The sequence below is a fragment of the Calidris pugnax genome, unplaced genomic scaffold (genome assembly GCF_001431845.1).
Source record: "Calidris pugnax isolate Ruff unplaced genomic scaffold, ASM143184v1 scaffold20, whole genome shotgun sequence".
NCBI classification, from domain to species: Eukaryota; Metazoa; Chordata; class Aves; order Charadriiformes; family Scolopacidae; genus Calidris; species Calidris pugnax.
Window position 1 is genome coordinate 21,057,696 of NW_015094510.1, and position 72,089 is coordinate 21,129,784.

General features: G+C 41.6%; 2 protein-coding genes across 2 annotated transcripts in view; one reads left to right on the forward strand and one right to left on the reverse strand.

Annotated features, from left to right (window-relative positions):
* The first annotated feature begins 11,106 nt into the window (after window positions 1-11,106).
* Window positions 11,107-57,526, forward strand: LOC106902412 (probable tRNA methyltransferase 9-like protein). Its single transcript, XM_014965828.1, has 5 exons — window positions 11,107-11,199; window positions 11,636-11,762; window positions 39,332-39,509; window positions 42,228-42,401; window positions 56,007-57,526. Exons 3-5 carry the CDS (start codon window positions 39,356-39,358, stop codon window positions 57,038-57,040), a joined length of 1,362 nt encoding a protein of 453 aa, XP_014821314.1. The 5' UTR covers window positions 11,107-11,199; window positions 11,636-11,762; window positions 39,332-39,355; the 3' UTR covers window positions 57,041-57,526.
* A 10,927-nt stretch (window positions 57,527-68,453) lies between these two features.
* The window catches only part of RFC3 (replication factor C subunit 3), an 11,639-nt gene continuing 8,003 nt past the window's right edge, over window positions 68,454-72,089 (reverse strand). The window contains exons 8-9 of the mRNA XM_014966254.1: window positions 71,786-71,855; window positions 68,454-69,377 (exon numbers count right to left, since the gene is read on the reverse strand). Of these exons, the coding sequence (XP_014821740.1) occupies window positions 69,186-69,377; window positions 71,786-71,855 (262 nt within the window). The 3' untranslated portion in view covers window positions 68,454-69,185. The remainder of the gene's footprint in view (window positions 69,378-71,785; window positions 71,856-72,089) is intronic.

Below are 72,089 nucleotides of genomic sequence, written 5' to 3' on the forward strand. Positions count from 1 at the left end.
CACTCCACTATTTTCCAGTCTCCTCTGCTTTTCTCTTAGCACAGGTTTCCCTTAGAGGATGCACAATGACTGATGCCTCCTTTTTTCTTTTAGTGCTTCACTGTTCCCAGATTATTTAAATCAGAGCATTTTAGGCCTAATATTAGCTGAGCAAGAAATACCAGCTCTCTGGAATCCCTCCCAGGGAGCAGTCAAAATGAGGAGGACAGGCTACAGCTACTGCCTGGAAATTTTGGCACTTATCACCGCTGCACATTATACTGGCCAATATGCTCTTAAAACCTGTTCAGTGCTTTTATAGCAAAGGCATAAAACCCAGCAATGACTGATGTAACCGCTCACTGAAATCAATTATATAAAAACCCTGCTCAGGCTATGAAAATAACTCTATAATCATAGTAAAAATTGCAAAAGCCTGCTTATGAGACAGAGTTGCATGTTGGGTTTTTCCCCCCCTCTCTGCCTACCATTTCAAAGACATTAGATCAGAAGGGATGTAGCTGGAAAGAGAAGACAAAAGATTAATTATGAAAAGTCACCTGATATTCTCTGCTCTTAACTGAAACTGAGCACACTCCAGAAGTAAACTGTTCCCTGTAGCAGGAAATGTATTGGCCAAAAACCCAGGAAATTCCTCCCAAACATATTTATACTATATGTACTTAGAGGTAGCAATAAATAGGATAGATGGCCTTAAAAGATTGTGGATGTGTTTCAAGTCCATGCATTCCCCTGCCTGGGTTATAGCAGCATTCCCAGATCTGTACCTACATATGCCCCCTATATCCGCTTTCTGAGTTCATTGTCAGGTTGCAGTTGATCTATGTTAGCTCTGCTCAGAACCTGGGATTCCTCCTTGGGATCATCTTCTTGTCTGTATTAAAGTACCCAGTTGAAAAGTGGAGTCTGGGGGGGAAAAGGCGGTGTGCTGTGGGTGCCAAGGAGGGCATGCTTGTACTCCCTGGTGCAAAAACACAAACTGGGAATCATTGTAAGCTTATGCTGGGAGATTTATATTCCACATACTTTATCTACACACAGTGCTGAACTCCAAATCCTGTGTACTTTCCCAGATAAATTATTTGCATGACGATAGGTTATCTTTAACGTGCTGTAGCAGGGTTTAGCTGTGTCTCGTTTGTGGTTCAAATGGTGAATAGAGTTTTCTCAGAGACAGATACCTTCCTGAAATCAGACAACTGGGAAAAACCAATGGATAGAACATAAAAGGAACAAAATATAAATTCAGGGAGTTTCAGAAATAGCACTGGCAACCTGTTTGAACTCAAGTCCAGTTATATCCTAAGGCCAGGAAGAAGAACAACTTGCCGATGATCTTTAGCAGTAACACCTGGCTAAGATAGCTGATTGTAGATGCACCTAGTTGCAATTATATCCAGAAATAGGAAGAGGGGAAGGGCATCTTTATGAACCTGAACACAGGGATAGCTCATTTTGCTGTCATCCAAAAACAGTCATCCAGAAACAATGCTCAATGATTATCTAGCACTGCTACTGATGGGCCCAATTTTGCTTGCAAAGACATCCTTGCTAGCTCCAATTATGATTGAATCTGACCTACTGGGTTATCAATGAACCTTTTTATTTCTTGCATTAACTGGTCATAGAAAGTTTAATGACCATCAAGATTATTTGCAACGCAAGAAAGATACAAATATTATCAGGTAGAAGAAGTACGACTGAGATTATCAGCAAAACCGAACAAAATAGCAGTTAATGCGGTTAAGTTCTTGGAAGTTCCCAATACGTTTAGCTAACAAAGTATGCGCAAAAAAATTCAACAGAAGAAGTTACAGGTAAAAGCTGAAACCTAAGAAGATGACAAATGAAGAAATAAGTATTTCCAATGTAAGACAGTCATGGTATCAAAGGAAAATATGATCTTGTGATGTAAGAAATGTCCACAGCACAAGAAAAAATCACAGCAAGCCACGTAAGGGAAGATTTAGTGGACAGAAGTGTAGAGACACCATGGTGTAGGGAAGTCAGGCCTACGTACATGAAAACTGATAGATGGTAATTCAGTATAATGACTCTCTGCCATGTGTCTCATAAACTGTGATGTGAACTGAAGCAAGGAGAAGCAGGAAGGTCAAAGATGCATGAGATCTCTAGACTACCTTTCATTGTTTTTTGATATGAAAGGACAGTAGATCATGATAGCTTTTAGGAAGGAGGGCGGTTGAGAACTGAGAATAGAAAGTCTTCATGAATTAAGAGTGCCACGAAGGCGACAAAGAGAGTAGACTTAGGACAACAGGCAAGGTTTTCAATTCCTCACTAGCAGCTCCAGAAGGAGGTAGTCATATGACACAAAAAGTGTTTTACTTTGATAATGTCACATTGGAAGTCTGTAGGACTAAAACCTAGATCTCTTAATACTAAGAGAATATCTTAACCACAAAACCATTCATCTTCTGCTACGAACCATGGTTTCATCATTACAAACTACCATGAATAATTCAGGAAGCACTTTGACACCAGTCTCATTAATAAGACATATAATCAAGGACATGTTTAAATAATGATGTAGAAAAGGCAGAAGAACTCAATAAATATCTAATTTCATAAGAAGGCAAAGAAGTACTTCGCAGCCCATCCTTAGTAAAGAAGAAGAATGTTAAACTGAATGCCTCTGAGGTGTGGACATTAGAGAACAAATGGGTTAGGTTAATTTTTAATAAATCTCAGATTACTAAGGAAATTCAAGAAGACAAAAACAGGGCGAATGTTATGTCAATGTTCAGAAAAGGTTAGTGCATTGGCTGATAGGTCTTTTCGCAACGAGTTAGCCTGGGCCAAACAACAGAAAGACAAGGAAAAGATTGAATCTATAAGCACGAGATAGGAATAGCATTTCAAGATGTTAAATCGGTCTGATAAAACCAATCTCATTTTTTTGATACAGGATGTGTGGCAGAGGTTTGTAAGGTATTTGCTTTAGTATCACATGACAATCTTATTAAACAAGTAGTTCTGAGAGCTAACAAACCCTGGCTTTCTAGGGAATCGTGTCTCTCTTGGTTAATTGACTGTTCAACAGTATTACACTTAGATTTTCTGTTTACTCTGCATATATCAACACAGGGCTATTATTTCTTGCTGCAGGGTATTTCAAAATGACAAACATGCTGTCATCTTTAACTACGGAGACTACCCAATGGATTCAGAAATTATTGAGAGTGATATTTGAACTCTAGTAGTATTTTCCTACAACTATCTACTTTTATGAAATATATTTATCTTCAGGATATTTATATCTCTGCAAAAGTGCTTGAAAATGGCAGTCTAAAAAATTATGGGGGGAGTGAAGGAAAAACAGGCGCCTTGCTTCCATGGGAATAAGACTACCATGAGCACTGTAAAATCCTAACAAATAACAGTTCTTACATGGATTGGAAACTTCCTATCTGACAGATCTCAGAAAGATTCATAAGAAATTATAAGCAAATAAAAATAATCCTGAAGAAACCTCTCAGATGTTACTATTAGAAAATAACAGATTATCCTACATGGTGAAAAAATAATAACAATCATAAGGAAGTCATGGGAGGCATCTATAAGGTGGACCATTAAAAGTACATTTTAAGAAAGCTCCAACAGCTAGGAACAAGGAAGCAAGCAGTAGCACAGAACTGAAGGACGTACCCTGGAAACCGTTAACTTCAAGAAGGCTGTAGAGATCACAGTGAAGAACTGACTCGGTATGAGGTAACCATGTGATGGCGTGGGGAAGGGGGCTTATTCTACCCATCTGAGAACAAAGGTATTCTACATCTACACTAGGAAGGAAAGACCAACAGGCTTTTAAATAAGACATAGCTAATGGGCTACACCACATAACTATGACTATGTATATTTTTCCTGGGCTACCCAAATGCTTGCCTGAGGAAGGAGGAAACTTCAGAAGACAGAAAAGGCCCCTGAAATCTAAGATTTTGCACTTTCTGCTAGCTACATGATGCCAGGGTCTGTTCTTTGACTTGGAGACAAACTGACATGCTCTAGCCATGGCCGTACTATTTGGCTCTCTCTAAGTCCGAGGCAGATAGCTACATCCAACCTGCCTCTTGGGCAAGGTCTCTGACCCAGTAGTTGGCAAAATCCTGAATGCCAAAATAGCAGAAAGAACTACTCCAACAGCTTAACCAAGGGCATTTGGAACCATGTCTTGGCATTGCGTTGTTTGCAGGTGTCAACTCAGTGACTTGGAAGTCATGGCGGTGTAGTACAGAAATTTACCCTCTTGGAAATGCTGTACCCACACTGCAAAGAGATGTCACCGTTTTTTCCGTGAAAACCCAGCCCAGCCACCATGGAGCAGGGTCTCCTACACAACTAACCTTGTGATGATGTGTTTTCTGGTGTGCCCTGCAGTCCCTGGCTTCCAGGCTTACTGTATCAAGTCAATCACTGAAGCCCCTGCACCATTCCCATCAACCCCATCTTTCTCCATGCCCACGCAGGTGGCCTTCTACAATAAAAGCTAGAGAGAGGTGACCCTCTTCATGCAAGCCCCTATAGAAGGACACCAGAGGTGGAAGATTTAGCTCAGAGAGGCAACGCTTACCTCAAAGCATCCTAATTTCTGAGTGTTTTATTGCGAAGCATGGGATTTTTGCCATTTTTTGCTATCTATTAAGTCTAAGAAAAAGGAAAAAAAAGTCACGTCACTGTTTCATAGGTAGCCACAGAATTAATGCACCACACAACATGCTACACCATGGCAGAAACCTCTGGATATTTCTGTACCATTAAGTCTTTTCTGGGACCCAGACTTCATTCATACACCCTTTCACAGATCTTATTTGCAATCCTCAAATAAGTATTAAATTCTATCCACCTTTTTGTGCTTGCATCTTCTTAGCTAATGGAGTCCTGAGACATCATCTAATCAATATTCACTTATTTAATATATTTGCAGAAGTAGAATGCCATAAAAAAATGGAAGATTTTTGCTTTTATCCATTTAATATAATTTACTATCTGTGTATAAAGTAGGTTATTAAAGCACTATAATCTTAAATCTGATTTTTCAGCAGACCAATGAAAGGCATAACTATATTCAAGAACTATGTGTATGACAAATTTCAATTTTTCAGCAGTTTTCATTGCAATATGAGTGCTGTTCAGATGAAGACTGAATAAAAGGGCTTTCTCACCTTCTCACGCACTTAGTTTCATCTAGAAAATAATTTAACAAGTTTTTCCTTAAGAATACTATCTCATATTTGAGAATAAGTATATCAGATTTCAGCAGAAAAAGTAAAACTTTAAAAAATATGCTCATGAACAACTGAACATCATCGTTTATACAGCTAAATAAATAATTTTACCATAGCATTTTAGCAAATGTTAGCATATGTACCACCTTTAATTTATCCTATTAACATATCACCAATCACAGTATCAGCTAATTTTATGGCCCACTGATCTTTTAGCATATAATGTAATGATAGTGTCAGTTATTAGGCACCTGATAATATGAATGGATTATGGGAATAACTGATCAAATATCTGTTAAAATTGATAGTAATGGGTAAAATTTTCTGCCTTTCTGACATGCCACAACTACTTTGAAATCAAAGCGATAAAATCCTTTATGTCATTTTAGGACCCAGAACTTGCTATTATTCTGCTTATTGTGCATGATACTATTGTTGCGACTTTCCAAAACCCTGACCATTGCTAAAATCACCAGAATACTAACTCACTAACATATTCTAGATGAATGGAGTGTATTGGAAACAAAATACCGATATACAAGAAACATCAGATTTCTAATTGAAAATATGACATGAGAAAATCTTACTATCTTATTTACTTGATAGACAAGGTTTCTTAGTTGGCTGCTACCTGTTTCCTTCACCTCTTGAATTAAGAGAGGTTGAAAAATTCACTAGTAACTTTAGTTTCTTCACTTAGAAGGCCAAACAGAGCCTTTTGGATAAAAATTAACACAAGCACATTAACTGGAATACAATGGCACATCCTTTTTTATCGGCTAAATAATGCCTACAGTGATGTAAATGCTAACATGCCAGAATAGCATGATACATCTGTGCATAACCCCAGTTTGTAACACATATCAAGATACCTTGTGGGAGCCATTTGATTCCCAAGCTCAGCATCTCCAGTTACTTCATTTGTTTCCTTTTAGCTTCCAGCATCAACAGTGATAAGAAGCTGGCTCTGTTGTACTATTTCTTACAGTGTACTACATATTTGTAGTAATGTTTTATATGATGTTCTGAGAAAAAAAAAAAAAAAATCAGAAGTTAATAGGAGTTCCCTGACAGTCTGAAAGGGGCTTTGATTTTAGTTCTTAACCAATAAATCCTTACAACCATCTTTCCCAAATTCCTGAGGTTTTCCTTCTCTTTCTCCTGCAAAACAAGTCCCATATCAGTAAAAAAATGTCAGGGAAATATATTGTATACCTTTATATCTTTTTGGTCACTGCTGTAAGATGTAAATACACCACTGAAAACAGTTTTTCCAGCCATCCAAGTTGCATACTTGACCTGCTTTTTAATTGTGATCCAGGTTACAAATATATTAATAATTTATTCTCTTAATATCCAATTTATGGTAAATTGGGTGCCTTATAGAATAAGGGCAGAAGTGCACAGCCAAAGGAACTAAGAGGTCAGCATAATCACGGGCTAGACAGTGTTCATAATGAAAAATAAAAGACTGCATGTCAGTAGAGAAATGACAGGATCCTTAGTTTAATTTCCTATTGTAATGCTGTAGGACTTTCCGCTCCTGAAACCTTTAAAGTCAAATAATATATATAAAGGAAATGCAAAGCATTTGCAAGATATGTGATGACACATCCTTAAAGATTTTTTTTTACCAATTCATTTTTTACTAGATTGTTTTGTTTGTGAATTCCTGGGTTGGACAGCTGTGTACAGCTGACTTCTGGGTGACTCAGAGCCATGGTTCTACTGAATTTAATGAGCTCTGCTCATGTACCCAGAGGATTTGCCCTCATGCTTTAAGAGGGGTTGGCGTATAAATGAGCAGCCACTTCTTAAAGACCATTGGAGGCTGAAGAAAACAAAGTTCTGCTTTTGCAAATCTCTAAGCAAGCTGTGGTACTGACAGAGAAGTTTATTTACTGGCGAGGAGATGAAAAAGAGCAGAGTGGAGGGCAGCCATGTGAAAGTAAAAAATTATCAGCCTTTAAAGCAAGATTAAAAAGGATTAGGCCAGATCTGGAAGGAGGTAATTTCTGCTCTTAGGTAACTTAGCTGGGGAGGGATACCTTTGGAGGCTCTCCGACGTGCAGCTAACTAGAAAAATAACTGGGATGCTTAGGACTAGATTGCCATTCTTAAGTGTTAGTCACAGTGGACTGGTGATGACAAACACTGGTTCCCACTGACCTCTCCCAAAAGCAAGATCAGCATATTTTTATTTATTGCTTACAAACAGCAGCAGATGAGGAACAAAAGTCCACTTCCACTGAAATTTGGCATGTTAGGCTGTTCCTTTTATGTGGATAAGCCTTCTCTATCTGTGTAAACAAAACTACAGCCAAAGCAAATGCTGATGAATCCTCCAAGAACAGAAATTAAAGAAAAAAAAGTTCTGGAAAAAACAATAAACAGATTTAGAGAAAAGAATGAAAGAAAAAGACAAAAAAGGAAGGAAGGAAGGAAGGAAGGAAGGAAGGAAGGAAGGAAGGAAGGAAGGAAGGAAGGAAGGAAGGAAGGAAGCCCCATTTTAAAAGCGTTTTGCAATAAATGCAAAAACATAGACAGTGTCAGTAACATTCTGTTATTGCCAATGTTTTGTTATTTGATGGAGCATTTCTGTTTCAACAGAGGCATTATTTACCGACTTTAGGAAATGAGTTGTCTTGCCCATGCACGCTCAGCTTTTAATACTATATGCTTGCAAAGAGTCAAGCTTATACTCATTCACTGCCTTACACGTATATGCCTGCAGATATCCAAATTAATTAGCAATAATAAATAGAGTTTCCTTGTTCCAGCATTTTTTCACAGCATGGATTCATTTTTCTTAAAACATGATGGAAATTTTCTGAGGCAACTAGGAAAGCAAGAGATGGGAGCATTTTGTGTTCTACATAAATCTGATTTAATGCCCTGGGTGATGCATGTAGGGAATTAAGTGCATGATGGTGCATGAAAAGAATGATCTATGAAGTGCATAACAGAATGAACTTGCTACAGCTAACTCCTACCTGGCTTCTGAAAAACATCCTGTAAGGTGTCCAGGATGCAAAAAGGTATTTCAAGAAAAGACTTAAAGCTGTCTATCATATAACTAACCATATAGCTGGGAACACTGCTTTGAAAAATCTCTCTGGAAATGCCAGTGCAATGTAGAAAGCAGGTTTATAAAATGAAGGACAAGAAAGATTTCTTTAAAAATTTATGACAGTTATTTGTGGATTATATAAACAGGTTTAATATATGCCAATCTGTGTCATGCTGCTAAATTTGTAATACTAGTAATTCTATTTATTGGAAAGATTGCTATCTAATTGAGTTCAGGTGGGCTACGCCTGCTTGAACATATCTTTAGGTGTCTGAACCAAAACTCTGTCTTGAAGTGGGACATATCGTTGTACGTTCTTATGGAAGCTAACATTTTTGTCTTAAGGACACTCAACCAATATTCCAGTGCTAACAACATCCTCCTCCTTCCAGATCTATTTCTGGTAAATTTCTGAGAAGTATTCCTCAAGAGCTTTGAATGTCAGAGGAGAAAATACAAATAAAAATATAAACAAGCATTAAAAATATGCTTTGAAATGAGTAGAAATTTGCATTACATTTTCAGGTTGCAGATTTGCCTGGGGTATAAAACTGTGCTAGTTATATTCATTCCTCTGCTCATCCTGTGCCTTCAGGAGAGAGGGTGGAGAAGGGGGAGGACCATGATGTCCATTTTTTATGTTGAATTAAAAGCGCTTCCAACCCATAGTCCCCTGTAATTTTTTATTTCCTGGCTAAGGACCTGCACAGTGGGTAAATTCAAAATGCTTGCAAAGAGCTTTCCCTACAGGCACATTTTCTAGCATTTTCCTTCTCTCCCACTGAGGACCTCACCCAGGCAGGCTCTTCATTACTTCCAGCTCTCATCCTTATCATCCCCCCATGGTCCTCCTCCTTCTAGAGAGAGAGGCTGATTGAGAGGTACCAAATGGGATGCCTCTGGGAGGTGGAATTGTGTAGAGCTGTGGAAGGAAGGAAGGAAGGAAGGAAGGAAGGAAGGAAGGAAGGAAGGAAGGAAGGAAGGAAGGGAGGGAGGGAGGGAGGAAAACATGAACAGAAACCCTATTTCAGATGAGTGAAGGCATCTTTCATCTAGGCAAGGATTTGCAGAATCAGCATGATCAGGAACTCACGTTTTATCCCTAACTTCTTCAAATACAAATGGGTCACCTGAACTTTCTAAATGAGAAAACCCTCACATGCATGTATTTATAGTATTGGGATTTTAACTGGCTATCTCTTGGTTTTTTCTGCAGTATACCAAGTAATTAATTGAACAAATGCTGAAATTAAAAGATAATCTGTCTTTAGTATGTTTGTGTAGCTCTGTAAGGAAGACGACGATTTGAACATTTCATACAGAAACTATATTTGTTTGGAGAGTTTATATTTTTCATTTAGATACTGTGTTTGCTCTCGTTTTTCTTTCAGTTAGTGTTGAAGGTTTTTGATGCAAATCGGCTGCCTCAGGAGACACTCTTCCAGAAAATTTTTTTTTACTTTTATTTCTAAAAGATATTTTTCCTCATGCATTCATGCATGCCTATAATTAACTCAATGTACTTCTGCAAGTTGCCTGCAAACCCTAGTAGAAAAGGATTCACGCTGCATCAGGTGCTGTACAAATACAAACCAAAATGATAGACTCATAGAATCATAGAATTGTCTAGGCTGGAAAAGAACTTCAGGATCATTGAGTCCAACCATCAACCTAACACTGACAAAAATCATCACTAAACCACGTCCCTAAGCACCACGTTTACCCGCCTTTTAAATACCTACAGGGTTGGCGATTCAATTACTTCCCTGGGCAGCCTGTTCCAATGTTTGATAACCCCTTTGGTGAAAAAACTTTTCCTAATATCCACCCTAAACCTGCCCTGGCGCAACTTGAGGCCGTTTCCTCTTGTCCTAAATGGATGGACTTTGCCTGGACTGGCAGAATTCACACATTAAGTAACAAGAGGACTCATATATACCACTTTTCTTCCATGGAAGCTGGACCACCTCACAGGACGGCAAACCGCTTTATCGCTATTTGGAAGGGAACAAAACCCAAGTAGAAATGCAATGATTCACAGCAGTTTTGTGCAGCAAGTCAGCAGTGAAACGCTGACTAGAGGTCAGAGCTGGGGAGAGCTAGATGCAACTCCTTATTCCTTTTATCTCATAAGATGTGTCTGGTCTGAGGGGAAGCTTTTTGTCCCCCCCATGGCAGTACTTCCCATGGCCCCAGATCCTTCTCTTTTATACCCACTTTGGTGACCTTTCATCCTTCTTCGTATTGCTCAGAGCAAGTCAGAGAACTGTCCCGATTTTCCTCCCCCTTTTGAAATATGCAGTTATGGAAACTCTTGGCCATTGTAGAGTGAACCTGGGCAAACATCCACCTTTCCACTGACACGAACTGAGGTCGGGGTGCACTGGGAGAGGCTGGGGGGCTCAGGTCCAGCTGCAGGTGGGCCGCTGACCTCCGGGCCAGCCCAGGGACACACACCAGCCACAGCCTGGACCAGGGGACGCCTTGATACGGCCCGGGCGAGGTTTTTTTCCTTCCCTCTGCCTTACGGAGGGACAGGGAGATGGAAGGACAAGCAGCCGAGCCAGGGAAGGGAGCCGTTCCCCGGGGGAGCCGGGAGGGAGCGCGGGCGCCGCCCGGGCCGGGGCGGGGAGGGCCGCTCCTGTGGGCCGGGCGGTGGCGGCGCCGGAGGAAGGAGGTGGCGGGGCAAGTGTTCGGGGGCCGCGCTGGGCCCGGGAAGGCGGGGAGGGCGAGGGGTGTGCGGCGGGGGCGGCGGAGGGGCCGGGAGGCGCTGGGCGTCCCGCCGGCCGTGTTGGGAAGGGGCGTCCCCCCTGGAGCTGGGCCCGCGGGGAGGCCCGAAGGCCGCGGGGGTCTTATTCAGGCTGGTGGCCGCCTCCCACATGGGTGAGGCGGGGCCTGGGTTCTGGCATAAACCAGGAGCGTAAACGTGGCTTCAGGGTTGGTTTCCGTGAGGTGGAACCGGCCGCAGGGGACAGGGCCACCCCGAGGGTCCGGCGGGCGGTGGTGGGGCTGCTGCTCGGGGCACTTGGCTCCTTCATGAGCCCTCTCGAGTGAGGCCCCTCAGGGCGAGTTTCTGGGGGGGGTGGCTCTGCCCTGGCTGTGGTCTGGCCATTCCTCGGGCTTCCCGGAGGAGCTGGGACACAGGGGTGGCTTTGACACCCGTCCGACACAGAGCTGCCCTCTCTGCACGGGCTCTTAATGCCACATCCCTGCCCTTGGCTGTCGGGGTGGTATAAAGGGCCTTTAGGCAACAGTGAGAACGGCCCTCCCAGTGTTTTGCCTATTTAAATAAAATCTTTCTCTGGCACGTTATTTCCAGCTGGGGAAGCTGCTTACTGCACCGCTGTGATGGATGCCTGGCTGCGCGAAAGGAGGAGCAAGTCCCTGACCCCAGGAAGGGTAAAGCCCTGACCTGAAGCATGATAAATGAGCCGTGGATTGGAGAGGTCTGTGAGGGTTGTGTATCCGCCCCCCTTGAGTACCTTTACAGTTGCTTCATCCTCCTTTCCAGAGGATTTTGGCTGGGAAGCCTGCATGCTTGCAGATTCATCGGCGTACCTCTGCTCCCAGGTTCATCTCTCTCCTTTCCCAGCCTCTCCCAAGCCCTCTGCCATGAGATTTGGGGGAACAGACCTTCTGCACCGTGTACTGCAACATGGTCAGGAGTTTCTGCAGCATGATCAGCACAGAGGGGATTTATATTTGCCCTTGCATTTTCTTTCTTTCTGTAAGCATACTTATTTTACTATCTTGTATCCCTTTATTTGTATTCCTCACTAATTCTTCTTTCCAGACGGAAATCTGTTTAGAATATGAGCTGTCAGATGTCATTACGTATTATCAGGAAACTATGTTGCTATGTTTTAAGAACATGCATATTTCAGGGCACACTGATCCATAATGTTTGCATATTTAATACATATTTGCATTTATGAATCTCCATGTCTTTTGGAGTATTGCCAGACGTGGAACTGCCTGACTGCAGAGAGAAAGTAGGCAGCAAGAAGGAAAATGGTTCAGTGCCTGATCACCTATCCCATTCAGTACAATAAAGCTCATTGTTAGCTGGCATTTCTAAAACTAGGATGTTGATACAAGCAAAACCAGAGCTGCTCATCATTGTGTTTAAAGTAGTTCATGTTCCCTCCCTATCAAGTGGCATTTAGTTGAACGTAACAATAAAATAATAGTAATAAGCACTATACGTTGATGCAATGATATTGCTAACACCTGTGGATTCTTGGTAAATCAAAATTATTTGAATTTCACATTTAAAAGAAGTATCTCAAAACAGATTTGGAAGTCAGCGGTATAAAATATGGAATGGCTCTTTATTACATATTCCAAGGTGTAAAAACCAGTTAACAGTCTTGCTACTAAGAATGAAGTCTATGTATAGTTCTACTTGTTAATTTTCCCTGTTGCTCCTATAACTTAGTAGAGCTCATAAAATTATTCGTTATTTTGGTTTTGACCACAAAAATATTTTTTTTCACAGTGTTAGACACATTTCGTTATGAAACATAAATCTATATGTGTATATGCATGCACTCATACATGAAAGAGAGGTGCATATAACAAAGAAAGCTAGCCTTGTAGTTAAGGTGCAGGACTTCAGAGGCAGGAGTTCTCTCCTTCTATCCTGGTTTATGCATTTTCTCTTTGACCTTAGGGATAAAAGTTAATGTGGTTCAATTTCTTTCCTTATCTGTAAAATTGTGATCTAAATATGCGCCTGCCTTGCAGAAGCATTGTTTACGGTAAGTTGTTTCCTCTGGCAGTAAACTGCCTGACACATACTGATTGATAGTTATTTTGTGTATTACCCCTTAGAGAACACTATCAATATGAAATCTCGTCAGTTAAGAGTGTTCTTTCACAACAGGGATTAACTGACCTCCGTTTGCACTGTGTGTGATGCCCTTGAAAGGGGTAATTTCACTCCTGCACTGGGGTTTACGTGGCTGGTTGCATGATCAGCCAGGTCTGGAAACTGATCTGACTGAAGACTAACCTGGCAAAACTCAAAAACGCTTTTGGCTGGATCGATTTCCCAGTCTTGCTTTGGCAAGGAGAAGAATGCTGGCAGAAGGGAGTGGACAGAAACTTGCAGACTGGGCCAAAAGGGAAGGCAAGAAGGCTTGGGTTATTTGCAGTAGTATATTGATTTAGTTAGTCTTAAGCCAGCCATGAAACTTCACCTGAAGGCGAGTATGTTTCGGCAGTTTATGTGCTGCAAGTATCTGTCTGTTGAAGACTCCCTGATCACTTTTCATGGGCTTGCAATTACATTGCTGTTTTGTGCCATCTCCTTTCCCTCTCTGTGTTGCTATATAAAAGACACGTTCAGACAATGCCGGTGCAAATGACTGCACAAAAGAAGGGCTGTCTGTAGTGGAGTCAGTTGCATTAGAAGTGCATGTTACATTTCAGGTTGGCTGTGACAGTGGAAAAAAAAAAACCATTTTGCATTTCATGTGCACTTTAAACAGATGGAGACAATTTAATACAACAGTAAATCATGATTTACATCTGGATTAAGAAAGCATATAATAGATTTTTTTTTTTTAGAAATAAGATACTGTGTGAGCATGTCTGGACTATAATATGCGTGTTTATTTAGTGTTTATATTGTAGTCTTACAGAAAAGCTCAGCAGGCCCTGAGCGATGTATAATAAATATCCCCAAAGGATTTACAGGCTCTGGAGTGTGTAGCGAAAGTGTGCAGCAAAACAGACAAATGAGCTGTAAAGGGCTGGTGAAAATGTGTGCAAGGTAACAAGGACAATTACACATGCACAACTCCTATCCAGTCAGAAACACTAAAAAAACAACTCGCACACAAACAGTCCTTCCTGTCCAAATGAAGTGTGGAGTGATTCAGCTTTGGTCACATCTGGAGAACTTCCACCGGACAGATGAGCACCAGGTGGCCGGTGTGGAGGTTTTGATGAAGTTTAACGTGGCATCGTGCCCAGGAGCGCTGTCAGCGGGCTGGGGCTGTCGGCCTCCATCTCCACAAATCCCCTGTGCTGTGAAACCGCTCCTGAGGTGTAGGTGGAAGAAAGTGGAAAGCTGCCAACATCTGTGTGTTCTGGTTTTTGGGGTTTTTTATTAAGATCTTGAGGATTTTGTTTCATTTGGTTTCTGTTTTATTTGCATTTAAACATAATGTAATACTGCAATAAGAATACATAGTCAGCTTCAGTGAGACACTGTGCCATAATCCATAGTTCCAACTTGCATGATGTCCTCCCAGAGCCATGGAAGTTGCTGTTCCCAGGACAGGGTCAAAATTAAAGTGAAAAAAATGTTGCTTCTGTGATTCCTAGCCCAAGCTCTGGGAGGCTGCTCGTGCCAGTCTTTGTGGCAGTATTGCTGTTTTCAAAGGCTGAACCCCAACAATTTTAACAAATTGTTCCACTCTGCGGAGAGGGTTGCTATGGAAATGAACAGGGCTAACATCTCTGAGAAACCTACTAAAGAGCACTATGCAAGGGGATGGGGGGGGAATTTAAGAAAGTACAACGTGCAGGGGATTAACATCGTTAGATTTGTGCGCTCTTTCTCTGGGATTTAGAATTTGGCCCACTGGATAGAGATTGGTGGGGTGTTTTTTTAGTCCATTCTGCAGAAATTTAATGCAAATTGAATTAAACAAGATGCAAGCAAATGATTTTGAAAGTGGTCTCTGGGAGGAGGCTTGTATAGACATAAACATCTGTATTGAATTATTTTTGGTTAATAATGTCTAGCAGAAAGATGTGATTATAATGGAACTGAAGAGGTTATTGAAGCATAACGCTTTACATGGTTTTTTGGGATAGCTACAGTTTGCCCAAAACCTGAAGCAACTGTGGTGTTCTGAGCATTTGGATGGAAAAATATTGCTATGGCAACAAATTACTTTTATATTCACATAAAGCAAAAATAGATCTCTCTCTCCCTTTGTGGGAAGCACATATTTTAAAGTGCATGAAAGATTAAAGGTGATAGGCAGAAACAGCTGCATGAATATATTTTCATTTTTCTTCATTTAGTTTATACATATTTCTGTATAAATCTGAAATGCAGAAATAATTTACAGCTAGAAGCATTTTGCAGCAAGAAAGCAGAAAGAGCTTAGAAAAGGGGGAAAAGTATAATATAGTCAGAACTTCTTGTTCTGATTGCAGTGTGGCAGCATCAGACTTTAATTAATTAAAACAAAATATCCCCCAGTCTCATTCGGAAAGGATGGAGAGAATCCTCTGTCCTCTGTGTGTACCCAGCAAAACTGAAATTGCTTTGTGTCCATAATTTAAGAAAGAGACAATTTATTTTTATTTTTTTTTTTTGATCAGGCAGGCACCTTGTCAAACTCAAGAAATAGGCCTAGTGGCAGGATTATTGATTGCTTCATTTTAGCTGTGTGGTGGAGGGTTTTTTATTTAGAAAGCACGCAGCTTTTACTTCTGTGGGGTGAAGAGCTTCTGGTACATCTATATGCCATGGTGTGCACCATCTGTAAAGGAAGTATAATATGTCTACATTGATATGTAAGGTCTATCCTGAGGTTCCCTCTCAATTATTCTGAACCACGTGAGCTGTCTTACACCATCTGTATCTCTCTCCTTAATGCGCCGCAGAGCAGCCCACATTTTGTGCTTCTTAGCTGCAAAGTAGGCCTCCTCAGAAGCAGTGTGTGAATTCTGTGGCTCTTTTTCCAGCTGGTCTCTTCATATGGGCAGCAGGGAGAGGTTCCAGAAAACTAGGGGTCATAAGTGAGGAGTATGAGGGAGTTGGTGGGACGGTCACTCACTGACCTCCCAGTCTTAAGCCTTCAGCCTAAACTGAACAAACTGAAGGAAGAGGCAGTCAGGCGGGGAGGAATTGGGCTGTGTTGGAAGCGTGGTAGTTTCAAACTGGACTGCTTCAGGGCAAATATAGAGGTTTATGGTATAGATAGGCCTGCAGACCTAGATTTGAGGGCCACTTTAAAATTGACCCAAAGTACCAGACAGTTCAAGGGGCATCACATCCCTTCGGTGAATTCCCAGTGCACAGAAGGGTTCTGTAAAAGATTTGAAGGGACCACTAAACTGAAGTTCACGTTGTCCATGCTGTGAAGGTTGCAGAGAGGACAGTTTAGGGTGAGGAAGGGAAGGCTCTAGATGTCATGGATGTAGAAAGGGGAATGGAAGAATGGGTTATCCTGCATCTCTGCAATACCCCATAAACTATTTCTGTTCTGTTTAATAGGAGGATGCTACAGAGCAATTATGGGCAAGCTGGCTCACATCCACATTACGCAGGGCAAGTGCACAGTGTGCAACAAAGTGCGTGGCATTCCCTGGGACATGGCAGGAGGATATGTGGAAGAGCTTAAGAGTCTGAAGCTGGGATTGTTGGAAGCCACCCCTGGTGCAGTTATACCTCTGCTGCCTGTTGCAGATGGATCCTGGAGTGAGCTCTCCCCCAGGCTGTCCCTGGGTGTCTTGGAGAGACCCAGAGTAGCCCAAAACATGCTCTAAGTGTGAAGCAACGTGGGTGAGCAGAGATCCAATCCTTTAGCTTGGTCCCTGGCTCACTTGAGCACTGTGGTGGCACAATTTTGGCTGTGCTTTTACATATAAACAAATGCTGGCCGTGTGTCAGGAGTGGGCATGGGCCAAGGAGTCTCTCAGTGGGCAGTACGGGTGCAGCCATCCGGTACAGAGGGGTAGGAGGTTTCTGCGTGGCAGTCGTGTCAAATGGAACTGAATGGGTTCTATAATGGGACCCAGTCTGGACAAAATTTCAGTAGTTTATATTTTCTGGCAACATTGCAGAAAATGTGTTCGACTCTATCCACAGCTACAGTGCTTTGAGTACATGAACTAGATATTTTAAAAGTTGGGTATATCCACACAATCCAAAATTATGCCTTTGAATGCCATATTGACATACCCTGAATTACACTGATGCAAACTTGTTTGCATCAAAGGAACAGAAGTGAGCTAGAGATATTTTTGTACTTGCAACCCAGAAAGGGATGGGAGAGACATGTCATTTACCCTTCCTTAATACGGTCCTCAGAACTGTAAGACTCTTGGCTTCTGCACATTCCCCTTATTTATTTTTTTGCGTGCAGCTAAATTTTTGCCCTCTGTGCCTTGCTTTTTGTTGTGATGAAAGATGTCAAATACAAATATAGTCATGTTACCAGTTTAGAATAAATGGTAAAAGTCTTAGGTACCTTGCTACATCCCATGGCCTTTTTCTAAGACAGAAGAGAGTAGGATACCTGTCTTTTCAATTTCTGTATATTTTTCTCTCTAAGAAGAAAGAACATTGAGGAAAGCATGCTGCATGACAGAGAGTGCACAAATATAACTTTAAACATGTCTGAAGTAATTGACCCTATTTCATAAAGAGAAGTGGGTCAGAATGAGGTATAAATCTATCCTAATCTAATCTTAGTTGTCTGCTCACTTCGTCCTGTCCACTCAATGTCTCTCCACACTTACTGTGTAGTTATGCGGAGTCTTTCAGGTTCTGCTCAGCACTGTTCTTTTTTAATTACTTAAGAATTAATAGAGTAGGATGTGGCTGGTTTACCTCCTCTCTCCATGTACACTCCAAATGAAGATGAGACTAGAGTATTTTAGTAGCAAGTGGAGCATTGTGTCCTGGAGATATTCCCACTGGTGGGATCTCTGCCAAAGAGAAGTCAAACACAGGAGGTTTTCACCGGTAGTGATTTTTCCTATTTTGTCAGCCAAAGTCCAGTGACTGTTTTGTTATTGCAGACCTTGCAATATATTACCTCTAACATAATAACAATGCGCCTGTGCATGATAAGTCGTCTTCTTCGTTAGGCATAAATCAGTATGGTGGAAAACGAGGAATTTTGGAAAGAGACTGCTATAGACTGTGACTAGAATGTTCATTTATTCCTCTGTTGTTGGTGTAATCTAACAGAATTGCTGCACAAGTGTTTTTTGTTTAGTTTAGTTTGAGCAAGTTTTGGCAGAACAATGAACAAAGGGATTTGGGGATTTATACATTCCATTATAAATACAGTGGCATTTCCACGACCCTGTTTAGAAGAGTAAAGCTTCTATTTGTCTCCTGCTGATTCTGTCAACATTCACATGGTAAGTTCAGTAGAAATCCCTCAGGTATTCCAGTGTCAGACCACAAAGTCATTTCTGCCTTTTAAAGAAAATACTGTGTTTCAAGGAACAGGGACTTTGGGGAATATTCCTCTGAAGTGGAGACTTGATGCAGCAATGCAGATGTAAAGAACTGAAAGGCTGGGCATAGAACTGAAAAACAAGCAAAATAAAAAGACAAAAAATATATATCTTCTGAGTTTAGTTACCTTGGTGAAAATCTGCAGCAACTCCACAACATCTCCATAATTTCCTGGAATAGCTCAGATTAAAATATGTGTCTGCCTGAATATAAAATGAATGGCAATAAACAAAAAGGAGAGAGCTGCTAACCTGTGCTGGCAGCAGATAGTTGGGGAGGAAAAATAAATGGGATCATGAGGTTTTCTTTCTTTCTTTTCACAAATATTAATCCGTTGGATTAATTTGGACCCACTGAGACAAAGTCAATTATTACAGAATCCAATTACTTATTTCATTTCCTGGTTTCCAAAGGATACACAGCTCATGCAACCGTGTTGCTTTGTCTGCTGGTCACTCCTTTCCCCAGTAATTTCTTAAAATGCTGTCTGATTTCAACCAAAAAGGCAGACGGGTACCAGGCTCACAGCTGCTGTGTTCCAACATGGATGTGAAACTCGGTGTGTGTGTAGAGGAAAGACATCCAGACCCACTGAGGGACCGGTGGTTGTAGTTGAGCCTTTTACTATTTTGTCAAGCACTGACAATTGGCTCTTTAACGTGTGTTTGCTGCCTGCCGGGGCATGGATAAAGGTGTGTGTGATGCCATGGGACACAGAGACCACTGAAATGATGAGGTTCATACAAAATAGAAAGCAGAAAGCTGATTGTTACACACACAGGTAATAGGTGAATCATAAAAGGGGGACATAAGGTAAGCATGACACAGTACTGGTGCCTGTGGTACAGTTCAGGCACAGTTTACTGACCGTTGAGCTGATCTCAGGACTCTGTGGGCATAATGGCATGGATTAATGGCAGAAAGGGTCTGCAGGATAGATATCACCCCTACTTATATCATAGAGCTGAATTATATTCTGTTGCCTAGAAGTGGTACTGAATTGTGGAAACAGCAGAGGAGTGGACCATGATGAAGTAAGCTGCATCTCCCTCCCGCTGGGCTGTAGTAGTTTTGCAGTATATTGCAGCCTAAAAGCTGCTTAAACCTGCCCTGTGACCCTAAAGGGAATTTTTCTCAGCCTGGGATTGGCAAAACACAGCATATTCCACATAAAGTTCCTTCCTCACTTTTCATAGGTGGCGGTTCTCCCCTATAAGGGCTTTTGGTATTCATAAAGCATCAACAAAGATAATCTGCAATGAGCTGGATTGTTTATCAAATTAGAATTTGGGTTTGGATTTGGTTGTGTGGGATAAATTCTCATCATTGTATAATGAGGAGAGGGCTGGTATTGATTCTGTGTAATTTTCATATTACGTGTACAACTTGAAATAGCAACTCTGACACTCTCAGGGCTTCATTCATGTAATTGAGAAGACAGGAACTTTTTCTTTCTCTTTCAAAATACTTTTTTAAAGATTTTTTCCAATCTTCATTCTTTTGAAAAGGTATATATACTGAATATTTTTTTCTAATTGGCTCAACTTTTGGGAGCCAATATTAATTGAAATTTCATACTCTACAGTGATTCCTTTTGTGGCTTTGCAAAGGGGACACATAATTTTAAAGCTTCATGTGAAAAAAAGCCTATTATAGGATATCATCTGGAGATGAAAGCATTCAAAGTCCAGATTTCAAATCCCATTGCAGCAGAATATTTGCTTGTCAGATCCTGCTTGTTGTCAGTGTTGAAATGCATGTAATTTCCTGCAAGGGAGGGTTCTGGAATGTGAGGCTGCAGCAGTAATGAAGGAAATTTGTACGGTGGTTGAGTCTATAGTGGGAGTGTGAGAACTCTGCATTGTAAAGTCAACACAATGCCAGCATTAGCATTCAGATGAAATTTAGGCTTCCGTGAAGAGGCTGTCATGCAGTCGGTTTGTCAAGATAAAACCTCTCTGTGTTCATGTACCCTGTGAGCGGCTCTGTGGTATTTCAGAGGTGAAGTGCAAGTGCTTTTTTGGAGCATCAGTGCTGTTCATCCTTGGCGTGTGGTGCCCTCTCGAATAGGAGAGTTTTTGGTTGTTGGTCCCTGTCTACGCAGGCTCCTGCCTGTGTATTCCAAAGGTAACTAACCACTGTTTTAACTGATTTTGATTGAATAGTATAATTTTGTTTTTTTTTTTAAATCCTATTAAAAAAGGATGAAGCAGAATGTTTTATAAAATCAGAGCTTTAAATAGATGATGTTTTGCCTGCTAGCACTCATAATTTTCGTTACAACGTTATAACAGCACTTTTGGGGTGCATAGGGTGCTGGGGCCATGGGCTGGGGCCCTGTTGTGCCAGGCAGTGGTGAGCCATGAACAAAAGAGTTTACAATTCACCTCCATAGTTTTTTGCATGCGAACGTGCATGGCCGTGATCCAAGGACTGGGTTTTTCCTTGGCACGGTGCTGTGCCCAAAGAAGGAAAACTGTACTAGCTCAGCTAATGCAGTTATTCAATTTCCAGTACAATTGTATTACCCTTGTATAACTGCATCAGAACGAATATTTTATAACGAACATGAGCAGAGAGCAGCGTGCTCCTGTCTACCACAAAGGTGGCCTGGGCTGTGATTCAAGAAACAGCACAGGGTTGCTGGCAGGCAGGGTAGTAAAGGAAGCAAGGAGACAATTCTGGGTCAGCCAGCAGTCTCAGACAGTGGCCTAAACACTGCCTAGTGTTTTGTGGTGTCGAGATGGATTCTGTACTCGTTTGCCAGCCTTCACTTGGCATACTGCATGTCAGGGAGACAGGGATGAGGCTGGGAAGTCACTTGATACTCTCTGCAATTCCCTGCTGCCTCCTTTTGATTCAGCATCTTTGTACATCAGCCTGCCCAGGCAGACAGGCCCAAGGCAAGCTTCAAAAGCAAAAGGAGGTGGAAAAAGATGGGCTTATGTCTTCTCGGACAGAATTCCTTCATAGCAATGGCCATATGGTTTCTTATGAATTGTTCTATGGTAGGAAAATGGGAAATTTCCCCCGAACAGAAAAGATGCAGGGTTGCAATGCTTTTAACCAAGTATCTGAGCTGGAAACCAGGGAGTTCTCATTCGGCCTCCACTGTATGGAGGTATTCTACTACGTGTAGGGAGGCAGTAAAAAATAAGAGTCTCTGATCAATGGGTAAGCCTGCCACGATGTGTGCTTGCAGGTCCTCCTGCGCCCTCACCCACCTATGCTTTCAGTCCGGGAAAGCACAGCTCACAAAAACTTTGCTGTCTGGTGAGGGGTGGTAAAATGAAAACTAGAATACAGCCAGCTGCTAAAAATGGTGTTTTGTAACGTATTTGTGTTCTTTGAAAGTACCTTCAAGCTAGTGTGGAAAGGGGAACAAATGGATGTAGTTCTATTCTTTTGAAAAGGTTTGATAGAAGTTTTTTACAGGCGTTTGTGAGTAAACTTAGAAACCAGAGTGACAGATGAAATCTTGTTATCGATTAAAAAACAGACTAATACATGGAAAAAAAATGGGTGCAGCAATAAACTGTCCATTCTAGGCATCTAGGAGATGAGCTCATGGTGCGTTGTCCTGTGAGCTGAAACAATGGTAAATGTATTCATAGGTGAAATAGCCAGTAGGCAAATATGCTAATGACATATTTAGAAGTAAATGTAACCTGTCAGATAAGTAATTGGGTGACAAGGCAGACTAAGCATTGTCATTACAATTTTAGCCTATTTTAAAAATAGTTGAGCAGTTTGGAGAATTGTCTCTTCTCTAGTTTATAGTTGTATATAAGCTAAACCCTCAGAAAGCAGGACGCTTACAGGTAAAGGGGGTGGCAGGTTTTTTGGCCACTGAGACTGAGTCAGTGTGTGCTCTGTCCTGTCCTCCTATAACCTCCTATAACCTGTCAAAACAGCAGGATTTGTCTGTTTGGTATGTTTTGCAAGGATTTGGGTCTGAGCACACATAGACAACCTGGCTTAGCCCTTTTAAGAGTAAACCAAGTGCTTGTGATGGGAAGCAGCAAACTGCAGGAGTATAGGGCAGGAGACAGGAGTGAGGGAAAAATAAGTTATCTGGCAAATAGTTAGAATTCTTTCTGTATTACTTTTCTAAATTTAACAGCTGGACAATAGCTTTCTCCTTATTGACATGAGAAGACTATTGCCTGGCAAACATTGATTTATTTAGAGGACAATTATTTTCCCATTGGCATCAACGAAATCAGACTAGGGTCCCAAATACTTCTGTGTTGGATTGGTGTCACAGCAGCTTTAATAAAGCTGGCATTTATATTCCAGGGAAGAATAGAACAGCAAGATACAGAGGATGCGACACAGTCAAAAGTCACATAGAACAGCTAAAAACAAGATGAGAACAGAAAGTATTTCATAAAATAGAACTGAAGTAGCCCGTTTTTGTAGAAAGGTGGGAAATATTTTTGAAACAGAGGAACAACCACTTAGTGTGAAAAAGATTAATTTAATGTTAGTAACATTGTTTTTAAACAAATAGAACTTGTTACTATTTAAAGCATATATAATACATATATACTAATATATACATCAATAAGCATTTTGTAGTTGTTTGTGCTTTCATTCTAACAAGGGGGAAGGAGAGGGAGCAATCCCAAATTTATTCTAAGTAGGATGATGATGGAGATTATCACTCCCAGGAATTCAGGAGATGGGAAATGTTCTTCCCTTCCCTGCTGTAGGGCTGTCATGGTGTCACATACGGGTTTCCCCCAAGGTGTCTGGCGTGTGCTGCAGCCGGAGCCAGACCTCCAGACAGGAGGCACCTTTGGCCTCCAGTGCAGCACTTGCTTTGTTTCTGGGATAAAACTTGGGCCTGCGGAAATGTTTATGAGCCATTACTGACATAATGTGATCTAAATTAATCTTGTTTTATCTGTTCCAGTTAATGGTACTTTAAAATTCGGTAGTCAGTGGAGAATAACTACGCTTTTAAGAATTTTCAATTTGCCAAATGCATAACTTAGAGTTTGTAATTAAAAGAAAGGCACCTTTACTTTCTATGGAATAATTTTTTGGGCCTCCCAAGATATGAATTATACTGAAAGATTGAACGTCTTGTAATTAACACTAATTTACATGCATACTAGTGCTCTGTGCTAGTGGAATCAGATCCATTCATCCATGTGTCTCAGAATCTTTACTGCTAAGAGATAATTGAGGTTTTTCTATACTATAGATAGAAGGGAAAGGTGAAAAAGGTATCTTTGTTCCATGTTTTTGACTTACGGTCCTGTGAATCGGTCAGTCTCTATTACGAGTTGGTTCTGCAGCTGCTTCATTCGGTGTTGTCCGTGGCCCCATATACAGACTGGACCCCCCAAGGTCATTCTTGCCATGGAAGATCACTTCTGCAGTGAGAGACATAAAGGGCTGTAGTTATGTTGCGTTTGCCCAAAGCCATGAGGGTGGCACCAAACAGCTTCCAGGAGCCCCTTGGGCAGCAAGGCCAAGCTATGTTCTCCCCAGAGTCCTTTCAACAGAAGTGAGAGCCCTTCAGATGACTTACAGATCTGAAACCTCTATATTCTATTATTACAAAAATATTTTTTTGTGTCTTGCTGTAGTTCACCGGGAGTTTCATCTCCTGAATGGCTTCTGAAAGTTTTATTGACTTACCACGCTCTGATAGGTCATAATATCAAATGTATCCATCTTTTATAAACATTTTCAATTGTCCTGGTTTCATCTAAGAACTATTGTAGGAGACAATTCTTCTAAGACCACGGATGACTGTTCTAATAGGGGACATATATTTCAGATTCCAGAAAGGTTTAATATCTGTCAAAGCAGCAAAGGTTTTCCCTTCCTTTAGAAGCTTGGATTGATGTCATCCTGCATGGGGCAGATGCTTTGACATTGATCTTCTCTGATTATTTTGCTATACAAGAAGCTATAGGCCACTTTATTCACCAGCCGGTCATTATTCTATTGTCTTTTCTTATTCCAATGAAGAGGAAAATGTGGAGAAAAATTATGAGAGATTTGTTTTGCCAATTTTTCCTTTAATTTCAGAATATGTTACAGAATTTTTGGCACCCTACATCCTATTGCATTCCTTAGGCCAAGGACACTGAGTAGGACAGATTGCACAGGCAGGAGAATTACTGGTTTTTGTCATCAGTTATAGTCCTGTTGGGGACACTGAAATTTTCCTTTGGCTTCAGAAGAGCTTTCTTTATTTTAACTTTCACAACCATATTTATTCCAGAATGCATTTCCTGAAGCAGACTGTAATCCATTTTTTTTACCTCTTTAATTTTTTTTTTTAATAAAGTGACTGGGTAATTGGTAGCAAGTACAGTCAGGAGAAATTAATTACTAATAACTCCTACTAATTTTTTTATTCTTCCTGTTTTGAAGCTTGGTTTGTTTAATGATTTGTTTATCAAAACTGTTTTAGAATATTCATTTGACTTTCAGAAAGCTGTAGTGCAATAGGACTTGTAAGCTTTTATCTTCATATATCAACAAATACATTTTTTACAGATTGCATCACATTTATGTATTTATGAGGACTACTTTGTGAATTTTCTACTAGACAAAAGACCACCTTTGTTTGTCTTTTAAACTAATTTTTGCCGATATCACTGCATTGGGTAGAAAGGAAGGGAGACACTTCCTAGGTTTTATGCCAGTATAAAATTACTTCATACCTCTGCTAATGTGGCTGAGGGATTTTGGCCCTTCTCTGCGACAGGACCATATTGTTCTGTCCTAACAAGAAGACTCAGCACACAGGTATGAAGGCGTCTTAGGGCATTAGTGGACACACCCAGATGCAAAGACTGTTTCTTCTGGCAGAGCAGCGTTGTGCCATAGCCTGCTGGCATTGGGGATCAGCCATCCGACCCTGTTCCATCTCACTTTCAGATGAAGTTGCTTGGGACAGAAGAGGTAAGAAGTCTTCCAGAGTCAGCAGGTGTCGGGTGAAATGGTGTTAGAGGAAAATTAACATGGTAGAAGCAAAGTAGAATGTGAAATTGGATCATAGGATTAAGCACAGTAGCAAGCAAGGAGGCAAATACATGACAGAGGGACCATGAGAATAATGGAAGTACCACCAAAGTGACTCCACCTTATGGAATGGGTGACCATGGCTGGCTGAACTTGACCAAACTGGTCACAGAGAGTGATGAGTTAACAGATGATTACATGGAAGTTTCACATTTGAATGTTTTTTTGGGGAAAAAATGAGATGAAATGAGATGAGGACATTGAGTATTCTTCAGGCAATAACTGGAGAGTCTGGGCAGCCTAGAGATTTCGAAAGCTGACTTACCACTGGGAAGCCAGGTCCTTTATGCAGCTTTGAAAAATGCAAACAGTGGATTTATTACTTCCAACTGTGATGCAGAAAACGGAGCTCTGACTTCCCACAGTTCCCTCCCCTCCATTTTATCCTCTTTGATATCTCCTTTCCGTTCCCCTCCACCACCGCTTCTCCTCAATAGCAGCCGGGGCTTCTTTGCCGCAGAGAGCAAATTTATAAATTTTGCGTGGTTTCCAAACCCCTCGCACATCAAAGCGTTCATAGACTGGAATTCAATCGACTTCTTGGCTGAGGGACACGGGACCCTCATCAGAAGGGAAGGGGCCTCCTGAGTCAAGCCTCAGGTTCTACTGCATGAAGTGCAGAAAAATCCCAGAAGCTCACTGAGCAAAACAAGGTCATTACCTTAGGCTAGCTTCAGCCTCACGGTGGAGGACAGAATTGGGATATTTACAGTCCTAAGTCTGAATCTTTGGTGACCTCGCATTTAATTTTGACCACTCTCATTATGTTTAGCACTTTGGCAAGGAGATGAGAAGACTCTACAGATCCATCTTGTCCTAACTGATAACACACGGAAGGTCAGATGCAGAGCTCATGTCAGTCGGTAATTGGTACAAAGTTTCATCAGTTCAGGATTAGGCCCGCAGCATTTTGGCTGATATATTTTACTATATCCATATCCTGGAAGTAACTACAGCTCACTGACCAGTTTTAAAACATCTATAAACCTGAGGAGTGTAGCAGCTGCAGTGATGGCTTCAATAAAAGTACGCTCAGTGCCAGATTATGAATCCAGTCACGCTGGTATAAAGCCAGAGTAATTCTGTTGATGTCATTGGAGTTACTTGGCATTACATTATCATGACACAGATCAAACCTTAGCTCACAAGTGGCTCCATATTGCTTTGAAATTTTTATGGATTCCCTTTTGTCTTGCCTGTTCTCTTTATGTCATGTTTGTTTGGTTTGGCTTAAGAAAATATTTCAGGATTTATCCACAGCCCTTCCTTATTTATTTTTTTTGTCTGTGTTGTAGAGGGTTTTGATTTGTTCTGAGGACAAAAAGAAATAGCAAACAAGCTGCCATTCTTTTCTATTTTATGAGCTTGCAGCCAAGAGCTCCCATTCTTTGGGTTTCTGGAGGGTTTTCAGAGTTTTATCTTTTTTAAGCTGAAAAGTATTGCAAAGTGAACATCATTTTGTCTGTTTTCATCTCAGCAAGAAGAACCTGGGGGCTGTGCAAGCTACTATTTGCAGACAGGTTAAATTCTGAAGGCTGGCAGAACTGGGGCCTTGCAACTCCTGTAGCTGTCAGAAATAATTCTGGCCAGAGACATTGCAGCTTTGTATTCAGCATAATTAAAGCAACCACTTGGAATTGTTTGTATGTAAGGAAGAAAACAATAGGCATTGAGACTTTATTATTGAAAGCAGCTGCAGGAGAGGAAGTCCTGCAGCCAGGGGTTAGTTAGTAAATCCTGCTCAGGACATTTTAGTACTGCAATTCAAATTCTCATGTTCCTTTCTGTGAGGCTGGAAGCTATTTTGCTCCGTCCTCTATCTTTTCTCTCACACTCTTCCCTCAAGTATTAAACCTGTGAAACCAAATTTAGAATTATTGGAGGCCCCACTGTGACGCCACAGCTATCCATGAGAATGTAACAGGTTGTATATACCAACCCTGTAACGTTGATGAGCTGAGCATTGTAGAACCAGCTAGAGGAGGCTGTGGCTGGGATTAATTGTGGAAAATCTTGCCAACTTCAGTGGGGTTGGATGTATGTATTTCAGCGGGCTGCAGTTTCTTACGATGAAATCTTTTCTTCACTGGGGCACTGCTACACCAGCCAGACTTTCAGGTTGCTTGCTCAGAGGTGGGGAGAGCAAGGAGGAATGGGGAGTTGGTCAAGCGACTCAGTGGAACTACAGATTTAGAGTCAAAGTGAGGAAAAGTGGATTCCCCTAGAGACCTTCATGTGGACTTACATGCTATTTTAACTACAGTGCCTTTGCCTTTCTACTGACTGTGCAGAGTCTGTGGACTCCTTCCATGTTAATACTGCATTGCTTCATATGCTTCTCCAATGGCCACCTCTATTCTGATTAAATCCAGTATTTGGCAGTCTGAGTGGAAAGGATGTGGAGCCAGAAGGAAATGTGAAGTGTCTCCATCTCCCTGGGATCCACATTGCAGAACGTCCTTCTGAGGAGACCTCAGGGCAATATGAAATGTCTGTTCCCAACTTCAGCAGAGCAATTACAGCACTTCTCAGAGCGCTTCATTAAAGAGTTGATGGCTCTTCTCAGCCTCTCTGCTCAGGAGTGTCTCCTAATGACAAGGTAATAGGATATCCTGGGCAAAAACACACAACCTTTTGAAATTTTGGCTCTGTCTGTACTGCTAATTAAAAGGTGAGGACTGAACCCTGGGCCCAAGATCAAAACTGACTGTTTTGTACCCCCTCTGTTACGCGTCACCCCTTTATAGCAGGTAAGGCTCAGAGAAAACTAGTCAGAGCACTGAAACCCAGAGCCAGGGAGTGAGCCAACAGCCACACAGTGTGGGTGTACCTGAAGGTTGTGTCTCTAGTGCTGAAGAGAAGACGTCAAGGGAATAGTCCCTGACCCATAGGCCAAGTGGCATGGTCTGGCTTGTGTCTATGCTGCTTAGGGCTAAGCTTCCTTTGGAGCAGGTTGGCCACATCCACAATACATGGCACGTGGCTTTAGCTGTTTTCTGACTCCCAGGTGATGCTTCTATGACCTTACACTGTGATGATACATCTGTGTGGTTTTTTCAGTTCAGAGGGGGAACTTACTAATGTACATAAATACAAGATGGGAGAGTGTAAATGACAGAGCAAGAGCCTTCTCAAAATTCTGCTTGAGCATAAGGAAAATATTTTTACTGCAAGGGTGATTAAAGACTGGAAGAGGTTGCCCAGGGAGGTTATGGAGTCGCCATTTTTGGAGATATTCAAAACCTGTCTGGCCATGATCCTGGGCAACCAGCTCTGGCTGACATTGCTCTGAGCAGTGGATTGGGCTAGGCAATCTCCAGAGGTGCCTCCCAACCTCAACAGGGGTGTGATTCTGTGGCTGTAAGAGATAGCATTCATTATCATCTCAGGAGAGAGATTTCTGTGCATCCATCGGTGACTGAGGTTCAGAATCTGGGGTAGTTTCCAATTAAACAATGACACGACTAATGTTAAGTTCAAAACATTAATCAGTCCAAGAAAGGAGGCAGTAGTCTGTGTACTGGGACTCATATAGGTTTTATCTGCCTGTATCTCATTTCAGATGAGTCATGTCCCTAGGCTTGGCCAGATCATACCTCTACACTTTCAGCTTAGTTGTATTTGGGCTGGTTTTAGAGTACTAATGAATTTGATCGAAGACGGCAGAGCTATAGACAGAGGGGCAGGTTCCTGAACATGTCACGGCTGGGCTGCAGCACATCTCTCCCTCCACTGCCTCTGCTCTCACACCCGTATCTTCTCCAGGATTTCTATAGCATCAAAATGTTAGAACTGGGTTTTTTCTGAAGGGGGCCTAATCTGTTGGACAAATGGGGTTTTCTCCTTCCCTTACACAGATTAGATTACCCATCTCTCTCCGAATTTTGTCTGTGGATGTTGCTGTTGTATTTATGCATGCAATTTTCCTTTCTCTTGCTCTCTCACCTGCTGCCAGGTAGCCATTCTGCCATTTCAGTTTTTTGCCTGCCTTTTCTGAACTGGATTCTTGGTAGGCATCATGTAAGCACACGTGGTAGCACAGAAGAAGCAGGGGTAGGGAGAGGTGCTTCTGGCAGTTTAGAATGGCTTCTCCAAGCTGTGCAGCTGTGTCTTTTCTAAATGGATGTGATGTTTTAATGATGATCTAAACTAATGTGAAATCAGGTTATTGACTTCTGTTTCAGGACCTGATGAGGCTACCATACCTGCTCTAATGTTTCATTTTCTCTGTAGTTTTTTCAGGCTCTGCAGCTAAAAGAAAAAGAGGTAGGGAAAGGAGAAGCTTGTTAAAAAGATTTTAAATCAAAAGCTAAGAAATTAACTATTACAATGCCAAAACCACAACTGTTAGTAACAAAATTAAGTACACCATTCTGTTTGGCTAAAATTGTGCAACTTAACCCAGTTTATTATTCAGATGCCTTGTTTACAATGCTGAAGTTTTAATGAAAACCAATTTATTTTAGTTCCATCTTTTTGCTCATTTGTCCTCAGGAGGGAATATGAGGCAAGAAGCTCCCATTTCCCCTCTGTGGCAAATGTCCCATGGGCCAAACAGGGGAGTTATGGAGCAGGAGCTTTCCCCCCAGCTCAATTGGCAGGACTCAACATAATCATTTAAGCATGAACCAGACTGGTTTTCTCTCCACTTAGTAAATCCATAGTACTTAAATCCATAGTCCTTCACTGTTGAATTACTGCCACTGGTTTCCAAATACAAACTCTTTATTAAATAAACAGGAATGAGATGACATGTGTTAGAGTGCAGACGATCAGTGTTACTATAGCTTGCTTCTATCTGAAAAACAGATTTTTAAGAGGATGCTGGATGCATGCAAGAAAGGATTACCAGGCGCAGATGGCCGTGCTCATTTATAGCAGTAGAGCAAGGATGTGATAGTATTAACAAGCTAAAGGGCTGATTTTGTACACAAGGAAAGTGAAACCCATCATGTGGAGATGCAGGAGAGAAAGTCACTGGAACGAGCAACCAGCAATATTTTCCTGCCTAGTTCACTGTCAGCTACATTAGTGAAGATGCTTGAGCTATTCCCACGTGAACTAGCATTTTAACCCATCATTTGTTTCTGCTTTGAGTCTAGGCTGGGGAGAAGGAGGAGGAATTAAACGGTATAATATTATGTTGTTTGAGAATCTTTCAAATTCATATGCATTGCCCACACTCTACCATCATCATCTTCTATGATAAGGTAACCTCCTTAGTGGATGAGGGAAAGGCTGTAGACGCTGTCCGCCTAGGCTGTTGTAAAGCCTTTGACACCGTTTCCCTCAGCATTCACCTGGAGAAACTGGTTGCTCATGGCTTCTACAGGCTTAATTTTCACTGGGTAAAATCTGGCTGGAAGGCTGGGCCCAAAGAGTGATGGTGAATGCAGGTAAATCCAGCTGGTGGCCAGTCACAAGTGGTGTTACCCAAGGCTCTGTACTGGGGCCAGTTCTGTTTAATATCTTTATCAATGATCTGGACGAGGGGATCGAGTGCACCCTCAGTAAGTTTGCAAATGACACCAAGTTGTTTGGGAGTGTTGATCTGCTCAAGGGTCAGAAGGGTTTGCAGAGGGATCTGGACAGGCTGGATTAATGGGCCAAGGCCAATTGCATGAGTTTCAACAAGGCCAAGTGCTGGTCCTGCACTTGGGTCACACCAGCCCCATGCAGCGCTACAGGCTTGGGAAAGAATGGCTGGAGAGCTGCCCAGCAGAAAAGGACCTGGGGGTGTTAGTCAACAGCTTGCTGAATATGAACCAGCAGTGTGCCCAGGTGGCAAGAAGGCCAACAGCATCCTGGCTTGTATTAGAAATAATGTGGCCAGCAGGACAAAGGAAGTGATCATCCCACTGGTGAGCCCCCACCTCAAATACTGTCTTCAGCTTTGGGCCCCTCACTACAAGAAAGACATTGAGGTGCTGGAGTGTGTTCAGAGAAGGTCAACAAAGCTGGTGAAGGGTCTTGAGCACAAGTCTTACGAGGAGCGGCTGAGGGAACTGGGGTTGATTAGCCTGGAGAAAAGGAGGCTGAGGGGAGGCCTTATTGCTCTCTACAACTACCTGAAAGGAGGGTGTAGCGGGTTGGGGTCTGTCTGTTCTCTCAAGTAACAAGCAATAGGACAAGAGGAAATGGCCTCAAGTTCTGCCAGGGGAGGTATAAATTGGATAATAGGAAAAATTTCTTCACAAAAAGGGTTATTAAGGATTGGAAGAGACAGCCCAGGGAAGTGGTTGAATCACCATCTCTAGAGGTTTTTAAAAGATGTGTAGATGTAGTGCTTAGGGACATGGTTTAGTGGTATCTTGGCAATGCTAGGTTAATGATTGAACTCAATGATCTTAAAGGTCTTTTCCAACCTAAACAGTTCTATGATTCTGTGATTCTATGATCTTGTGTGCCAGGGTGTACATGAAGGCCAATGTGTTTCACAGATTTCTAAGAGCTAGACAGGCTGCCAGACCTACTCTTCCACAGCATCATTTCCTTTGCTCCAAAGCAATAGACAGAAGTTTTGAGATGTGACATTTCACTGATGCCCGAGAAAAAAAATTCTCCATGGGAGATGTACCCATGTTGGATTTCCTATTAAATTTTCCTATTAAATAAAACCTAAGCAAGCCTATTTATACCCTCCTCAGACTCTTTTATAAAATCTGTCTTTACTGAGGATCTTTAGTGTAACTGTAGGCTTTGTGATGATAGAAGAGAACTGAGTAATAACTTCCCATGTCTATTAACCCAAACTGGAAAGTGTGAGGATTAAGGTAGCACAAGCACATGTATTTCCAAGCACATAATTGGCCACTTTGAGCAGACTATCAGACTTCTCAGACTTGCAATGTGTAAGCAATTTATTCTGACTTGCTTATATCAAAATGGCATGCCTGATGCTCAGAAAAATACCTGGTGATTGGTTAATTCCAGTGCAAGTGTTAACAGCTGCACATTGAGGTGGTTTCATCTCTTTTGTTTGCATGCTACGAATCAGAGGCTGTTATTGGTTTGCACTCAGAAAATTATCTGAGTTTATGCAAAAAGAAGTGTTGAAACCACATTTTTCTCTAAGAATGCCATAGATAATTGAAATTTTTTTTTAGGAATTCACATTGCAACAGTCCGCTTACTGAGCTGTGGTCAATGTGTCTTTTCTTGACTATCTGGTTATTTGTCTTTGTTCATAGTTTGCTTTTTTTGTTGTTTGTTTCTTTGTTATTAAATAGAAAGTTATATATTGAAAATTATTTCACATGATGTCTCTGTTCCCATCAATCCCTGAACTGTAAAATGGTGTCATGTGCTGTTTTGTTCAGCTGACTAACTGCATCTATATCTATAAAATGATTCAGTCTTCAGTGGCCAGAGGCTCATCTTATTATTTTTCCCCCTTAAATAACTCTTTAAATAAAACATAGAAAATGAAAATGTGGTTCATTGGTTATTTACTTCTTTTTATAAACTCTTATCTTTCAGAATAGAATTCGCTTCTTCAAGGTTGAAATTCTGAGTGTAAATATTAGCTCAATTAATGGAAATTGTATGCATAAAACCTTAAGCACAGTGCTGGAAGTCTTTCCTCTTGTTTTCAGGTACAGTCCCTTCTTGGTACCTCAGGCATGGGTAGGGAGGATTTGCCATAATACAATTTACAAAAATATATGTTTTTTTCAAAATCTCTGGAGCAGGGAGAAGGAAGTGCTAAATTTACAAGAACTTCAGTTTAATACTTTGGATTTTATGCTTTCCATTTGTATAATCATGGCCATTTTATAATGGCATAAAGTAGCACTAAAACATTCAATCCAGCATAATCCAATTACTATTTTTCTCTCTCGGGTATGAGATAGGAGAAAATTCTTAGATAGGAGAAAATCACCAAGTGTGATTATTTTATGGATTTACATATACACTTGGTACAGTAAGTAGGCTACGTCTTTTGTTTTCCCTTGTAGCTGTTACTGAGAGGTTGTCTCAGTGCTGTGACATGGAAGGTGATAATAGTTTTAAAATGTTATTTCATAAACTACGAAAGGGGTGCACTTGCTACAAGCAAGTTTTCCAGTATCGCAAAACAGAGTTTGCAGACTCTGTCTTCTTCTTTGGTGGAATTTTCTTCTGCCCCCACTTTGGCTCATACCCCCTGAGCAGCATCAGCATTCTCAGGGATGCTCAGATGCATCTCCAAGGGAAATTTTATTACTGTAGTCCCCCTTCTACTAACAGCTCCACGTCAGGAAGAGCGAGCTGTGATGGTGGTGTAAGCTTGGTTTATTACTCATAGCTGTTGCCAACATGTGTTAGTAAAAATTCTCCTCGGATGTCAGATGAATTGGGCAGGACATGAATTCTGTGTCACAACTGCAGCTGCGGAGAGTAAGCTGTAACAGGCAGAGCAGCACAGCTTCTAGAGGTGACATCTGCACTTCACCACTAGTTTTTCAAATGCTGTGAAGTTTGTTTGATTTCCACATTCAGACTGGGGAAAGAAGGCTGCTTTTGTTATTTTTCAGGCTCTAAATGTGTCTCTTTCCTTCTTTGCTGTGAGATGGACATTGTTGCTTTCATATATTTTCCAGGAAAAGATGTATTTTAGCCCTCTGAAGGGCTGGGGTCAACAGACTGTATTGTGATCTGAGCTAGTGAGCAGGAAGACATCTTCTGTCCATCTGTGAAGGTAGAAGGTAACCTTAAGACTGGTTGTGGCTAAGTAGGTCATGGTGTTGCAGCCACCGTGGAAACAGAAGAGAAGTCTAAGAACATAGCATTGGTGCTGAAGGCAAAGTGGCTTAATATTTATTTTAACATTCAGGTATCCAGTGACTTAAATTCCCTAAACAGGTTTTGCCTCCATTGCAGAAGTACTAGTAAAATTATTTTTTATAGCAGGATGAAAGTTCAAATCTTGAAAGCCACAGATGGCCTCTGTGTAGCTCAGGTCTGCGAGGTTCGGCACCTTCTCTAGCCTGAAGGGCCACAAGGTTCTCCCTCTGCATCTCACCCTGCTGTTGGGTTGCTCTCCAGACTCCAGGACTATGGATCGGGCTGCATACTCCAACTTTCTGTGAGGATACCAAGAAAGCACTGCCATCTCCTCTCCAGCGTTAGCTTTACCCTCATTTTCCCTACAAAATATGCTGGGCCTTTTCAGGCAGGGTGCTCTGAAAGGTGTGTACCAACCTTACGCTGTGGCTCCCAGTGGCTTCAAGGGGGTGGAAGAGATGCAGCTCTGCTGCCCCTCAGCCCTCTAAGAAGGTGAGGATGCGGCCAGTAGGATGCGTTGCAGGAACTGGGAAGCACTGGGAAGGTTTCGCAGCGCTATGGTAATATTAATACAGCATTATGAGGAATCCCCAAATGGCTGATTAACTGTCGAATTGTGATGCTGTGCCTGCATGTGATGGTAGCTGGGAAAAATGCAGCAAGGCAAACTAATTAAAATACTAACCTGGAGTTGCTCCACATGTCTGCTTTTTTATCCCCTCTTTTTTTTTCTCTGTTTTTTTTTTCTCCTCCTTTTTATTTCCTCCCTTGCCCTTCATTTTCCCTTTTTATTATTTATAAAATTCCCTTTTATCATTTTCTTCCCATCTAGCCTCTTTCATTTCTCCTTTTCTCTTAGCCCCTCTATGCCCCACATTGCATTTCCCTTTCTGTTAATCAGTCCTTCCCCAGATCCTGACACCTCATGGGAACCCTCGTTCAAGGGCTTTAAGGCCGATTTTACAGTTTTTTCCTCTCTTGTTCTTTTCTTTCCTGCTTCACAGGGGTAGGGACTGTTAGTGTGACTGGCAGAGGGCTCCTGTTGAGGCTGCTGCTGCTGGAAGAACAAACTTGCTGTAGGTCCCTGAAGGGACCTACCAACGTCCAGCGGAGTATTTTCAGTGTTTCACACACAGATTAAGCACTTCACAGAAAAGCTGTTTTGGTGCAGGCGCAGTGTGATGTTTGTGTGTAAAGTGGGAATGATGATGGCGCTGGGGGTGCAGAGAGGGAGAAGAATTAAGCAGGCTTTCCAAATAGATCGTCACAAAATACTCATTTAATTGAGGGGAGGAAAGCACCGCCATCTCTTTCATCGGTATTAGAAATAGTGTGTTCCTGGAGTTGTTGGTTTGGATTTTCACTTGTGATAGGCCAGCTGTTATGTCATTTGCTGGCACTAATTGCTTCAAGACTTAAGCTAATCATGTTCCTGAAGAAGCCCAGCTCAGCTGGGCAGCTCCAGTTCTGTGTCTCTGTCCAGCCTGGGGCAGGGAGGGCTCGGTGCCACTGGGACATTTCCCCAAGCCAGCCCCATTTTTCCTGTGCTCCCACCAGCTCTTCCATGGCGTGGCCCACGTGCACGGGGCTCCAGAGGGGCTGGAAGGGCCTTGGCAGAGGGAAAGAATAGGTGTTGTTTTGTTAAGGAATTACTCATTACATCCGGAAGGTCTCTGATGGCACAACCTTCTAGAAGACTCTCCCTGTCAAAAGCAAACTTACTACCAATTCAGTTTATTCTTTCCTGTTAGATTGAAAATCAGAGCAGGTGAGTTGGGGTACAGCCTGCACGAGGCTCACATCCCGCACCAGCAGTCAGAGGCTTCACAGCGTTCAGGAAGTCAACTCAGAAGTTTTTAATGGCGCTTAAACTCAAATTTAATTTCACTTTCAATCACGTTGTGTCAAATTTAACTAAAGATTAGGTGACAGGCAGTCAGGCTGAACTGCTGCTCTGTACCTCTTCGTTTTGCTTTCCTGCCAGCCCTGCATGAATAGATTTAGGTTTCTTTTAATTTGCATAAAGGTAGGGGTGAGTGTGCTCATAAGAAAATATCTGCATTCCCTAAAGCCTTTGTTATGCAAGTAAGCAAACACCACGGATGTAAAATGCCATTGTGTGACATTTGCAGCACTAAATATCCAATTTTGTGTTGGGCAGAAAATGTTGGGTTTTTTTCCTGATGCACAGCTTGATTCCTAAGTTATTTTCTGGCTTTCCCTGTGACTAGAGAAAGGATGTCGTGCGTGGTAGAGGAAATGGATAGTCTTTGAGATTCAGATTTTATACGTGGCATGTATAAAACATATGTTTGAACCTCAGTCCATCCCCAGAAATGATTTCCCCCAGGCTAGATTGGTGGGCATCCGTGTTTGCTTTTTGATTTATTTTTTTTTTCTTGCTTCTGCAATGCAGGTTGTAACCAGCTTCCTAGGACTGTCTGAACATTTTTACTTAGTAAACTTAGTGGCTGTGCCCTTAAACATCTCTTTGCTCTCTTTATCTGGCACACTGTGTTTTACATGGTTTTCAGCCTGTTGTACTAAAAGCATTAAATGGGATGTTGACAAGCATTTTGTGATTTATGGCTTTGTAAGTGTAGGAGATGGGTGTTCATGGACTCCTCTGGGCAGAAATGTCCATAGCATGACTGCTGGTGGTTGCTGGGGGCCAACCTGACTGGTCTGTTCCTTCAGCCTTCTCCACAAAGGGTTACTTTCTTATAAGAACCTTATAGAAAATTTATCTTCATAATGCCTTGCAGAGTTGGACTTTTAAATTTTGAGAGTCCAGACCATTGCCCTCACTCTTGGAGCTACTGTTTTAAAACAAAAGATGCTATGCCTTTCTTAATTTTAGGTGGGATTCAATCGTAGTTCCTGTTTCATTTCTTTTTTTTTTTTTCCCTCCTGTTCCAGAGGAGAGACTGTTTTACACACAACTCATTTTTTTAGTGCCTTAGTTTGAAAGGGTGTCTCACTATGTGCTTTCTCTTGCTAGGTGCTTTCATAAGCACCTTCTTTGTTTTCCTGGTAATTAAGTGACTCAGGCTGGTAGCATCTTCCAGACTGTCCCTCTGCCTAAGTGAGGTATCCTGAGCGTAAGCCTAGAGTTAAACAGACACATCTCTGTTCTCTTTATTCCTGTGATCTTACATCAGTTCACCAGTTATTATTTCCTCTTGTCAAATGAAGCAATAGCAAAGCTTTGAAATGATGTTGCAGCTTTTCCAAAGAACAATTTCCCTCTCCTCTCGCCTCCTTCTGCCTTCCCCTGTATATTTGATAGTACATCAGCTTCCTCTTGAAATGATCCCCAGTAGAGCACTTCAGCTATTTCAACCGGGGTTTTTCTGAAGATATTTTTTAAAAAAAAACACCTTCTACAGCAAAGTTTGGTTATAATGAAGAACAATAAAAAAAAAAAAAGTCCTTCTGCCTTGGAGAGCCAGTCTTGTGCCCACTCATGCATGTGGTGAACTCTGTGCCTGGAATATCCCCACTGGATTCGGTCACTGGTATTGTTTGCACACACAGAGTTTAGCACCTGTGTAAGTTCTTGCAAGGTGATGGCTTTAAATCTCACTAGAAGCTAAAAGGATATTGCAGTGCAGTACAGGCTAAACCAAGGCAACTCACATTCACTGTCTTTTTTTTTTTTTTTTTTTAAATTATCTGTGTTTCTAAAGTGGCTGTTATTTAGCAGCACATAATGAAGAGAATCACGATGATCTTCCAAAGAATTTCTTCACCCCACGCCAATACTTGTCAATGCTTTGATCTAGGCAGGATATTCAGGAAACTTGCATTCTGGGCAATTTCCCAGTGATGCTGAGTGAATAACTGATATAATAGAAGACACTAAGGGCTATAGGATTTATACCTAGCACAGTTTCTGGGATTAATAAATGACATAACCAAAACCCCTCCAGAGTTAGTTTCTTGCTGTTCCTGAAGGATGAAATTTGGGCTTAGTCTGCTCCAGTGTTTCTCTTTGATGTAACTGCCTAAGAAATCACAGAACTTTTGGGTTGACAGGATTTTAAATGTTTATGGGTTTGAAAATAAGGACTAGATAAGGAGTGTATCAGGTGTCAGATTAATGGCCAGCCTGCAGTGCAGAGATCTTGTGTGAGGTGCTGTCATTGATAGCTTTGGCTAGAGGAGAAGTTACTCTGCATGGAGTTGTTTGCAGCATGTGAGTGGAGCAGAAGCAGCCTGTCTGGGTGGCCCAAATCTTCACATAAATCCATGGAAATCCTGGCATATGTTCACTGAAGTTCACAGTTTTTACAGCTTTTCTGTACAAAAACTTCATGGTGAACAGAACAATGACAGGATGCAATGGGCTATTCACAATATCACAGAATTTTCCTGGGGGGCATTGCTAATACCAGTGCACCACACCAATCCAGAACAGCTGAAGAAAAAAGATGCTTGGGAAGATGGAAAGATGTTTTGTTCACTGTAACTCACGGTGTCAATGAATTGTGCAATGGAGTCTGTAAGCATGGATCTTCCTGGGTGCTGAGTGAAGCAGAGGAGAAACGATGCCTCTCGGAGCTTTTGTGTCAGACTCTGAGCATTCATCACCATTTTTAGTCACTGTGTTTTAAGATGTGTCCATAAACAAAGGACTTGGAAAATATCTCTTTCAAGGATAGACTGAAAAAGGGTGGAAGACTTGAGGAAGCAAAAGTTAACAGCTTTCAAAGTATAACAATATAAGCAAGTTAATAAACGCTGAGTGGTAGGTCATAAAATTCCTTTCAGATTTATGTAAGAAAACAATATATTGTATAAAATCATAAAATGGATGACCTTTCTTCTCTTAAAAGCCTCAGCAATTTATCTTTAATGGCAACATAGTATTTGGAAATACTATTTCCTAAATAAACAATGTCATACTTCTTAACTTAAGGAAATGTACTTTGTTAACAAGAGTTTCAGCGCTTGTTTTATTCCCTTTCCTTTTTCTAGTGAGTTAGCCAAGCCTTGGTTGTGATGGAGAAGGACGCAAACCAACTCGAGAGGGACCACGTTCATAGCGTATATGAGAAAATTGCTCCTTGCTTCAATGACACACGCTACAAGGCATGGCCAAAGGTGCAGCAGTTCATTTCAGAGCAGGAACCAGGCAGTCTGATTGCTGATATTGGTGAGTGGGTTGTTTATCCCGTTGCTAATGACAGTTTAAGTATGTTCTCTCTATCAGTGTTTGCGGCAGAAGAGTTTGGAGCTTGTGAATCAAACTTGGGAATCCAAATGGCCAGACTGACTATCTGATTTGCCTCCCTCCATCGTTCATAGGTATATGAAGACAATATATATGAAGACAGTATCCAGTAGGTCACCTAAACTGAAGCACTAAACTGAGCTAAATATCATTAGTGGATGATAATGATAATGTTGTGTATTGAGATGATAATTCTGGAATTTGAAATTTTGTTTAGCTCTTACGCCGTGTATTCTGTGTGGCCAGTTTGAAGCAAGTGTCGTGACACTGTCCTGAGTGCTTTGGGGAGCAACATGTGACAGTTTTTAATTTCCAGAAGGTTTGAAAATGTCTACATGATAGGAAGGAAGCTTCTGTACTGGCTTCGGCCCCTGCACCAGAAGTGGACACATGCTGGTTGCCCAATTGAGATCTGGGCATTAACTCATCATTTCAATATGTTTCAGCTAGATTTCTAAATAGCTTTTTGGACTTGTAATCCTTTCCAGCAACGCATATGTGTAGTCTCCCCACTATGGCATGGGAGCATTTGTGAAAGGGAAAAGTTGCTGAGGGTTGTGCTAATCACACTAACTTTTTGGGTGTAATTCAAATATCACCATATATTTTTCCCAGTTGATCACAGTCTAAATGCTGGGAACTATATTCCTACCAGATCTTGGCAGGTTTTGCGGTGTTTTCAATGTCAACAAATAAAACAGGTATGAAGAGCCAGCACAATGAATTTTTACTTATATCACAGTAATGCTGTAATTTAAGCTCAGGCTTGGCTCCTGGGCTTTGGCCCGCAGAGGCTGCTGGTACGCTCTTGGAAGAAAAAAGATTCAGATTAGATCTCAGGAAGAATTTTTTTACTATGAGGGTGGTGAGACACTGGAACAGGTTGCCCAGGGAAGTTGTGGATGCCCCATCCCTGGAAGTGTTCAAGGCCAGGCTGGATGGGGCTTTGAGCAACCTGGTCTGGTGGGAGGTGTCCCTGCCCATGGCAGGGGGGTTGGAACTCGATGATATTTGAGGTCCCTTCCAACCCTAACCATTCTGTGATTCTATGATTCTTGTGCTGTCTGTGGCCAGAGATGAGTTTCATGTGAAAAACTTGCCAAGAGTGGTGCACGGCGCTGGAGAGGAGTCTACCTGCAGGGCTGTCCCCTGCCCCTCCATCCCTGGGAAGCAGCCTCTGGTGTCAGATTAGAGGAAATGTTTATAGTAGCTGTTGCTTGGCTTATACTGGAGCCTTTTCCTCCAAAAGTGAAAACCAGAAAAAGCCCTTTTCCAGTCAGAGATCCAGGGTAGTCCTCTTCCTGCTCTTTCTCCTTGGAAAATGGAGTCTAATATTAGCCAAGGGCTGGCACCATTTCACAGGACCTCTTCTCAGCTGGTGCTGAAGTCCGGCATGGGGAGGACTGAGGATGCTCCAGCTTTTCCCTGGATATCTTTCTTTCATTCCCTGGAGATGGGATCAGCAGTTACTATCAGAAGAGCAGTTAGAAGCAGACTTCTATCTGCAGCTCAGCGATGATTCATCTCCCATTTAAATGGCACAACAGATTGATGGGACTGGGAGGCTCCTTATCAAACATAGGGACCCACACTGGGTTTCAGAATAAGTGCTATGGGATGGCTGTAACCTAAATATAGGGATTTAAATATTTGGAAGGCTCCAAAATAACTATAATTAAAAAAAAAAAAAAAAAAAAAAAAAGAGATAAAATCTGGGCTCTGACCCAAGCTTTATATTTGATATAAGTGTAGACATAAACAGGATGTGAACTAAGGTCCGCACAAGGTACAGGGTATTATGTGAGCCCAATGCATTTACCTCCCTGATCTTAATCTGAACTATGATTTTTATGGTGCAAGTGAGAAGGCAAGTTTTTAAAATCAATAATATACTTTAAAATGCACTTTGTGTTAAGATCCAGATAATTCTGCAAACAAATTATCAAAAATTTAGATAAGAACCACTTAACTGCTGATATTAAAACCGTTCTTATCGAAAGATGTCTGCCTTTATTTCAACACAAGAAGTATTTCAGTTTGGGAAGATGTAAATTTCCGTGTCACAGGCTCCATTATGAAAAGGAAACTGCATGGAGATACCAGAAAAAGAAACTCCACTGTTGTCATGGTGACAGCAATTAGCAGCAGTTAAAACAGCAAACAATGGATTTAATGGTTTGGTCTAATAGTGACTTAATTACTTAGCAGTCTAGTTTGTCTATCAGCATTTCAATACACAGGAATAATTCAGTGCTGTGCTCCCACTACATGATGCTTTCACTTAGCATTTTGAGTCTATTACAAGTAGAACTGCAGTAGCATCATTACCATAAATATTTTTGATTCTATATGTGGTGGGAAAGCCAAGGTAAATGCTCTCTAGCAATCCTACTTGAACACCTCCTGTCACGCAGCAGAGAGCCTGCTAGACAGAAAGGAGCAGTCTGTGCTCATTGTACTGTGATGGTAAAAAATAGCCTGAATTCCACCGCAATTGTATCATCTCCTTTAAAACGGGTGGAGAATTTCAAGCTATTAGGCCAGCCAAGGGCTTACATCATGGCTTATGTCAGGAATACATTTTCTGTTATACAGACACCAAATGTCCACCTTTCTTTCTCCTCCTCATTATTTCTTCAGGCTGCGGAAATGGCAAATACCTTCACATCAATTCACAAGTCTATAAACTGGGTTGTGACTACTGTTTCCCCTTGGTGGAATCAGCACGGAATGAAGGCCATGAAGTTATGGTGTGCCATAGCTTGTGTCTGCCTTATCGAAGTGAGTGCTTTGATGCTGTCCTGTCCATTGCTGGTAAGTTCTGCATACTGCCAGTGTCTATAGGTCAGACCTTTAAAGGATCTAAAGTATTTAGTCTCTTCTAGGTTTGGGGTTTTTTCAGTGACCAACAGAATATTTTGGAGTTTGTAGACCAGGTAAATCTATATTAACACATGAAATGTATATTATTTTATATATGTGTGTGTGTACACATATATACACACATATATTATATATACATATATTCTACATAAACTCAGTGGAAAACTGCAAAATGGGTAAGTCACACAGATGTGAGCTGTTTTATTCTGATCCAAGCACATCTAGAATACGGTGTGCAAATCAGGAAAGAAGAGCCTTATTTTTGCCTTATTGCATGGCATAGATTTGAAATGTTGCCTCTATCAGGACCAAAATCCAACAAACCTTGCTTAGGAACACTGAGCGTATTCGAAGCTCTGCATTAAATCCTTCTGCACCTTTCCAGAGGTTCTTTACTCCCATGCTCCATGGTTTGTCAGCCAACACCACCATTTTTGTGCTGATGAGGATGATCATGACGCTGATCCAGCTGGAAAGTAACCAGCAAAAAGGAAGGTTACTTTTAGCCAAATCAGTTACCGAGTGCTTCACTGCAGAGAGACCTGTTTCAGCAAACACAGGGGATAATGCAGAGTAAAAACAAGGAGGCAATGACAAAGCAGGCAGAGTGGCACTGCTGCCTTAAAACATTCATCTAATAACCTCAGATTTCATTTCTTCACTGTTAGATTTTTCCTTTTTGTTTAGTTACCCATTTCAGTGTAACTTAATGATGGAGGAACTACCTGTCTTTGCCACTTTTAAAGCAGACATTCAATGGCAGCTTTAGCCTTTATTTTTTTCTCTTTTAAATTGTGCAGGTTCTGTTGTTTTGGGAGTCTTGCAATTACTCAACCACCTTTTAAAAGTTAGGTATTAAGCTTATAATGATTAAAAGTTGGACAACACTGGAAATAAAACAAATTACAGTGCTCAGCAAATTTGATTTTCATTTTCTCAACCAAAAGGGTGTGAAGGTCTCTAAGCCTTGTTAAATCAAAGTGAAATGTTAATACCTCCCATCTCTTGAAGTTAGTGAGTAGTGAGCCTTACACAGCCTCTTCTCCATGTCTCAGGTGACCTTTCTTTAAGCCCTGAAGGACTTCACTTTTCAAGTCCAGGTCCATGTCTTATAGTTTGACATTTGATGGAAATTTGAGATTGCATTATTATCAATGGTACATTATTGTATGGGGCTGTTGACCGTGCTTCGCTACACTGGCTGAAATCTTTCAGTCATGGTTTAGGAAACATGACCAAGAGCTAACACTCCTTATTAGTGGGCGTTCACATCCTTTGCCCAGACAGGGTAACAACAATCGTGTACCCAAAGGTGATTTGGCATCCTCTGGAAATCCAGGGTAAGGAAGTGAGGGACAAGCCAGAGATGTTGAAAAGGGTATGTAGCAATGTTCAGAAGTTGTCTGGCTCAAAGGAGTCAGTGTCCCAGGAGAACTTGTGAACAGGCTATAGAAAAGCAGAGTAGCTGGGCTGGGGTTGCTGCTGGAGATGCAGAACTATAGACCTTCCCATCCATAGCAAGCTCAAAGCCCTGTTTGCCTGGCTGTTGTGCAAGAAGCTGGAATCAGTGAGGAATCCAGAAGGACAATCGGGTTACAGGCAGAACAATGTGAGTATGGACTGTGGCCCTTTCAGCACCATAATATGGCTGCAAATTACAAAGTTATTTCTGTTGCAACCTTGACCCTCACAGATCATGCTTGAAATATAGTAATGATTGTATTTCCTTATTATTGCTGAAAAATCTGCTTTAGATGCATTATAAAGATTCAAATAATATGTTGAATTATTACATATAATAGTTTATAGTATAATGCTAGTATAGTACATATATACTATAGTTTGGATAAGCATGTCTTCTTCTAATCTTCAGGAGATTGTCAAAGGAAGCAAGAAATTTCTGTAGGTGTTCTAAAGCCAGGTCTCTGGTAAGAAATATTGGCAGAGGATGAGTGTCAAGCCTAACTTGATGATTTTTCCTTTTACTCAACATCTATTGCATATGCATATATAATGAATGATTTTTTGCCAGTTCCGTAAACGGGATAACCTATACTGACAATAAACAAATCTAGATGTGATATATCAGCAAAAGTTTAGAATGTGCTGCTTTAAAATTCTTAACTTTCTCTTCAAGGAGACAAATTTGCCCTGTGAGTGTGCAATTCATTCCACAATGTTTTCCCTGAAAAAGGAAATCATACTCACTTTCCCAGTGTAGTCATTGCATAATTTTATTTGAGATTTGATATCACCAAACAACAGAATCATCCCCTTTGCCATATAGTGATGCCTTTGTTATTGTTAACATGATGAAGCCATTCCTGTATTAATGAAATAAGTGGGATTTTTGCCACTTGCAGTAATGGAAAGAAGACTGGCACTCATATTGCCATTTTGGCTAGGGAATTGCTTGGAATCATAGAATCATAGAATTGTCTAGGTTGGAAGGGACCTTAAAGATCATCTAGTCCAACCATCAACCTAACTCTGACAAAAAAATAAAGAAATAGGAGATAAAAATTACTAAACCATATTCCTGAGGACCACGTCAACCCGTCTTTTGAACGCCTCCAGGGATGGTGCCTCAACCACTTCCCTGGGCAGCCTATTCCAATGCTGGATAACCCTTTCCGTGAAGAATTTTTTCCTAATATCCAATCTAGACCTCCCCTGGTGCAACTTGAGGCCATTTCCCCTTGTCCTATCTCCTGTGACTTGGGAGACGAGATCAACCCCCACCTCTCTACACCCCCCCTTCAGGTAGTTGTAGACAGCGATAAGGTCTCCCCTCAGCCTCCTCTTCTCCAGGCTGAACAACCCCAGCTCCCTCAGCCTCTCCTCGTAAGACTTACTCTCCAGACCCCTCACCAGCTTCATCATAATGCAGGACTGATTTTTTAGCATGGTTTTACCTCTGTCAAAGTGGATTTCCTTTTTACATGCAAAGGTCATGTTCTGTGTTAATAAAATCTTGTATATGCAGAGCTCTTGGACTCTATGATGGGCAAGGGATAAGAAGCAGCTTTTCCTATTAATTTAGATAAGTAATTTTTTTCCTCCTCAATGCAAAGTTGAAGACATCACATTTTCTTCTCTTGTTAGGAGTCAGATACTCAACTCAGTAAAGTTATTTTATATTACTGAAATATCTGATCAGTCTCTTCATCCCAGTGGGGAAAAAAGGGTTCCTGGAGTGAAGAGCATCAAATGGCTTTTCTTGGTGCTAATACCAATATGTGAAAATTAACTTTGCTTTAATCTGTGATCTTTTAGTTGTGGTGATTTAACAGAGAAAGTGAGGGGAACCTAAGAGACGTAAATCTGTCTAGTCCTCTAATTTGCACTGTCTGAGAAAATGGTCTGCATAATTGCAAATAGTAAAATTCTTAAAGAAGTCCAAATAAAGGTCCAGGAGAGTTTCCTTACTATATAAGGTTCTGTCTTTATGGTAAAATTCAATGAGATGCTGAGCAAGAAGAAACCAAGTGTTAGTATCAGATCATATCAGTGTAGTTATATTGCACTGTTGTGCCAGTTAATATGGGCACAACATTGCAATGCCATCATGTCATCATTTCTTTACCCCATAAAGAAATCTTGTATTTCTGCATAACCTTGGTTATTTCAGCACAATGGTTTGGTCAGGTAAGTATATCATCACTACCTGCCAGTTCGCCTAATTCTGTTTTTCCTAAGGATCAATCGGGATTTCATTCTAACAGTTTTTTAACTTTTTCCAACAAAAAGGCACCATGGTCACAATGTTAGATTCCCGAAAAGAAGCAATATTCAAGGCACAACAAGCAACCTGTCCCAGTGGAAAGCAGAGTATAATGAGATCTGGTATGACAGCATCAGGAACTCTTTAATGCCATAGAAATTGAAAAGAAATCATCATAAAGGACGACTATCAATAATTATAAGGGATGGTATGAAGAACCCAAGTCAGGATGACTACAGCATAACATGAATTAGAACTAGGATGAGGTTTTATAAGAGCATACAAAGCAAGAGGAAAACAAAAAGAAAAGAGCAAATAACACAGGGAAGTTGTATTTTTCCTTGGTTAATAGCAGTCATCAATAAGTTAGTAGAGTTTTAACCAGAGGACAGGAGTTTAGACTATAAAAAGGAAATAACATCTTAAAGAATATTTAGATAAATTAGGTTACACAAATTGTTAGGAAATCATAAAATTAATCTTAAACTACTGTGAGCTAGCAGATTATCTTTAAGATCTCCAGTAAGTGAAGAAAAGCAAATATAATACTTTTTTCCAAAAGAGAGAGAAATAAAATCAAGAGGGAGCCAGTCTAACTTAGATTTATGCAAGGATACTAGAATAAATAATTTAAATAATCTAATTTAAATAGAATAAATTATTTAAACCTACAGAATACTAATGTAATGGGAAACAGTCAACATGTCTTTGTCAGGAGCAAGCCAATCTGCTTTCTGTCTTTGACAGGGTAATCATCCCAATAGACAGAGCAGCAGGAGGAGACATGATATATTTTGACTCACATGTCACTGTTGCAAGTAAAATAAGTAAATAGAGCTAAGAATATGGAAAAAAAATCATTCTCAAAATGAATCAGTGGTTCACTGTCTAATCCAGACACATTTCAAATGGGATGCTCTTGGGACCCCCCATACATCTGTTTCTATGCAAATTTTAATTAATAACTTTGATAGGAAGCTAGAGAGCATATTGAACAATTTGTGAATGACTCCTGGGTAGGAAGAGTCGGAATTATTTTGGAAGATGGGATTTGACATCCAAATGATGGAGAGTTGCCTGGAATCAAGAAGAGATACAGAAACCATCGAGAGGGACATACCGTGCTTGGGAAGGAAACATTCAATGAACAAAGGGAGAAATAATGGCCAGGCAAGATGGACCACAGCCACTACGTGTGAGTAGTGTCATGCTCTTACAAGACCAGGGAAATACTTGTCTGGGGTGTGGTGACAGAGCAGTTTCATGGAAGGCAGAAGAATGAGTCAACCTCCTGCGTTTGGTGCTTTTGAGATCCAAGGTGGAATATCATATCTGCTTCTGGGGACCATGCCTTACAAAGTTTGTAATCAATATGGAGACATTTTAAATAACTGATGTTTGGAAAATCTGAATTATTAAAGGAAGCTGAAGAAATTGGTTTAGGTTAATCAAGAAAAAAAGATAAAAGACTGAAGGAAATGTAATAGTCTTCAAATATTATTTTTACAGAAAGTTAACCTTTATTTGACATCAGAAGAAAAAAAATAATCATCTTACCCTGCAGTAAAGGTTATTTACCTCCGATATTAAAAGGCTTTTAAGAGCAGGTTAGAACAATTTGGGTCACATTTGGGCCAAGCATTTAATTCTACCTTGGAGCTGGAAAATGAACCACCTCTATTTTTCTGCATCTATTTTAACGTAAAGGCCACCTGGGCTTTTTGAGAAAAATCCATTGACTCTCCTATAACCAGTCGCTGCCTAATGTTCATACAGCTCCTCTCATAGCACCAAACTCTCCTCCCTCATGGCAGTCAGAGGTGCAAAATGCTAACGAAGCCTGAATATCGCAAGAGGCCTTGGAGACAGAGGAGAAATGCCACCCGTAGTGGGATATTTTTGTTTTGACAAGGCCACCCACAGAGTACCTCTGCTTCTTGCCTCTATCAAGAATAGTGTGGCCAGCAGGACGAGGGAAGCGATCGTCCCCCTTTACTCAGCACTGGTGAACACCTCAAATACTGTGTTCAGTTTTGGGCCCCTCACTACAAGAGAGACATTTATATTGTGGAACGGGTCCAGAGAAGGGCAACAAAGCTGGTGAGGGGTCTGGAGAACAAGTCTTACCAGGAGTGGCTGTGGGAACTGGGGTTGTTTATTCCAGAGAAAAGGAGGCTGGGGGAGACCTTACCAGTCTCTACAAATACCTGAAAGGAGGTTGTAGTGAGTCAGTGGGGGTCAGTCTTGTCTCCGAGTAACAAGAGGAATTGGCCAGAGGAAGTTTAGATTGGATCTTACGAAAAATTTCTTCACCAAAAGGGTTATCAAGCATTGGAACAGGCTGCCCAGGGAAGTGGTGAAATCACCATCCCTGGAGGTATTTAAAAGACGGGTAGACATTATGCTTAGAGATATGGTTTAGTGGTGGTTTTGGCAGTGTAAGGTTGACGGTTGAACTCGATGATCTTAAAGGTCCCTTCTAACATAGATGATTCTATGGTTGTTCTGAGACATCTGCGAGACCTGAGTTCAGCTTTGGTCTCACCACCGTTAATGTTTTATTTAAAGTGAATAATGCAGTTATTTCTAAGCTGGCAATCACAAATTCTTAGAGATGCAGCGAAGCTCCACAGGGCAGTGAGAGCCTGTGGCTAACACCTGCAGGCTCTATCTGTCATTCACAGGGTTGGTCTCACTGGCCTTGCCAGCTGATAGCGTTGTCTATCGGTGCAATTCTCACTAACAGCGAGGAGCCTCATTTCTGTCTCAATTAAACCAGAAGCTTTGTGTTCCTTACACTGATATTTTCATGCAAGTTATAATTGATTTATCAACAATATCCTACTTTTATTTCCAGTGGATGATACATAGATATCTCAGGATGGGGTCAGGTCAGAAAACTTGACTCTGTCCTTTTTCTTTTTTTCTTAGAAAAATGTGCATCAGAACAGAATGAGCTCTGCACCTTACGGTCCCCTCTATTGCTCCAAGTTACTGGAGCATGGAAGTGGTGCAAAACTCCAAACAGACCCTTATATTTAGTTTCATTTTCTCAGTAGCAGCCAGCAGCCTGCTCAGCATTTTAAAGTGTAATCATTTATTTTAGACCACAGTTGTCTATCTGTGGCCTCATCACTGTCGTCATGTTGACAGTGTATCTGTTTTCAGTCTCACCCACATTTTCTTAACAACATGTTACCTGGTTGCAAGGTCTTGACCGGATGTTGGGCATCATTAGAAGAGGTGACAGCTTCTCATCGGCTGCACAACCTCCTCGTGTACAGTTGTCCTCCTCTGCTCTCTTGGGGTGCAGAGCAACATGGCCATAGTTTTAGAAGGAGAGATGGCTGAGCAGCTGCCACATGATGGTTTTGGCAGGTTTGTGCTGTCACTCAACAGCAGGCTCCTGAGCTCAAGAATTTCACTCTGTACTACCAAAAGCTTATTCTCCTGCTGAGAAAGATGCTGAGATCCAGAACGGATCCAGAACGGTGTTCAGGCACCTAAGCTGGGTGCACATTTAAACCTTCTTCACTTAATGAGGATCCCTAGTGCCAAGGCCTCTTTTGGTGTTGGTGTCTAACAGAGCATTCCAGCGCAGCCAAGTCCTCAGGGCTCTCACCCAGAAAGTGGGAGAGCTGGATGCACCTCCTTCCTGAGCCGGTGGGGGGTTCAAACCCGCATTTCCAATACCTGGGGACATGCCTCAGTCCTCAAACACCCATCTGCGCTGGGTGGAGAAAACCACCACCGTACCTTGGAATCTGCAGCCAAAAAGCCCAAGACAGGTGGAAGAGGAGCCTAATCCTGTAGGAGCACAGCCGGGAGGGAAGGAAAGACAGCAGCTGCCTGCATCGTTTCCTCTCTATGCAGTGACTGGTATAAAGTGTGTAAGCAAGATTAAATGGGCTTCAAGAGCAGATGGAGACAGCTCCAAGAGCCCACGAGTGAACCCCAGAAGTTCTGCAACTGGTGAGAGTGGGGTGGCAGCTCCAGGCAGAGCCCCGCTGCTCCGGGTGGGAAGAAGGAAGGAGTCATCCAGGCTCGGAGCAGGCGCCTCAAGGATGGCACCAAGCAAAGGAGGGGAGCGGCTTGAAGAGAGCTGCTCCACCTGACCTTATTTTAGTACCCTCTTTTGTTGGTTTTAGCTACAGGTGTCCCCACTTCTACGCTGCTGTGACAAGCATTTCAGAATTAGCTTTAATATAAAAGCAGAAGCAACCCCGCTGAAACCAGTGTAGCTACTCAGATGCTTAAAATTAAGCATATAATTATATTCCTGAATCAAGGCTTTAATAAGTTAATTAAATTTCATAATTATAATGATTTTTATGAAGGCAACATCCTCATTTGCTAATGCTAACCGCAAATGTGGGAAAATTAAAGAAAGAACAAATTTTCCAACCTAAGTAATTAAGGAGTTATGTTTTTAATAGGAAAAAGTTTTTAATGGAAGCACTGTTTGAAGTTTACACAGTAATTCTTTTAAATAATTCTTGGGTAGATTAGTATTTTTCCTCCCCTTTTTATTTTTGATACCACCATAATGAAGAGAATAAAATCTTATTTAACTTAGAATCATGCCTTCTATATATGTTCCAATTGTTCCTATTATTAGAGCTGACAGAGATAAAGTGACATCTGAAGTGTATATACAGCATATACAAAAGAGTCTCGAAGATAAAGATTCTGTGATCCTTAAATACTTTCCAAATGTCTCTGAAGGGATTTAACCTCAGTAAAGAAATTTGACAGAGAAAAGCAATTTCTGATTAGACAGATTTCTTTTTGCCATTTAACAGGGTTTAAATTGAATCACTGACCTAAAATACTCATTTTGAAAATGACTTCTAAAAAAAATTCAGTTGTTGATGCTTTCAGTTTTGTTCACTGAAGACAGCTGAATGACACAAAAATGTATTTTGCATTGTCTTCTTGTTCTAAATAATCCCTTTTAGTAGGATTAGTCACAGTATTAAATTAAGAGAAGGAGCAATTAATTATATTCTTATGAAATGAAGAAGAGAAGAATCTTCGAAATGTTCTCCTTTCCTCCTCACCCCCTCCCTTTGAAATCTAAAATTGCATTATGTATTTTTCAGTTACGGAAAATCTTTCAGTCTTCAATTTAAGCAAAAGTGGTGGGAATGAGCAGTACATGGCACAAAATTAATTTGGATTGACTTTGAGTAGATGAGAGGGTAATGTATGGCCAAAATGAAAAGTAATGCTTGATTTATAACAACTGTTGATCCATGACGCAAGACCTTGCTGCTGCAAAGAGCTGTCAGGGGTTTTGGACAAGCACCTGTGCTCACCCTAAAGAAGTTATTTTTGTGCTTGTTCCATTTTGCAATGGTTTGGTTGGATGTATAAAAAACTGAACGTGGTCCTACTTGTCCTTATCACCATGGCTTAGTATGATAATGATATAATGTTCATTAAAGCCCTTTTTGTAGTTAACTTAAGGGTTTTCTCTAGTTTTTGTTACAAGGGTTGTGTAACAGCTAGAAAGCTCTGAATATTATTCTGTGGAAAAAAGCATGAGGATAAACTTCTGGAAAAATGATAGTAGGTAGACGGTTACAGAGGAGAACAGTGTAATAATAAGGATGTATCAGTAACTCTGATAAACTTGGAGAAAATGACCACAGATTATTAAGAGAGATTGCGAGGGCTGTGAGGGCAGAAAACACAATATCGAGAAACCACAATTATCCATATGTAGGCTGTGTAAATGATACACAGGGGCACGAAGCCTCTTGGAAAGATTAATCTGAGAACCCACAAAAGGGAAACAACTCTTATTAGTCTGAAGCAGTGCATCAGGCCCACATCAATAAGTAATTGTGCATGAACCACATTATCTCTCTGCCTGTAATGTGAGCGTAATCGAACCTCCTGCTAGGAACAAAAATGCTGTAAAAAATCCACTGCATAAAAGTTTACTACAAGAGAGGAAGAATTTCTTAAGGAAAATTGAAAGGGAACACCAGAAGGGTAAAACAGTAGCAGACAAGTCTGGAAAGTGCTGAAAGACTCAGCGTTGAATGCCTAGTGTAGGTGTATGGCACCTGTCAAAAGGCCACTATTCAACAAACTCCTATGTAATTTATAATTACGTACAAAATGAATAGGCTAGTGATAAAGTTTGCTGGTGACACAGAGTTATTCAGTTTTGCAAATAGTTGCAAAAAAAATCTCATGTGAAACTAATGACTGGGTGCAAAATTGCAGAAAATTACTTGTGGATAAATGCTAGGTAATGTGCACAGAAAAAAAAAAATAAGTCTACAGGCACAGTGGTACCCGCTATTCTTGTTCAGGAAAGAGATACTGAAGTCATTATCAGACTCCTTTTCATTGCCCTGAAAAATATTAGCTAACTGTTCAAACCTGGTCAAAAAAGTATTCAAATATTAAAGACGAAAATTAAAATCCAGAAGAATTGTAGGAGATAAATACCTGGTGCATCCATATCTTGAATACTGCATGTCATTCAGGTTTTCTCCATCTCTGGAAGGAAATAAGGTCCTTACAATGATCAAAGGTACAAATTGTTTATGTATGAGGATAGATTAACAGGCTAGGGTGCTTCACCTAAGAAAAAAGAGTATCATCATAAAAGTATCATTAAAGAAGTGTATACATCATACAGCTCCTGAGGCAGAGGAAGATAGCATCCTGAAACCCACGAATGATATTAAATTAGTGAACAGGGAATAAATTTCTATGGTTTCTTACAACCAGAGAACCACAGGGAAAGATTTAAAACAGAAGGAACCATTTTTCTAACAAATATGTAATTAAATTGCAGATTCCTTTGACATGTGCATTTGTATAATCCAAAGTATAAGTGAGTCCAAGAAAGGATCCATGGAGGACAGGTCCATCACTGGCTATTATATACAAGCTCTGGCCTGTGGCTGAGGAAGCTCTCGGGCTGCTGACTGCAGGAAGCAAGGGGAGAGAGCATCACTAGTCTTCCCTTCTTTCTGTCCTGAACATCTGGTGCTGACTGCTGCCACAGCCCCACTCCGGAGGGACGTTTGCTCCAACCCAGGATGAGCTTCCTCTGTTCTGATGTTGTTTTCACCACCTTCAAGCTTCTATATTTATTGTCATTTAGGGCAAAACTGATTTTCATTTAAAGTACCAGTCATTATGACAATGCACTTTTGAGTATCTGGACCCTTGTTTTATAGTGTTTGGATGGTGGGAAATCACCTTAAAATATGTTGAACAGCTGGTGAAAGATTGTTCTGGGGGTGTGGTGCTGAAAGACTCCAGGAGGACCTTATTGCAGTCGTTCAATACTTAAAGGAGGCTTGCAAGAAATATGGAGAGAGACTTTGTACCAGGGCATGTAGTGACAGGACGGGCAATGGTTTTAAACTGAAAGAAGGTATATTTAGATTAGATATTGTGAAGAAATTTTTCACTATGAGGATATTGAGGCACTGTAACAGGTCGTCCAAGGAAGTTGTGGATGCCCCATCCCTGGAAGTGTTCAAGGCCAGGCTGGATGGGGCTTTGACAACCCAGTCTAGTAGACTGTGTCCCTGCCCAGGGCAGGGGGGTGGACTAGATGATATTTGAAGGTCTCCTCCAACCCACACCATCCTATGATTTTACGAACTATAGCCCCCAGTGCCATCTGCTCATTAGTATGAGGGGAGTTGCAGGAGAAGCTGATTTGCACCATTTCCACCGGAGGGGAGGGAAGCAGGCTCATGTCACTGCTGGGCTGCAGTCAGGCCCTTGGTGAGTCTTTGTGCTTCACTGCCACCTAGCATGAGCTGCTCCATCTCTGAAATGCCACCTTTCCGGCACAGTACAGGTTGTTCAGCTTAAACCCAGTTTCAACATACAAGGAAATTAACGTCAAGGAAAAGAAAGAAATTATTTTTAAGAAGCCGTCTGCTTTAGGATAATGTGGCTGCATGGTGATCTTGGATCCTGACAGGTTTGGCTTTGATTAAAAACAATCCTGCAATAATTTGCATGATAATCTGTGATTTCAGGGTAGAGTGATGTTGCCCCATGCAGATGGCATTTCCTTGAGTTACGCATTTTTAAGTAGAATACATCACCCCTCGCTTTTAAAATTACCTGACAAATTTATCTTGACAACACTGAAGTTTTGCTCAGCGTGAGATTTTGTTAATATGCTGTAATTTCTTAAATGATAGTTGATGCTTTTTTAATTAAAAAGGCCATAATGTTTCGGTGTCAACATCTCAGTTAGTGCTAGAAGACCTGAGCTTTTGGAATTGAATTCTGTTCATCTCAAACAAGTGAAACCTACAGGCAGAGCAGCTGAATAACTAAATGTTAAAAGACTCTGTTTCTTCAAAGCTTGCCTTTTGATCCTCACATTGCCACCGAGGCTCTGAATGCATCATTCATTGCAGGGAGAGTGTTTTCCTATCTCAGCTGGATTGCATGCTGTTATTCTTTTAATTGTAAAGTGTCTCTTTTTCTGAGGCAAAATGGATCTGATGTTGAATGGCCGCTCTGACAGACACAGAGAAGCTGCAGATACAGAGTTTCTGCTAGCATTTTCTATACTTTCTAGAAAGAATCGAAAGCTGCACCTTTTTTTTTTTTTTTTTCCTTGAAAGTTCTGTTATTTTTCTGTGGAAAACACCTCAACACTTTAACCAAACACTGGCTTATCATTGTAACCTGAAGTGGTTTGTGTAGAAATATCTGCCCAAACTGGCATATGCATTTTCACTGAGGAAAATATAAGATTGGATAAATATCACTAATTCTATTGCTCTTTGTTTTCAGCATTTTTAATATGTGCCCTTTCCAGCACTATACCAGGATTTTTTCCTATTTTTATTTCTCATGTAACATTCATTTATGTAACTGAAACTTTGCTGAAGTCCCTACTGTTCACCAAGACTTGATCAACCTTGACATGTGTTGTGAATTGCTGTAGAGCTGTGCAGTTTCAGAGCTGTTTGGCAAATTCCTGCCAAATCCAGACACCAATTTCCCTCTTGGGGGCAAAAATTTTTATTGAAATGAGAGTCAGATTTAAACTCAGTTCTGACTCAAGCAGAGCTGTGCTGCTTGAGTTTGGCCATCATAACAATGAGGCGTTCTCCACCTCACGCCTGTTTGTGTGCTGGTGGGCCTTATCAAGCAGGAGTTGGATTATCTAATTATTTGGGTTTGTGATATATGCTTGCTAACGGCAGAAGTAGACAAATGCTAATTGACTGTGTCTTTCACCCCTATGTTGATGATTTAAATCTATCCCAGGCTGACAGTGACTGTTCATTCTTTCTGATCTGTACATAAAGGAGGAGAAATGGGCAGGCAGTTTTAATCTTTTTTTGCTAGGTATCATCAACAGGATCAGTAGCACAACTGTTTTAAGGACCATGTGTGGCCTCAGTCTTTCAGAAGTGCTTTTTTCAGGCTGCAGATGAGCATTAGATGAGGGTCGAAAAGGGCCAGGTGGCTTTGCCACTGACCAAGTGGTAGCCTTTCCTTGAGAAAACAAGACTGTTGTGGTGGTTATTGCCAATCTGAAAGGTGTCACTCGTTCCAATGTTTCTAAATTCTGCTGTTTTTAAAATAAGTCAGTGTGTTGTGAACTCTTTAGAGTTAGAGATAGTACAATGTCAGAGATGTTAGAGATAGTACAATAACACATAGCACAATGGAAGATAAATGATGTAGTCCTGTGGTGCAAACCACCGGCTGCCAGTGTGTCAGAGCCAGTCCCTGTCCTTATACTCTGTATTCATTAGTGCCTCGAGGGATACTTATTCACCTTATCTGTTCTGTTCTAGTGATTCACCATTTTTCAACGGAAGAGAGGCGCATGCGAGCAATAAAAGAGATGGCTCGCATCTTGAGAGTAGGAGGCCAGATAATGATATATGTGTGGGCAATGGAGCAAAAACGGAGAAGATTTGAAAAGCAAGATGTCTTTGTTCCCTGGAATCCTTCACCTCCTTCCTGCTCCTCGGGTGAGCCTTGCTCACGTGGAGTACAAAAATCAATTCTTCACAAGGACAAAGAGCTGGCTTTGAACCAGCCCTGTCAGAAGTTGGATGGGACATCAGAGGTACACAGGACAGCAAGGAGCTCATCCTGCAGAGGGGAGAAGAAAGCATCGCACACGGTATTAGAGAAATCTCTGAGACGGTCTCTGTTCTCAAGATCACTCGACTCCGTATTAGATGTTGATGATCAGTGGCACCAAGAAGAGCTCATTAGATACCGCAATTACGATGTTCAGCTGAATGAATTAAAGAGAGAAAAAAAAGTTGGAAAAAACAGAGAGCATGGCTTTCTGAAACGTGCTTCTGACTTTTTTCTACACTGCAAACCGAGTTTTGAAAAGACAACAGCTTTTGAAGTGGCTGTTAAACCTGTGCTGCCCATGTCACACTGCTCGAAGGCTTTCAGGGGGTGCTATTCAGAATTAGGGCAAGCAACTCTACAGCTCCCTATGGCTGCAGAGAGCCTTCATGACTGCAGCGGAGTGTGTTTACCTGACCTGATTTCACATCAGAAAGAATTAGCTGTCAGACAACAACTTAAAATAGACCATCACCCAAAAGAAGGAGCTTTCTGCCAACCTCAGAACAAAAGGAGAACGGGCTCTTCTCTGGTGGTCAATGAGTGCGCCCTGGCCATGCAGAGCGGACAGCAGGCGGGTCCAGACGGGGCCTGGCTGAGGTACTACCACGTTTTCAAAGAAGGGGAGCTGGCTGAGCTGATAGAGCGTCATATTCCTGAGCTACATATTACTCATTCGTACTTTGACCATGCCAATTGGTGTGTGATTGCAGAAAAGACTGACGCGTGGAAGATCTAGGGGAAATTTCCTTACTGAAATGCACAAAGAATACTTAAGGGCTTTCTTCCTTTTGAAAGCTCAGAGCCTTTGAAAATCTTTCCTGAAGCTTTTTTTAGCCTTGGGTTTGTTTTGGGGGAGAGGGAGACGTATAAGGAGGAGACTGCTTTGAAACTCTCAGGTTCTGTGACTTTGTTTTCTTTGATTTGTTCTTAAAATACACCTCTATTGAATTTTTTTTTCTAGAGTTATTCCAGACTGAGCACATTTTAGCACACTGATCCCCTTTCATAAACAGCTGCCAGCTGTGTTTTGTTGCTTGAAAACAGGTAAAAGAAGGTGATTGCTGGATTATTTTTTACATGTGCATTAAAAGTCTTTGTTATTCATTTATTACTATATAATCATGCATGTCAACTTTTTATTTTAAAATGTATTGTATTCTGCCACTTGATGCAACATAATGCAGGAAGTAACTGAAAGATGTACTATTTTATTGCAGTTCACTTTGTCAGCCTATATGATACTTCCAGACAGTCAGTCTTTTATGAGAATTACTAGGTGTATAGAGCCCTCATGGCAGAGGCAGTAACTTATGACACTGTCATGGTCTAGAGTTCTTTTTCATTGCCTTGTGGCAATCACAGCCAAGAAAGCAAAGAGATATTTGCCTCCATAAATGCCAGTACATGACCCCCCCCCAAAAAAAATTAGTTTTAAAAATTAGCTTGACATTTATGCTTAAGGATACAGCATATATAAATACAATAGCCCAGCTTAAGGGTTGATCTTTCTCCCTGTCAGCAAAACTAGGAGGAGTCAGGATTTACTAACGCATTTAAATCTGTACTGTGAATGAAGGTAGGACACGAAAGTGGTCCAGTGACCGCTAGTCAATGAAAATATAGAAAATATTTATTAACATGAGCATGCAATACTAATGCTCTTATATACAGATTTGCCTTTTGCAAAGAAAATCAGATTCATTATGCAGTTTTTATAGATAAAGAAACTGAGGTAAACAACTTTGCTTAAGGTTGCAATGTAGAGTAAATATTTGAAGGAAAAATAAACAGAAATCTCATACAACAGGGCTGCTTTGCTGATGATTAGTTACACGCTGGGAAGGTCTGTCCATAATTTTACTTCCTGCCTTTGTTTCTGTGGATTTGTGAATCAGCAAGGCAGAGATCAAACTTGTTTTCTGAGAAATAAGCCCCTACATGTTCTTTATGTATCTGTCAGTAGCAGGAGCGTATCATGTTTTCCAACATAACATGGAACTGTACAGTAATCTGAGTTTTTTAATGCTGCTTTAATTCAATTTGGATATAATATCTGTAATCACATTTCCTTTACTTCCTCCCATGGAGTTCACGTCAGCGGTATCATAGTACATCTTGTATTTTCAGGTGGAAAAGCTAGAGGGGCTCATCCGTCTCCTCCGTCTGTAATGACTGCCTCTGCAGAGCTCCTTTTTTTCCCCTAAGTGTTAGTACTGTTGGGCAAGTGCAGAAAATAATTTTCAGTCACAAACTGTTGCTGCCATTCAGCTCTGACGACACCGTTCGCTTCATTTTGTACACTGTTTTCCACTGCCAGGAGGACTTGACAGCATCCCCCCATTTTTCAGTGCAGCTTCAGGTTGCACTAAGCAGCAGCAGCAGCAGCACGTTGCAGCTCTGAGCCTCTCCATCACGTCCACTCCTACTGCTCAACAGGCTGTTAACCCACACAACGCACCAGGAAAATGCCTTTGATCACAGCTGCCAGTCCTTGCCCTCAAGAACATCAGATGTTTAGCTTTCCTGGAAACCAGCACAGGTATTTTAACTGAACCTGACTGATCATCTTTGGAAGAGTTTAGTCTGCTCCAGCATTCCCTGAACTAGAGGTGTTCATCATCTCCAGTTCTTCCCTAGGGTGCAATGAGCCACCATTAGGTTTGTCCTAATGCTGGTTAGCCTGTCTGCATGCTACAGGTCAGATGTTCCCAAACAAGATCCATGTTACAGGGACAGTGCTAGCCTAACTGGAAGGGATTTTAATCGCTGCACAACTGTCAGCGGCTCTAAAAGCAAACCTCCCCTTCAACAAGGAGTTAATGTCCTTGTTTTGAATGAAACAAACTGCAAAGGCCCATTTCTTGTGTAGCAAAGTGCTGCCGAAGGCATGCATTAGACCTGCTTCCACACGGGATGGCTTCCGCCCATGATAGTTGCCCCTGGAGGGGGCCAAGTGTTCCCTGGGATCAGAATAAATTCAGTTTCTTGTGATTGAAGCTCCCCCAGGACAGGGCCCTTGACTGTGCAGGGAAACAAAGCAAAAACGTGGCTTTGGTTGGAAGGATCATGTATTAATACTTCCTCACATTTATGCATGTCACAAATGTTAGAAAGCCGTAAGCTGTACTTGAAATTCTCGTTTTGATCAGGATGCCAGCAGCAAAACCAGGAATGAGTTCATTCCTTCATTTCAACATCACAGTCTGCATTTGTAATCCCCAGGGCAGGCACTACCTTGCGCCAAGGGGTGCACCAGGGAAATGCTCTGCACTCCTGAGCAGTGCTTGGTCCTAACTCCTTTTCCTCTTGTGCTCTTTGCTACTCTGAGCTGGGTTTTAGAATAGAAAGGCACAATTTTTCTGGACTCATGTAGGCATCTAGACTGTAGAATTATGTGTAAGTCTACATTTGCACTCTATATTGCCTGTAGAGTTAATGGCAAGAAATAGCCTCTTTAGAGGATGAACCATGAAATACACCTTGAGGAGCTGTTGGGATTAGAGAGTTTATGTTCACCACCTGCTAATCTCTTTCTATTGCTTGTGGAAGTAGGTTAGAGAGAAGCTCAGTCTTAAACACTGATTCTTGGAGGCTTCACTTAGGAGAGATGGATCCTGCCTAGGAATCTGTTAAGTTCTGTGGATGGAAAAAAGGAGCATGAACAACTGTAAAATCAGACAGATTCATCCCCAACTCCACCTTTTGGCCAAACAGCACTGCCTACATATCGCTATTTTGTAGGAACCATGCAAAACAATTCATTGTTAAGCTAGGAAAAAAAAAAAAAAAAAAAAAAAAAAAACACACCCCAAATTGGCCAAACAGCACTGCCTACATATCGCTATTTTGTAGGAACCATGCAAAACAATTCATTGTTAAGCTAGGAAAAAAAAAAAAAAAAAGACAAAAAGCATCAGCCTAACTCAGCTCTTCTTTACAGCGTCTGCCACTCTGAATTTATGGTCATTTGAGGCCTCACCTGTCCAAAGGACACTTTCAGAAAAGCTTCCAATGTTTGACACTATCTCTGATCTACCAGTGCTGATCACCTTTACAGACACTAATATGAATAAAGTCAATGTCTTCTCCCTTTTTCTGATTTGCAGGTCACTAAAAATCCCCCAATTCTCCACAAACAGTTGCTGTGCTGTTCCTAATTTCTTTTGGGGACCCCTGGGAACTCGTCCACAGCCATTCCAGGATCCACAAGCACAACTTGGGGGCCTCTCTCCCGTGCTTGCCACGTGAAGCACTGTCACATCGAGTCCCACATGAAGCCAGCGCTGCTCACGTCACCAGAGCTAAGACCCTGTGAGCACAGCCCTGTTTATCCTCCTTTGGCGTAAACAGGTTTGATGAGTGTGAGTCTATCACAGAAGATTTTTGCCCACTGGGTAAATGTCTTTCTTCTAATTGTCTGCTAATTGGCAAACAGCTAATCCCACTTATTATCAAAATTCTTTCTCCAGAGAAAACTCAGCCAAGAGTTTCATAAATCCTTTTCCCTCATCCTTTTTAATTTTAAAAATTGTTCTAAGTATCATTTGGTAGCTATCACCTAAGGAGGTGTTCTCTTTGAGTTAATCAGCTCCTGCAAGGTTATCTGTGATCTATTTGAAAGAGCCTTAGCCAGCATCTTGCCTTCTGTCTTAATTAGTAATTACTGGCCTAAAATTGTCACTTACCATAGGCATTTGTACTGACCTCTCAAATTAAGATTGCCCATGAAATTAAAGGTGGAAGAAGCCTATTGGGTCATTTATTCTATCCTCCAAAGTGCATTTATTATTCATGGTGTGTGGCAGGGAACCCGAGTGTGGGGTATGATTGAGAACACCGCAGTTAACTCGTCTTTGAAATGTAAATACAATTAATGAGTATACCTGTCTTCCCCCAGGATCTGTCCTTGTCTGCTTTGTCATTCTGACTTCTTTCTTTCTTTCTTTCTTTCTTTCTTTCTTCTCTTTGATGGGAATCCTGATTTCCTTTCCTTCCTTCTCACTCAAGACTGAAAACAACATTTTGCAGAAGGATTCCAAGCGGTAAAAAAAGCACAGAAAATATTCTGTGGATTTCTCAAAACGTGTACTTTACTAGCATGCCTTTCAGATCTCATTGTGACCAGGACTGTGCTAAGTGTTGCCTTCATAATCTGGCACAACAAATCATTTGACATGAACATGCTATTGCAAGTTTAAAAAAGGATCCCAGCTTGCAGTGAAAGCCCACATTGGCAACATTTAGCTGTAGCGAAACTGTGCCATTCACTGGCTGTCACAGATTTCCAACTAAAAGCATCACATTTAATAAAGCAAAGTAAATTGTCCAAGGCAAAACCAAGAAAAATTGTTTGGGGAAATTCTGTGTCAGCCAAGAGGGGGAGCAGGACAGTAGGTCTCCATCTCTTAGTCTTCGCTTGCCCCATACCCAAACTCTGCTCTTTGTATACAGTGGCTTGAAAAGAGGTTAAAAATACCCAAGAAAAATATTTTAACATTAAACCGTGCCAGAGCTGGCATAGAGCCTTTATGGGAACCTGAACAGAAAAGGCACTTTCTACGAAATCAGTCTGAATGGTGAAATGCAAGCTTCCTACTGTTAAAGCCCAGGAACCATTTTAATTCTTTTCCCCACCAGCACTTCCCCTTCACCCTCATAGTCAGATGTGTCTACACAGCTTTGTAAATAAAATTGAAAATGTCTCCTACTGCAGCCTGGTGATCCACTACCTGTTGGAGGACAACCTCTTCCAAGCACAGGAACGGTCTGTTTCATGTGCAGAAAGTTGAGTGGATGTGGCAGGAGGCCAGCACAGCTGAGTGGGGATCTCTGGACTGAGCTCAAATGTGTAAAGGAATTAGAAATTTTTAGAAATTAGAAAATTAGGAAAAGGTATGAGGGCAGTGAAATGGGCTGCCCAGAGGAGTGATGGATTCTGTGGCCTTGGAGGTACTGAAACCTCAGCTGGTGAGGACTGAGCAATCCAGTGTGGCTGGATCTGCTCGAAGAAGAGGCTTGAACAAGACAACCTCCAGAAGTCCCTTCCAACCTACAGCACCAGAGGCAGGAGGCAGACCTTGTCTTTCATGGGAAATGTTACTGAAGCACTGTTATCCTGGACAAGGCTTGCCAGCTGCAGCTGAGGAGCCTGGAATGAGAACAGGTACATGCTGGGGACAGTAAGGGGCAACTCTAGTGCCAGACTGGCAGAAAAGGAGGTGTAATGAAGTTTAAGAGTGGGAAGATGTAAGACTGGTCAGAGGGTTACAGCTACTGTATTTGGGGTGTCCTCATGAAAAAGAATCTCTGGGACACTAGGGGATAGAAGACCTGCTCTGGGTTGGGAAGCATTGACTGTGCTGGGTGTTGGTGGCTGTAAAGCGGGGTGGTTTGAGAGACACAGCAGCCTGGAGCTTCAGGGAAGAGAAGTACAAGGGCTACCTGAAGATCCCATGCTTTAGAGCAGGGAAACATGCAGAAACTGCCTTTTCTCTTTGTTCTTGGGCATATGGCAGCCATAGACATATTCCAGGATGACTCCTCTTTCAAATGCCTTCTCACCAGGCACCAAACCAGGCTTGCTCTCCTTCTGGCCCATGAACCGTGGCTGCAGTGGAGCACATCAACAAAAAGGTTGGAGTTGCCCCCTCCTGAGACCTGCCAACCCCATGGGCTGATGGGGAGGGCAGGTGAGCAGGCTGGATTTGAATATTAGGCAGTAACTAGTTCACTGATGGTTATTTTCAGAAACTACAGTCAATTTGTCCTTTTATTGCTGTTTTAAGAAATTCCAATGTTCCCGTTTCCCTCAAATGCATCTGTGCAGACTGCTGATTCAGCAAATCTTGCAGGGGCTTCAAAGAACCTGTTGGGTGGGAAAGGCAGGGACACCATCAAACAGATCAGCCACAGATGCACAGTAGGAATTGTTTCCATCAGGGAGGAGGCAGAATTTTAACAGCTATTTCTAACCTGTAACTTCCCTCCTAAACACACTGCTAGGTAACAGCACATTGCATTAATAAGTAATACTAAAATAAACCTAATAATGGAAAACAAAATTAATCACCCTCATTTAAATCTCTTTACGTGGAGCAAGTGCAGAATCCAGCTCGCCCACTCCTGGCTGAGTGCTCCAGCCTTCGGCAAAGCATGAGCCTTGGTCTCCTCCTACAAGGACTATCTGTAGATCCCTGCCCAGGGAGCTGGTTCCCAAGCAGAGAGACATCTCCCTCACAGCTGTCTGTCGAGTGTCTAAAGCTCCCCCTGCCTTGTTCTTGTGCTATCTGGTAGCTGACCTCCTCCACCTCTCCCCAGCCACTCTCAAACCAGCTCCTGCTGTTTCCACCCACCTTTCTTGGAAATCAGTTTCAGGTACTTGAGCTTCCTTTGAAAACCAGGTGAGAAGGGGACCTGAAGAGGAGGAGAAATCTCCAGGGCATCACAGACATGGTTCAAAGGGACCCTGGGCAGAAGGTGGCGTGAACAAAGTGGAGCTAGGAACCTGCACTCTAGCAGTTACCGTGGCATGAAGTTACTTTGGGAATAACACTGAGAAGTCCGTGTAGAAAAATAATATTAATTGACTGACTTCTGGGAGATGGTCCCTGAGAAAAGAGTTCAAAGTAACTGCAGGACTTCCATGGGACTAAGAAGTTGTAATTTTGATTAAGAGCTGAAAGTCACTTAAAGGGCTATCAGGGACACATTCCTGATAAAGTACCTCATTGTATCGAAGGCAAAGGTTTCCCTTGACACAGCAGAACAGACATTCCTCCAAGCTGGAGGTGTTCCTGTCTTGCTGAGCCACCCACACGCATTGATACTGGACCACTAGTGATTTTGATGGAGCGCTCTGGCCTGGCAGTGAGGGTGCTCCCAGCACTCTGTTACTGCAGGGAACACGAGGACAGGAACTGTAGCTGTTGCCCAGCTAGATGACATCTCATAGCATCATGTTCCTAAGGCAGGCTCTGTAGTGAAAGACCAACACCTACTCCATGTCCATGGAGAAGGCTGAAGATCAGCTCTAAGAAGGTGCCAGGACAGAGATGGTGATGGGTGCCCCAGCACCTCTGCTAGGAAAAATGCAGATGGGCCAGTGGTGTCTGTGGTGAAGTTACATGCTTCAGGCTCCTTCTGCTTGAGACTTTCTGTCTCATTCCTACTAAGAGATGCCAAACTCATCCCCACGAAATATTGAGAGCTTCAGGATTGCTGAAATAAAGTAAGCAATTTCTTCCAGAAGTCCAGCACACACACTGTACACGACTGCAGAAAAAAAGCTGTTGTAGGAATATTTAACTGCTAATAGGCTCATTTTTCAGACAAGCAAACTATCTACTTCTGTAAAAAAAAATAAAATAAAAAAGAAAAAAATACTGGGTTAGGCCCTAGTTGTCCTAGTTAATTTGAACAGAAAATCATTTCAATTTTGATGACGGAGAAAATTCCAATTCAATTCCTTGGTGTATTGAAGTTAATGGCAAACTCTTTTATCTTGGTCATTTTGTGATACACAACTAGTTCCTGACATGGAACTTGCCCGGCGTACTATGGACCAGGCTGCAGGGCACGTTCCACAACAGAGGTTAATTTCTTTTGCATGCTTACCTCTTTACATTCCTTCCCTCCTTATGGAACAGAAAGGCTGAGGAAAGTATTTTGGCCTTCAAAGAACTAGAAGCACATTTCACTGTCACATTAAGACAACTTTTGTGTAGCAGACTACAACTCTGGGGTTTGGTTTGGGTCATTGATTGAAATCCAATGCAACAAATTAATACAGCGCTAATTGTTGGCACAGACCAAAAATGTTAAGCAAGAAGGATTAAAGGCTGCTCAGGCATAGCAGAGCTCTTTCCAACAAGACAAATTACAGCTATTACTTTGTATCAATGAACTGTAATAATCTTGAATTCTCTGCACTGGAAGGAAAAATTGTGATAATGAACTCTTCTCTTATTTACCTTCCCTTCTAGCCGCGATAATCAGGGTACTTCTTTCGTAAAGAAACAGACATTCCTCATGTCAGCTTTGTTCACATGAATTTATTTAACAAAATACATTTTAAAAATCATCTTCCCGTCAGACGATATGTTTTTTATGATTAACGCTCAAGTAGAGTTGTTTACCGTGGATGTCTAAAAATAATGTGATCTTAAAAATAACGTGATTTTAAAAATAACGTTTCTCACAGGAGTTAACACTTGGACTTCGGAAAAGAGGAATAAAGCCTGAATGCACGACTCGCCCTTTGCACTGCTGATCTTTGCGGAGCAGAGAAAGTTTTAACTAAAGTGGTTGCTATCTTTAGTTTCTTGATCATTTTTTTAAAAAAAATGGTTTCACCTCTGGCTTTCTGTGCTGGCGTGAAGCTGACTCCTCTGCAACCTCCTGGAGTTGTTCAGTGTTTAAGTCCCACCTGGGTGGGAGCAGCGTGGAGTTTTCATTTGGAAGTCGCGGGAGGTGACGCCGGATGAAAGGCAGGGTAATCCTCTCAGCGTGGGATTCAGAGGCAATTCTAAGCAGGTCTCAAAAGATGAAATCGGCTGAAGAAATGGATCATCTAGAGGTTAGCCCTGGGCTGTTCAGTGTTTAAAAGCATGTCTGCGCTGCCTCTCCCACTCGATCTGTGAAGCAGGCTTGTGGTGCTCACAGTAGCCGTGTCCACCCTCAGACATCCTTCCTTACCAGTCAAAGGTTCTGCTTTTCTGGTAAAAGGGTTCCATGGCAGCCTCACAAGGGGAAAAACCTGGCAGAAAAATCCTTTTTGTTTCTGGCTGCTGATCCTTTCCCATCAGTCCCATTTGACAGTAGGATGGGGGTTACTGGTCTCTGCTTCCTCTGGCACAGCCCAGGACCTCAGTTCTGCACCACATCACCTATAATGCTACCCAAAAGGAAGAGGAAGCTGCATCCAAGGCAGTCAGCCTCTACCACGTTCCCAAAAAGCACAACACTAATCTATGATTCTTATAGAATCTCTTAAGGTGGAAGGGATTACTGAGGATCATCGAGTCCTAGCCTCTGCCCCTCACAGGACTGCCTAAAACTAAACCGTATGACTAAGAGCATCATCCAGATGCTCCTTGAACTCCCAACAGGCTTGGTGCAGTGACCACTTCTTTCATAGAATCATCCAGGTCGGAAGGGACCTTTGAGGTCATCTAGTCTGACCCCCCCCACGGTCAGCAGGGACACCCCCAACTAGACCAGGTTGCCCAGGGCCTTGTTAGGCCTCACCTTGTGTATCTCCAGGGATGGGGCCTCAACCACCTCCCTGGGCAACCTGTTCCAGTGCTCCACAACCCTCGTAGGAAATAACTTATTCCTAATATCTAATCTAAATCTGCTTTTCTCCAGTTTAAAGCCATTACCCCTTGTTCTGTCATTGACAGCCTTTGTAAACAGGCTCTCCCCAGCCTTTCTGTAGCCCCCCTCAGGTACTGGAAGGCCACTATAAGGTCTTCCCAGTGCCTCCTCTTCTCCAGGCTGAACAACCCCAGCTGCCTCAGCCTGTCCTCACAGCAGAGGTGCTCCAACCCCCCGATCATCTTTGTGGCCCTCCTCTGGATGACTCGAGGCTCCCTTTGGGGAGTCTCTTATGGATACTAAGGCAAAATTGCCTTAAGAATTACTGTAGGAAGGAAAAATGCGTGCAGAGACTCATGAGGTACTGGGCCCATGTATTTAAATTTGTGGGTGACTGGAAGACAGAGGCAGGAGTCAGATGAGCAGGGAGAAATGCTGGCTTTCAGGAACAGCGACAGCTATTTCCTCTCTCAGCAATCCCTGGTCATTATGCCATTTTTCCATCCTTGACTACTCTTGATTCTTCCCAGGTAGACCATGATAAAAATGAAACTTCAAGGAGAGGCAGCAGAAGACCTACAGAGACATTTACATTGGGGTTTCAGTCTCCTAGACAATGTTGTTGAGATCTTTCGGAACAGCAAACTGCTCCTCAGCCTCCTCCAACTGACAAACCCATGGTCCAGCTCCCACCTCTCCACCCTCCACAGCAACACTGCCCCTCTGCGTTTCAACTGTATTTCACAAATCCCTACATCTATTCCTCTGCTGTCACACTGGGGTTTGGGGTTGGTTTTTTTGAGGGGGGGTGAGGAGGAAGTGTTTCCTCAGCTTTTGATTCATCACATGCTATACCTGTAGTAGGCAAATGGTAAAGTTTGTTCAGCTTTTAAAAATGAGTGGGTAAGACTAAGCTCCTGAAAGAGGGGGCAGTTTGTACATGTAGTAATTATGCCCCCTCTACCATTCTCGTGCTCTTCTTTGTAATGGATTTCAGTACTCATTTCCACTATCACTGACTAATTTAATGGTTTTCCAGGATCTCTGACAGTCAAGACACTCACACTCTGACAAGCAACCAGCGCTGTGGGTTTGGGTGACAAGAGCAGATGGAAGGAAAAAAAAAATAATCTATCTTCTGGACTTCCTCAGTTTTAAAGAGACCAGTGGAGCATGAGACAGGCCAGCACTGTCACACCGAGAACGAATGCGAGGCAAGCTGTGCATTAACACCACACATGGGATGGCCAAGGTCCTGAGAATGGCTGTGACACCCCTTCTTTAAGGATTAATGCTGCCTTTTGTACGTTTTAAAGGGGATGACAGAGTTAGTAATAACTAGTGAGATTCTTTCTTTATCAATTACTAGAGGGAGGGCCCTGGCTTCCAAAATACTGCCATGACGCTGAACTGGCTCTGACACAAAAATCCCCAAATGCTAAACCCTTCCCTGCTAAAAAAAAACAAACGAGGTGGGGATGGGATGTGAAACAGTTTTTAATTAAATACTATCTAGTAAAAGCCTAAATTAGCACAGTGAAGTAACAAAGGGCATGAATTCACTCAATTTTAGGATACCATAGTACATAGGCATAACGTGTGAAAGATTTGCAGCATAAAGTAGCATAGGGGGCATGGGGTGGGTTTTTTATTATTTTGTGGGGTTGCTGAGCTGGGGTTTTTTCCTCTATTTTTGTTAGTTTTTTTTAAACTTCAGTGGCTCCCATTTGTCTTCCAATGGAGGGGTATATCCCACCTTTCTGAAGTACAGTCTACACCAAAGCAAACAAAAGCATACCTAAAGTAATCAGACAGTTAAAATACTAATTCAGCACTTCATTTGGTGTTCGTATTTTTACAATTTATTTCGCCGCTTAAAAAAATACCAGTTTAAGAGATGAAAGAATATCTGTTAAAAGTTGAAAACTTTCCCTAGGTTAAACCACAGTCAAAGGAATAATCTTTACCTGAACAGCATTTTATGTCTGTAGACAAGTGTTGTCAAGCTGATTTAGAAGCAACACAGAAGCATTGCTCATCCACCATTTCAAAGAAGAGTCAGAAAACGTTCTGTGTCATCACACCATAGAAAACAGTATGGCTAAAATAAAAGAAGCCAGACAAACAGCAAAATACATAAATCAGGAGGCAGAATGTACATACTCAATCTAGAACTTACCATAACGTGGAAAAAACATCTTTTCCTTACGGCCTTGCCCACCAGCAATCAAAAAGCAAGCACACAGCACCCATGTTCTCTCTTGGCAATGTCAGCTTACAAAGACTGCAAAGAACTACCATCTTACACATCTTCCAAGGCAACTTGTTATCTTTCTGAAAGGGTAATGTATTTTGTATAGATCTAAAGATGGATTTGTGGCTGTCAAACAATCCATCTGGTTTCTAAACCTGAACAAATGTTGTTCTTTAGTTCACTGTGTTTTGTATTAATAGCAAAATAAAATGTTTGCTTTTGAACTACACCCACATGCAATCAAGCATGGACAAGCAGACATTTGCAACATTCTTGGCATCATGACACAACATTCTGCGTACAACTTTGGGCGTTAGAACATCATGTCATCTAGTCCATCCTCCATAAACTTCTTGTAAATTGCCATAAACTTTGCTACAAATGCTTCCAGATGATAAATGGCTTTGCTGCCCAGTTGCAGGCGGTGTTCATAGAAGGCCGCCATCTGTGCAACTTCTCCTTTCAGTTGTCCATCACAGTTATTTAGAAGTTCTGTTAGGAGGCCCTAGAAGGGGAAAAATGAGGACAGTATTTGAAAAATTGTATCTTTTTTTGTTAAGATGATAACCTAATTTCTTTGAAAATAGCCAAGTTATGACCAGTAGTTCACTCATGAATCCAACAGGAAAGATATTCAAGAATCATCTATTTGACCAAACTAGACTTATAGACTATGTGTCTTCAGAACCTTCTTTCAACATAAATTCTTCATGTCTGAATAAGTATTACCTATTGTGTTCTTAGATGGAGAAAAAAAAATATTCATATACTGGAACTACTTATGCCTTAAGAAAATAAATTAACCTCATCTACAAATACTGTAGTCTCTACTGCATGCAGGCACATGGCTCTGGGGAGAGCTTTTACCAAGATAGCAAGTGTATTAAAATCACTTCCTTCCTACCTTGACAGCATTAGGTACAAAGAGAAACACCATGAATAAATAACAAGGAAAGGGCTTATTTAAAGTATATCTCTTTATATCTATATACATATGTATGTGTAGACACACCCAAGATACTGTACAAGAATACTTTAGTCATTACAAAAACCAGAAATGCAGTATTTTGCATCCAAGACACCAATAAAATAATTGCAAATCCATCTCTATTAAAATGGCCAGGATTAATAGAGAAGTTATCTCTAGACCATTTCAAGTTCATGGAGAGGGAGTGGGCAGAGAAGTCCACCTTTGGCCTGACAACAACAGTCCTCAAACAGGGTGATGCAAGATCCGCTTACCTACCATAAGAAAGGAAGGTTAAAGAAACATCTAACTACCAAAACTGACAGAAAGCAGAAATCATTTAATGACAAAAGAAATTTATTATCTTGTAATTATGTCTGATGGCAAAGTCCACCTATGGTGAGTTGCAAACATTGGCATTAATCTTTGCTCTGCTCTTGTTTTCACTGAATTTCACTGAATTTTTAGAGTTGGAAGAGACCATAGAGATCATCTAGTCCAACTCCCCTGCTGAAGCAGGATTGCCTAGAGCTAGAGCATGTTACTCAGGACTGCATCCAGGCAGGTCTTGAAAATCTCCAGAGAAGGGGACTCCACAACCTCCCTGGGCAGCCTGTTCCAGGGCTCCGTCACCCTCACCGTGAAGAAGTTTTTTCTCATATTTGAGTGGAACCTCTTATGTTCCAACTTGTGCCCATTGCCCCTCGTCCTCTCACTGGCAACCACTGAAAAGACTCCGACTCCCTCCTCCATCAACCCACCCTTGAGATACTTGTAAGCATTAACAAGGTCGCCCCTCAGCCTTCTCTTCTACAGGCTAAAGAGTCCCAGCTCTCTCAGTCTTTCTTCATAAGGGAGATGCCTCAGTGCTTGAATCATCTTTGTTGCCCTTCGCTGGACTCCTTCCAGTAGTTCCCTGTCCCTCTTGAACTGGGGAGCCCAGAACTGGACGCAGTATTCCAGTTGTGGCCTCACCAGTGCAGAGTAGAGGGGGAGAATGACTTCCCTTGACCTGCTGGCCACACTCTTCCCTATGCAGCCCAGGATTCCGTTGGCTTTCCTGGCCACAAGAGCACACTGTTTGCTCATTGTCATTTTGCTGTCCACCAGGACCCCTAGATCTTTCTCTTCAGAAGTTGTCTCCAGCAAGTCCACCCCTAACCTGTATTGGTTTTCTTCAGCATCCTTTCATCCTGCCTAAAATAAAAACACGCGTGTCCCATTCGCCTTTTTTCTCCCAAGATGACTTCTGTCTTTGGAGAGATCTGCTGCATCCTTCAGCAAACCTCTCTCAAACATAGCAAATACTGAACTTATAACAACAAAGCTGTTACATAAGAAAACAAACCATAATCAAAATTACCCCATAAAATATATCTGTGCCTCAATACAGAAAGTGGCCTGAGGAGTCTTCAGGGGGACAAAGCATTTCCCCTTTGTTTTCACTCAGCTACGATGCTGCTGTTCTATGATCACAGAACAAGTTTTAGTAAACCATTCAACAGAGGTGTGAACAAGGAAGCCTGCAACAAAAATAAACTACATATTTACATTTTCCAAATTGGAGAACAGAAGCTTCCTGTCCCCAAAATCAACACAACACAAAACTATCATGTCTAAATGTATTTAGTCACGACTCTAACTAAACAGTCTAGTGTATTGATTGAGGATCAAGAGAGGTGAATGCTCTGTATCAGTGTTTGCAGGAACAAGGTCTGTAATTACTGCCTCAGAGCAATACCCTGGCCTATTCTAGTTACTGTAGTGGAAAGAAACACAAGAGAAAAGTATCTTTTGGTCACTCACATCTATTTGGAAAGGACAAAGCTCTTCATCAATATTTGGATAATTTGCTATGTTTTGGTGTGGGTTTTTTTTTAAACTCAAATTGAGACTGTCATAGTGTTAATATTTATAACACCTGAAGAGCTACACAGCTGAATTACCTTCATTATAATCTCAGGAGGAATGCAGTGTGTCAGGAGTTCATAAAGCCGTCCACGGACTTCTAAAAGCCTGTTGGAAAGACACCACAAAATATCAGAAATACGTCCCCAAAGCATAGTAAGGTGTTTTTACTATTTGTCAAATATGCTGCAGGGAAAAAAAAAAAAAAAACAAACCAAAAAAAAAAGAGTCAACCCAAGCAAAGTTTTTTTCTGGTTTTGGTATTTTAAGCCCAAAAGCATTGCACAAATCAGTTTTAATTCATATGCTACACACCACTTTTTATTCAAACAGTAATGTATG

Coding starts and splice junctions, on each gene's coding strand:
- LOC106902412 (XM_014965828.1), top strand. CDS start 39,356: ATGGAGAAGGACGCAAACCAACTCGAGAGGGACCACGTTCATAGCGTA. Junction 39,510..42,227: donor CAGTCTGATTGCTGATATTG/GTGAGTGGGTTG, acceptor TTATTTCTTCAG/GCTGCGGAAATGGCAAATAC. Junction 42,402..56,006: donor TGCTGTCCTGTCCATTGCTG/GTAAGTTCTGCA, acceptor GTTCTGTTCTAG/TGATTCACCATTTTTCAACG.